Source organism: Miscanthus floridulus, chromosome 18, assembly GCF_019320115.1.
Source record: "Miscanthus floridulus cultivar M001 chromosome 18, ASM1932011v1, whole genome shotgun sequence".
Taxonomy (NCBI): domain Eukaryota; kingdom Viridiplantae; phylum Streptophyta; class Magnoliopsida; order Poales; family Poaceae; genus Miscanthus; species Miscanthus floridulus.
This window is the reverse complement of record NC_089597.1, coordinates 1,750,386-1,822,474: the sequence shown is the minus strand read 5'-3', so window position 1 is coordinate 1,822,474 and position 72,089 is coordinate 1,750,386. Positions and strand designations below refer to the sequence as shown.

The following is a 72,089-nucleotide window of genomic DNA, read 5'->3' as shown; positions in this document are numbered from 1 at the left end:
TGGCGTTGGTCAACTGACCGGACACTGGATCACCCAGCGACTAGACGCTGAAGGGCTACGTTCGGTTGTGTCAGATGGCACAGTGACTAGGGTTAAGCACCGGACACTGGTCTGTGTCTGGTCAAGCATGACCGGATGTGTCCGGTCAGCAAAAGATGGTTTTGGGAGCTTACTGGAAACAACCGGACACTGGGGTCTGAGCGTCCGGTCACTTGTGCCAGAGTGTCCAGTCAGTTAATAGCCGTTGAGATCTGGCGGCTTAGGTTTAACTCAGAATGACACATGGCTTACATCGGGCGACCGAACGCTGGATCCAACGTCCAGTTAACTGGACCGGAGCGTTCGGTCACCCCGATCAGTACCCAGTGAAGGGGTACAACGGCTCTATTTCATGAGGGCTTCTATTTAAGCCCCATGGCCAGTTCTATCTCACTCTCTTGCACATTTTTATTGACATAGCAACCTTGTGAGCTTAGCCAAAACCCTCCCACTCATCTTCATCATTGATCCATCATCTTTGTGAGATTGGGAGAGAATCCAAGTGCATTGCTTGAGTGATTGTATTTAGAGGCACTTGGTATTCGTGTTGCGCTATGGATTTTGCTTGTTACTCTTGGTGGTTGCCACCACCTAGATGGCTTGGTGCAGCGATGGAGGATCGGCATGAGTTGGTGATTGTTCGTAGCCGCCTTCGGTGATTGTGAGGGGAGTTGTACCTTCCCCGGTGGAGTGCCGAAAGGTAACTCTAGTAAATTGCTTGTGTCATTGAGTTACCTCACTTGTGGGTAGGTTCTTGCGGTGTCCAATCGTGTGGACGAGGTTTGTGAAACACCTCTTAGCCGCCGAACCACCAAGTGTTGGTCGACACAACGGGGACTAGCGTGTTGGCAAGCACGTAAACCTTAGGAGAAAAATCGATTGTCTCTTGCTATTTGATATTCTCCCGGTGATTGGTTTCATATTCATCTTGTGATTGGTTTATTCCTCTATACGGCGGTATAACCATCCTACTCACTCATTTATATTCTTGCAAACTAGTTGTAGCAAGCTCTTTAGTATAATTAGATTTGAGAGCTTGCTTTGCTTTTTAAGTTTGCTTAGTGGAGCTCTTTAGAGTAGAAAGTTTGAGAGCTCTTAGTGAGTAGTATCATAGCAAATTGTGTGTCTAGCTATCATTGCAACTAGAATTGTTGGATAGGTGGCTTGCAACCCTTGTAGAGCTAGAGCAAGTTTGCATTTCGCTATTTGTCATACTAATCAAATTGCTCTAGTTCATTTGTAGATTTTAAATAGGCTATTCACCCCCCCTCTAGCCATATTAGGACCTTTCAGAATCCCGCTATGAAACACGAATACCAAGTGCCTCTAGATGCAAACACTTAAGTAATGCACTTGGATTCTCTCCCAATCTCACTAAGATAATAAATCAATGATAGAGATAAGTGGGAGGGCTTTGGCTAAGCTCACAAGGTTGCTATGTCAATACAAATGGCCAAGAGAGTGAGCTAGAGCCAGCCATGGGGCTTAAATAGAAGCCCCCATGAAATAGAGCCATTGGGCTCCTTACTGCACTGAACACAGGGCGACTGGACGCACCGGTCAGATTGACCGAACGCTAGACCTCAGCGTCTGATCGCGCGATGCACGCCACGTGGCCCCTGGTTCAAACGTTGATTGCCCGATCTCAATGATCATTAGAACATTTAAGTTGTGACTGGATGCGCTGCTTCGAAGTGACCAGGCACATGACCTCAACGTCCGGTCATTTCCAGTAAGTATCCAGAAATGATTTTTCATGATCGGATGCGTCTGGTCACCCTTGACCGAACTCACCCAGCGTCTGGTTAGTCTCCCTCTTCACTGTGTGCTTCCACATCAGTAGGACTGGACTCGCCCCATCAGTGTTCGGTCACTAAGTGACCCAGCGTTCGGTCAAAGACCGACGCCAGCATTTTCGCTGCTTCCACTGATTGGCCGCAGGATCCTAGCGTCCGATCACTGCATGACCAGCATGACTAACTTCTTTTCAACTCTATCTTCTTCACCCTTGCTCAAATGTGCCAACCACTAAGTGTATCACCTTGTGCATATGTGTTAGCATATTTTCACAAACATTTTCAAGGGTGTTAGCACTCCACTAGATTCTAAATGCATATGCAATGAATTAGAGCTTCTAGTGACACTTTGATAACCGCATTTCGATACGAGTTTTACCTCTCTTAATAGTATGGCTATCAATCCTAAATGTGATCACACTCACTAAGTGTCTCGATCACCAAAACAAAATAGCTCCTACCATTTATACCTTTGCCTTAAGCCTTTTATTTTTCTCTTTCTTCTTTTCAAGTCCAAGCACTTGATCATCATCATGGCATCACCATCATCATGTCATGATCTTCATTTGCTTCACCACTTGGAGTGTGCTACCTATCTCATGATCACTTAATAAACTAGGTTATCACTTAGGGTTTCATCAATTCACCAAAACTAAACTAGAGCTTTCAACAGTTAATGATGGTTATAGATTGATTCAACTAGGTTAGGCATTTGGTGTGGGATAAATAGATAGTTCATGTTTTTTTAAAAAAATTGGCTTTGGCTGCTTATAACTTTCAGAGCAATATGATTAGTAATCGATTAGCAATGGCCAACATATATGGTGTTCTGGTAGGCACTTCATTCATTTGGCCGTCGTAATATAGGATGTTGCTCTCTACTCTTCGTTGTCAGGTTCCTAATTAGGGCCATCTTCTTATGAAAAGAGTCAAGGCCATCTCTTATGAAAAGAGTCAATAGACTCTCTCTCAAAAAAATCAAGATCATTATACCCCATTATACCCTACAATTATTAGTCATAGTTGCAGTCATTAACAGCAACATGATGGGTTGATGTATATGCCTTAGTTAAGTATTGCTACTGATAAGGGATATACAAGAGTTGGGTTGATGTACATTGCCTGCAATAGGAATTTACACCAAATACACATTGAGGTTTTTCAGTCCATTTGTATGTTTGGTAGACTGACAGCACCGCGACATTGCTTTCATATGCATGTTGTTTTTTTTGGCCCGAGTAACAGAATGCTACTGTCACCCATTCTAACATATCAACAGCTAGGGCATCATCAAGGCAAACATTGGAGACCTTATCCAGCAAGGTGCATCTAATAGTGTCACTTCACCTTCTACACCTTAGGTATTCTCCTCAACCCTGCTCATTGTCTCCAACAACGGTTACCCAAAATAAAAGACATATTCCACGTTTGGGTAGCACTATAGGCAAAAGGTTCAATACCCATTTTCAGTCTTCTCCAACAACAAGACCCAAAAGAGAACCATTTTCTGTAAATGGGTCTCCTGGAGGGAGAATACTCAGATTTGTGTTATATCTCTCCTGACACCCAAAATGGGTCTTCTATATAGGCACTCTGTTGGAGGCTATAGATATTCTATTGAAGACCTATTTTGGGTTTAGGTCTCCTGATGGGTCTCCTGTTGGAGACAGCCTTATGATTTTGTATAAAGACCTACCAGCTATTGTGTCAACCAAATATCTAATCCTGTTTCGATTGCGCTAGGAAAAAAGTCCAAAAAGAATTGCACGATAGGACTTTTGGAGAGGACTCCAAAACAAATATATGGTTCTTCTAAACTATATGTCATTGGCTAAGCACAGTCACACAGTCACACATTTCGAAGTTAATTTGCTACAGTTTCATCACATTAACAAGGTTTTGATTTAGCTACAGTCCTCTAAACTAATGCCCTAATAGCCCTAAAAATTTTGATGACACATACAAGGTTATAGTGCACACCCATAGCATGTTCTAGGTTGGGAATTTTGTGTCAATAAACCTGCACTTCTGTTTTTCAGTAGAGATTCATACGGTATTAGGAGGACCATGAGCTTTGAACTAGAAAATAATCTTCTACTTTTTTCAAGCCCTTACATGTGTGTGTCTTATCAAAGTGTTTCTTCCTTGTAGGATGGTTCGATTTCGTTGGCCCATTTAAAGAAAGTCTCAGTGATGCCTTCTCAAATTTGTATGTATGTAGATGTCCTTTGCTGGCTGCAGAGTGCAAATAAAAAAGCAATGGAAATACGAAGAGGAAGGTTGAATGAGCATGTTCCAAATGTAAATTGCTACGGTTCAAGAAAAAGTTTTCCCCTTGCATGGGTTCCTATTGAATTTACCGAACCATATTTTGAATAAGTCAATTGCTTTTAGTAGATTTAGTTATAGAGATTGATCATGGCCCTGGTAAAAGATCCTAGCTTACAGATTGGATTTGACCATGTATGTTTTATGGTAGTGCATCATAGATTTCCTCATATATTGCACTATTAGTTTGAAGATGGATCTGAAAGGTTTACAATTCACAAAGGTCATATCTCCACTGCAATCTAAACAACTTAGGTATTGATGGTGGACAATCATCGAAGTGAAATACAAGTTGTTCTTGCAAGATGTTTGACCATACAAAGTCTCTCGGTTACCTATGCATGTACTCAAATCAAAACCATGGTGCACATGAGACATTTCTTTCATATATGTATTAGCTAGAAAATATATAGGATCCAGTGAATTTAAAAACCTATAGTAACACATGCACACGAACCTATCCACCACAATCTAAATAGCTTAGGTATTGATGGTGGACAATAATTGAAGTGAACTGCAAGCTGTTCTTACAAGACGTTTGACCATACAAAGTGTTTTGGTTATCTATGCATGTTGTCAAATGGAAACCATGGTACATATAAGACATTTCTTTCATATATGTATTAGCTAAAAAATGTATAGGATCGTTAGAATTTGATATGTATTAGCTGAAAATTTTATAGGATCGTTCAATTTGAAAACTCGTAGCAACCATGATCACGAACCTATTATTTAAAATATGAAGAAGGGTGACCTTGGTATACCAGTCCTGTATGAATGCATACATTGATGATTGTAAACCATCGATAAGAATTTTAGCCATGCACAAAATTCAATTTGTAATATTCACATTCCGAACATCACGCTAGCACTATCGTTTTTTTGTAACATTTTCCTCCTTAACCGATGACTAATGGCTCTAAATGCCGCTGCATCAAACCTGTCCTCTCCTAATCCTACCATTGTGGTACTACCATGGTTGCTCCGTCGCGCCCATCACTCAAAATCCTCCCCTAATCCCATCGCTTAGGCACTACCACCGCTGCTCCATCTATCACTCAGTAAGGGTTGAATCATAAATGCTCCAGCATCCTCCTAAAAATATTCAGCTCAAAATTCTTACAAAATTCTCCATTTCTTCTCAAACCATCGATAGAATAAATACAACAACAACAACATAGTCTTTCAGTCCCAAGCAAGTTGGGGTAGGCTAGAGTTGAATGTCGATAGAATAAATATACTGCATTTATAGCTATATCTAAATGAGAAATGATCATCATCGATTAAGGTGTCCTGATATAACTCCTTCATTTAAAACCATAAATGTCTGTTAATAGAAAATACAACTCCCATTCTAGCAAAACTGAAGAGTATCCCATGAAACAAAATTATGGGCTTATAGGCAAGGTGTCCTGAGGCAGATGTGGACCATTTCCATAGCTTGCTCGCCAAGATTTTGTGGCATGGATTGATGAAAAATCAGATTGCTTCTCTGTAAGTAGTGCTTATAGGCTGGGGATGGTGCTTCGTGACCTTGTTGAGCAGGGTATTTAGAATTGAAATTGATCTGGTTCTTTGCTGTCTGTCGTGGGGCATGTGATTCTGTACTCGCCAATGTATGCCATGTTTGTCACTGTCTCCTCATGACATCTATGTCCTCTAGTTAGTCCTGTCGACTTAGTGCCATATTTGTTGCTTCTTGGAAATGCTCGGTTGTTGTAGTTATCTTGTCAATTGTTTGATTGCTGTCGAGGTACATCCAATTTAAGTCCTTCCTGATGTTTGAATTAAATATTTGTTGAGATTATGATTACTTGAGTTCACTCAAAAATCAATATAACATGTTTTCAAAATGGTTAGGTTCTGCAGCAGAATAATGGTTAGATGATGGCATGATGCTCTAGGCGGGGAGAGGAGGAGTTGGAGGGTTGGTGGGCGCCGTCGTAGGGGTGCTGCGGAGTCGCTGGTGATGTGCAGCATTGGCACCGTGGGTGTTGATGACGATGATCACGAGGAGGAGGACAACGACGAGGAGTGGATAGAGATTGGGCAACCCACGGACGTGCCACACATCTTGCACATCACCTACGACCGTTTCGGCGGCTTCCTCGGCCTCCCCGCCGACCTCGAACCAGACGTACCACGGCGCACGCCTAGTGCCAGGTGAGCTCGCCACTGCCGTGCCGTGTTGATTACCTTTTTTTGTCTCTTGGATTTTTCCCTTGATCTGTAGTTTTGTGTGCCTTGATTTTTCAATTGTTTCCATGACGGAATTATAGCTTTCCGATGAAGTGGGCGTTGGCCAAACACGCTACGTGAAAAATGGCGTGTTCCTAAATTCAGTTTGAGTGGCGCACTGCACTTAATAGAAGTTTTCAAGGGGGCGTTCCTAAGCAAGCTGATGGAAGTGAGTTGTATTTTGTTTTCAGGGTGACTGCATATATTGTCTTCAAATTTGTAGACTAGATAGCTCTTGGATAGTTGGATCTTGGTCCAATTAATGAATTATATTAAGATGCTTCACAGGACTGCTATATCATCGTCTTTTTTTTGCAGGAATGAGATGTTCAGTGTTCACGTCGAGCTTTGAGGATGGCGCGACGAGGACAAGCTCGGCAAGGGCGGTCCAGGCGTCGTGCGACCGCGTGCATAGGTGGTGAACGTGGATCCTTAAGGTATGAAAAATAAGGAAAATATTATACAGAGAATTTTTCAGCCTTAAATATTAACTGATATCAACAACACAATACTTAGATATCAACTGATATCAACAGTAGGAATGAAATGTCAATTCCTTTTGAGTTGAGCTGTACGTTCTGAGCATCAACATAACCTCTTTTTCCTAACACTGTTTGGGTGGTAAGCAGATTCTACTAGAATATCATTTTTGAATGTTGGGATTATAAATCATGTACTGCATATTAGCATATTTTTTAGTGCTACTTGTGTACAAAAGTATAGAAGTAAAATACTTTCTTATTCAGTATCTATCTATTTTGGTTGTGCAGGTGCTCTTCCTATCCATGTAAGTGGTCATTGGCTTCTATAGTTGCACATTTCAGAAGGTGTAGAACACTTCAATATAGTATAGTACAGTTCAGTTTATTTAGTCAGCACGAGAGGATAGGTTATCTACTCAATACTTCGGTAGTTAGAATATCATCCATGAAATCTATTGACACGCTTGTTTTTATTAGTGTTTTATTGGCATACCATCTGTAGTTGAAGATGAAGGAAAGGGAGTCACCATCAATGCGGTCTGGGCTCTGTGAACCGTTCAATCTGGCCAAAGAGGCATCGAAACTGCTGATCATCTAGTGTCCAACGAGAATGTCCTACTTTGGATGAGGAGCAGTACGTTTAGGGTCCGCTCGTAACCGAAAGAGACTAGCGGTAGTTTTTATAGGAGTCATAGCTCCGCAACCAAGGTAGTGTTTAGTTCCCAAAATTTTGCAAAATTTTTTAAGATTTTCCGTCACATCGAATCTTTGGACATATGCATGAAGCATTAAATATAAATAAAAAATAAAACTAATTACACAGTTTAGACAAAATTCACAAGACGAATCTTTTAAGTCTAATTAGACTATGATTGGACACTAATTGCCAAATAACAACGAAAGTGCTACAGTACCATTTCTCAAAAAAAAAATCGCCAACTAAACAAGGCCCAAATACACCCAAAAGTAGGGCTGACGGTGCTGTGAAATTTGAAAAGGCTAAAAGCTACTTTTGGTTATACAATATATAAGACATCAATCTTAATAAATCTGATTTTTTGTTTTATTTTTTATATAAATTTTCACTTCTTATTTTACAGTATATGTTTGCGTGGAATAGATCTAAAGCAACACATATTTATACGATGAGTATAACATATTTTGTTTTAAGATTTTGTGAGAGATTTTTTCAAGACACATATGTGACAGGCACTAATATTTATATATATACTCGAACCTGTGTATACGATGACATTGAGTCTGTGGATTTATTGTCAAACGAAAGAAATAGATATCAGAGATTTTTTTCCTACCAATATAAAATATTATTGTAGCCATATCACATAAAGGACTATATAATATAGTTTGTGAGCATATGATGCTGCATTTTTATATTAATTTTATCACTTGAATGTCTATATTTAATTTTATAATATTATTATTATCTTATCATTTGATTGTGTTTTTAGTATAAAATTTTAGAGTCAATGCACGGGCACGTACATAGTAAAAAAAAATAAATCCTGCGCGCCCACCCAGTTCTCCGGCGGGGCCGAGCTCGACGCCGGCGCGGCCTTGCTGCGGCGCCGCTCCTCAGTCCGCCGCCTCTGCGGGAGCGGGGTCGCTACGACCCTGGTCTGGGGGCGTGAAGTCGACACCCACTTGGGCGTGGATCGTATTCTTCTTCCCTCGGTAAGTAATCCTATTTGCTTGGGGCCGATGTCTCCGGCTTCTAACCAACTCTGAAACCCTTCTATCTCCAGTGGGCTTGCTGCAGAATTTCGTGGTGTAGTGATACTCTAGGAGACCAATCCATCCATCCATGGTTCGATTAGGTTCGTGTTCCTCATCTTTAGCTCGCAGGATCGATAGATGGCACGCTATTTAATGCCCAATTGTGGTGCCGGTGCAGTTTGTTCTCCTGAAAAGTAACGGGTCTTTCACCCTAAGTCAGCCCCTTGCCACAATCTGCTCATCTATCTGGAGTCTACACCCCTGCTATTCTCAGATCAATATTGGCATATTGCTACCCTCTGGTGTGTGCCCGACTCACGGACCCCGTTTTGTTAGTATCTCGAGAAAATAGGTTGTTGCAATGGTTTAATGCTATTTTGCTACATCTTTTGTTTTGTGTTAAGAATTGCGACATTTGAAAGAGCACCAATGTGGCAAGTTGTGGATTTTGATTTGACATTTTGTTAGGTCCTCATTTCGGTTAAGTTCATGTCAGAACAGAACTATTACCTACAGAAGGCTGCACTGGCTTGCTTATCCTCCACAGTTCCTATTATTTTTTTTAAAAGGCATTATCTGGATTATTATGGTTTAAATTTAATTTTCTTGAACACACAGGAGAGCTGTGTATCATTATATTAAGAAGAGAACAAAACACGGGGTGAGATCCCTTACAAAAGAACCACACAAACCCCCCACCAAACCTACAGGTTGAAATAAACATTGTTGTGCAGTCATATCCTTTCTGCATAATCTGACCATCTTACCTTTAAATTTATGTTTCACAATCTTGCACATTACATTCTCTGATATTGAAGCTTTAGGTCATCATTGGTATTCATGATATTTCTTTTTATGGTTTAATATTGTATTGTATTGTATTGTATTGTACCTATGATGCGATCATTTTGGTTTTTTTAGATTTAGATGTTTGCCTTAAAGTTGGCTTATTTCAAAACTTCATATTTTCGAAATATGGATGAGTGTGTTATGCCTGACATCTGCTATAAAGAGTCACTTTAAACATGTTGCAACTATGTTATTTCTATGTGCCAATAAAACATGGTTATGTCGGTGTTAAGTGTAACCCAAGTTTTGATCGTACATGGGTGTTTGTTCATATCCTTGTGTTATGCTATAGTTTTACTGACTTGCCTCTGCATGCTCATCTTTTCTTTTTCTTGCAAAGTGCAACACATTGTATTGATCCTAACACAAGTTTTTACACTTTATGGGTGGTAGGTTGTAGGAATCCTACTGTTTTGGTTAAAACACTATTGCATCATCAAATATGGAAGTTGATGATGATGTGGAGGAGGATGACATAGATTTTAGCCCTTTCCTTAGGGAAGGATCTCCGTCTGAGACCTCATCAAGCCTTACATCAGAAGCAGAATGCGAGGTACATAGTTCTGACAATCGACCAAGTGGCCAGACATATTTGCAGAATAGTGTAGTTAATGAAAATACAAGTGACAGTGCACTTCCTCAAAATAGACTGTCATCTCAAGGTCTTGTCAACGAAATATTTCCAGAAGAAAAGTCTACCCAGGTTAATCTTGAGAATGGATTGGAAAAAGACGTTTTAGCAAGCGAAGCTGCTTGCTCTCCAACAGTGCAAAACCCTTATCACCTATCTCTCGAAATTAGCGAGGAAGATGCAATTTGCAGACGGACGAGGGCAAGATACTCACTAGCAAACTATTCACTTGAGGAATTGGAGACCTTTCTCCAGGAATCAGATGACGATAGCGGTCTGCAAAATGTTGATGAAGAAGAGGAATACCGCAAGTTTCTTGCTTCTGTCCTGTCTGGTATAGGCAATGACACACAGGCATTCCAGGGGGACGAAAACCAGGATGAAGATGATAATGATGCAGACTTTGAGCTCGAGATTGAGGAGGCCCTAGAAAGTGATGGTGATGAAAATGCTGAGAACTATGACGACACAAATCATAGGAAAGAGAAAGGTGGACGAAGGCCTCAGACTAGGCAGAGGCGGCCATTTACCGAGTTGTCTGGGGCTCATAGCTATCATCAGGAATCCGATAAAACTAATTTTAGACCAATTCTGCCATATATTCCATCTGCATTGGTGACTCCTGCTCATGCTTTTGGATGGCAATATCCTACCCATAATGCCCTTTCCCCTTCATCCTTGGTTTCAGTACCGTGTGCACCTTTAGCATGTGGATTTACTGATCAACAACTCGGGCAACTGCATGTGATGATATATGAGCATGTTCAGCTCCTTATCCAAACATTTTCCCTATGTATTCTTGATTCGTCTAAACAAGATGTGGCTAATAATGTCAAAAAGATGATAGTTGAGTTGGTTGGCTTTCGTGATCAAGCATTGGCTAGGAGTGCTCCTCAACAGCATATCGTTTTGGAATCCCGGCATCTCTCATCTAGTTTTGTTTCTTCTGAAAATTTGGAATGCCAATGGATGCCATTAATCAAGAGTCCTGTTATATCCATCCTTGATGTCGCACCGCTTGAGTTGGCCTTCAGCTATTTAAGTGATGTCGCAACTGGTAAGTTCAAGATTGGTACATGGGCCGATTTTTTATACTTTGCTTCTTTTGTTTGTCACCACTTGATTGGTAACTTTGCTTGCATATTGAATTTACAGCTGTTGTGAAGTATAGAAGAAGTCATGTGGATGGCACTGCTGACAAAACCCGCAGGAAAGAGCCCCTATTTCCTTCACCATTGATTAACAGTTGCAAAGAAGTGAATAATGTTTCTCAAGATAGATCAAATAGTGTGCCTACAGCATCATCTCCTTCATCTGGGCAGTTGCAGCAGAAGAAATCGTTGGCTGCTACCCTGCTTGAGCGTAGTAAAAGGGGCACAGTTGCTCTTGTTCCTGCTGACATTGCAAGATTAGCACAGAGATTCTTTTCACTTTTCAATTTTGCACTCTGTCCTCATAAGCCACCTCCTTCACCTATGGCCAATAGAGTGTTTTTCACTGATGCAGAGGACAGGTGTGTTTTGCATCTTCTCCAAGATTTATTTTGAAATAGAATTCGTGCATGCTTCCTTGCCATCTTGACTTCAAAACATAGAAAATCAAGAAAGCTGAATAATTTGGTTTTGTTGAACTGCATACTTTTTTTATTTCTGTATTAGTGATATTGGTTTATGCAACTTATGTGTTTACTTCCTCATCTGCTGTATCACAGCTATTCCATTCATCTTTTTGTTTTCAACTTTCCTCAAGGTTTCCTCCTTTTGTATGGTTAATTGTATCATGGTTGCTTTGTTGTTATTACCACTTTCCTAAAGGACATCATGTAGGGTGCCCTCCTCAATTGTATAGCTGATATGATGCCTGTCACTTTCTTTTCTCGGTTAATTTTTTAGTATATTATCTGCCTGCAGATTGTTAGCTCTAGGAATTCTGGAATATAATAATGACTGGGAAGCAATACAAAAGCGCTTTCTTCCTTGTAAATCAAAGCATCAGGTATTTTTTTGGTTACTCCTTTTTATTGCAAATTTTTCTTCAAGATCCAAAAGTTTCCTTTTATGATTTGTCAGGCACAAATCAACAGCTCTTTTTATCATCTATTTGGTGAAGATTGACATGTCATGAAATAGTTTCTTTTTATTTTAATCTAACAAAAGAAAATTGAGAGTAATGAAGGACATGAAACGCCTTCAAGGATTCAGTATAGAAAAAGGAGTTGTTTTGACTGTATTGACATGGCAATAACATTTTTGACCTTGCTGGCATTAACTCTTGGCCTAAAGTTGATGTCTGCTCTCAGTACTGCCAAAGCAGGGTATTTTTTCAATAAAGATTTTGAAGTCTGAACATTTATTGTCACAAAGGTCTCGTTGCCAATTTACTTTGCTTTCCTTTTGACCGCACAAGCAAGTAAGCTTAGATGAAATCCTTCATTTAATTTTCTTAATGAATTAACACGCAGCTCTCCTGCTTATTCGAAGGGGGAAAATCCTTCATCTAATCTCTGCATACAATCACAACCTGAGACTGTTTGTTCAATTTCTATAATGCCTATTGCTTAGTTGTTGTCTTAAATTGTTAGTTGATCATGATCTTTAATAATTCCTTGTTCTGGGCTTGTGTATTATGCCTGCTGAGTGAAATAATTTCTTTGGTGCAGATATTTGTGAGACAAAAGAATCGTAGCTCCTCCAAAGCTCCTGATAATCCAGTTAAGGTAAATATTTTGCCCTTCTTCATTTACTGGAAGATAAGATGCTGAATTCACTTTTATGTGCCTTTTAGGGTTCAATATTCAACATTATGGTCAAGTTGTCCATTGAGTTGCATAGTAGTGTAACAGATTAACAGTTCATGCTAATAAATAGCAGTATGTTGTTCTCATTCCATATTCTGTAGTATTGAAGTTTTGGTTTTGAACTGATATTTAAACATTGAAGAGAGTGCTTTATAAAATCCTGTATTGTGTACGTAGTGAAGTTTCTGCCGCAGCACTTACACTGTTGATAATTTTTATCTATCTCATTCTGATATCTATACCATTTTGCTTACATGCCAACAAAATAGTAGTATTTTATTTAAATTTATTGGCAAGATTTGTGGACAAATCACATATTTAATAATGTACTCAGTAGCAAACTGGAGATGTTTTTTTTACTACTCTCTTAGCAGCACGTGTTGCTCTGCTTGTGTGTGGAGCTATATTATTCAACCTCTGGCTACTAGATTTTTTCAAAGAGCATGTATATATATGTTGTGGAAGAGTTTGTCTGTGTGTTCCCTTGTTCTGATACTGGTATGGGTTGGGTTGATTTTGCCATGTTCTGTATTTACCATGGTCAACCATCAGGATGGGAGATTTTGAGCTCATTGACTGCTTTCAGCAAAACCCAACATAATAACCTTCCAACTAACTATATTGTTATCTGAATTAATGCAGGATGTGCGCCGTATGAAGGCATCTCCATTGACAGTCGAGGAGAAAGAATGTATCGAGAAGGTGATAACTTGTGACTATCTTATTTTTTTCATGTTTGATTTTTGTTGCATAATTTCTTCCATACCTACTGCGATTTCAGGGGCTGAGGATATTCAAAAATGACTGGACATCAGTTTGGAAGTTTGTAGTGCCACATAGAGATCCTTCACTGCTCCAACGTCAATGGAGAGTTGCAAGTGGAGTCCAGAAATCTTACAGTAAAAGTGATGCTCAAAAAGAAAGAAGGCGAACATATGAAGCAAAGAGGAGAAAGCTGAGAGTATCCATGCCCGATTCACGCCGTGGGCAAGAGGTTAGTATGTTTCTTTAACTTGTAGGATATTCAAATAATATCTTAGTCTCCATCTAAAGTGATGTCGTTGAGCATAATTTTTAATGCTTTCATCACAGGCTGATAACAATGCTTCTGAAGATGCTGAAAATGATGATGATTCATATGTCAATGAAGCATTTTTGGAAGACACAGATAGTATGCCTTATCAGCAGTCAGGCACAGGCCTCGATGAAGAATGTGGTACTACAGGTGGTTACATTGAACCCCAGAAACTAAGTGGTATGAAACTTGATGTAACCACCTCATATATACCTTTTATGTACCACCTCTCTGATGGCCCATCATATGTGAGAACATCTTCCACTGCAGCTCCGGCGGTATCATGTGGATCTCTGGATCAACTGCCAGCTTCCCAATTGAGTAAACAGAAAGGCAGTTGTGTGGTCAAGTTGGCTCCAGACTTGCCTCCTGTGAACCTTCCCCCTTCTGTTCGTGTCCTATCTCAGGCGGAATTTTATCGGAACGCAACACACTTTCATGGCACCTCGGATAATGCAGCAAAGGATATGTATCCTGTGCTACCTTTGACCTCCTTTACAGAAAGTGCTGATAGACAGCTAAATCTGTTCCCTGATCACAGAGCTAATGCTAGATTGCAGCAGAATGGGATCTCTAGGGATAATGCTACAGAAGATGGTGCTGAGCAAGATTTGCAGATGCATCCTTTACTGTTTCAGTATCCTCGAGATGTTTCATCATATAGTCACCCAGTTCAAAATCTTATTAATCAGTCAAGAAAATATGATCTTTTCCCCTTTGAGAAAGTTCGAGTTGAGAGAAGTAACAACCAGACTACAGGTTCCACCGAAAATGGTACTGTAAATGCTAACACTATTGACTTCCATCCTCTCTTGCAAAGAACAGAAGTTGATGTTCATAATGAAGTACCAGAATATGATAATAACCTTGACTGCCATCAGTCTGATAATAACATGAGCGAAGTCCCAGTAGATGACCAATCAACAGCTGGGCAAGCATCCACAAGCCCTTCTGAGAGGGAGACAAGTATTGACTTGAACATTCATTTGTGTTCTCCAACGGTCATAAATGGTTCAAATGACTTCAGAAGTAGTTTTAGCAGATCAAATGTTCAAGATGAAGTTTCTAGGAAGGACAAATCTAATGTTCCAGAGCTCGAGGTTGTAAATTCTTATTCTCATTATTGCATTCAAGAACCTAATGAAGAATCAATGCAAGGAATTGTAATGGAGCAAGAAGAGTTAAGTGATTCCGAGGAAGATAGCCAGCATGTTGAGTTTGAATGTGAAGAAATGGATGATTCTGAAGAGGAGCAAGTTCAGAGTCCAGAAGCCTCTCCAATTCAAAACAAGGTGATGTTTGTAGATACGCCTATTAGTATTATAATGTTCATGATCTTAGTATGGCATTGTATTATGATTTGTTTTAAAAAAATGCCATGGCATTGGAAAAGGTGTTCTATTTTTTGTTATTGCTGTGTTCTGCTTTAACATGCCAGGAATATAAACATACATGATTGGTTTTGCTTTCCTGGTTATACTTAATTTGTCAGAAATTTTCTTCTCTGTTCATTACTCTTTATTTGAATTTTCCCTTTTTCTTCTGATTTTTTATGTGTTTAAATATTTCTTGTTCAGGGTATCTCAGCATCAGTTGTTTGTGGGGAATTTCATGTTAGTAATGACCAGAGTCAAATCCAGCAAGGATCTGTTCAAAAGGATAAACAGGGTGCCAGCTCAATGCAGAAAACGCAAGTTCCTTCTCGGTCAGTGAGGGCTAAGCTGAAGCCGGAAACTGCAAAGTGCACAGGATCTAGGACAAGCCAACATTCGTCCACTTCTCGCACAGCTGAAACTAGGTGGAGCAAAACCAGGAATTCGAAAGTGCCACAGGGACAGTCAAGTGCTGAACGCAAGCCCAATGATTCAAGAACTAGAAAAACTCTGGCCCCAACATGAAGGCCAATTTAGCATTTTATTCCTGTGCTGCATGTGCCAATGGCAGAATGGCTCAGTTCAATCTGTTGTCACTCTGTTGTTGAGTTGATTATCGTCAAGTAATATGCAGCGCATGCTGGAGAAAGCAACCTAGCGAACCTCTCTGTGGCCATTTAGCTCGAATTGTCATGTGAAAATAGCAGCAAGAGGAGCATACCAAATATATGGATTCTCCAGTTGGATAGCAAGACTGAAGTGGTGATCTTGGCCCAGTATCTGGAACACAATGTTTACAAATCATCAAATTGTTGGTGACTGAGAAAGCATTCGCATGGAATAAGGTTCTGAACAGCCATGAGACGATTTCCTCGGATTGACTTGGGAGTTTTGTACCTTGACGTCCTCAAAGTTTAAATGTAATGCGCCTTGTAATTTCAAAAGGTAAGTTGCTCTGCGTTCATTGTGTGTACTGTGAATAGAGAAATGTATCGAGGCCTGATACCTGGAAGTTTTTTTGTATTGACCGTTGACAAAGAGTCTAGTGGGCTGTAACAGCTTGAGTTCCTCCAGGGAATTAGACTAACATACATGGATTGATCCTACATCCTAGGAGTAAAACAAATTTATTATCTAACGTTCAAGATTGTACTCCCTCAGTCTCAAATTATAGGTCATTTTGCCTTTTCTAAGTATATGACTTTTGCTATGCAACTAGATATACATTATGCTTAGAATGGAGGAAGTACCTTTTTATGCATTTTACTCCTTTCAAATGGAGGAAGTACCTAACTGATCTTCAATACATGTTCCACTAGCAACTCCTGCAGTAGCTGAATGAATGTTGTTCATGCCTTTGAAATGGGTTTTTTCTGGCAGTGGCACGGCAGTTACTTTGCAGTTTGAACTGATTCAGCAAACTCTCATTCAAACATTGACAAACAACTGATCGTATTGCCTTGCAAGAAAATGAACATGGTCATGGTTGCCTCGCAAAACAAGAAGCAATTGATCATGTTGCTCCTCACAAGAAAAGGAATAATTGGTCGTGCATGATTTCACAGCTCAGATCGAGCTGCTCATTTATCTATTTTTTCAATGTATAAAAACCCAGGAAATGAAGAGCCAATTTGTGTGCGACGGATCGGATATTTGCTTTAGATCATCTCCAATAGTTTTTTTAAAAAATTAGTAAATCAACGAGTTTTCTAAGTGACTAAAAAAGTTGGAAGCATATTTGTTAGGTTTTATCCTTAGGCCCTAGAGGGATGGCGCGGCAGCGGTGGGGGTTCGAGGTGGCAAGGCATGGCCACATGGTGGAGGACAATCGGTGAGCGGGGTCGGCGGTGAAGGTGACAAGCACAACGTTAGGAGAGGGCGGGGCTGCGGTGGTGATGGTGAGGTGACAAGCACAACGTTAGGAGAGGGTGGAGCTGCAGTGGTGATTGTGAGAGGTGAGTAGTGAGGTCGCTAACGGCCTGGGCAGCGATGGAGGCGGTAGAGGGGCAGCATGGTACGAAGGAAGAAAGAAGGTGATGATAGAGAAAGAGAATGTGTGTGCGTCGTTAAAGCCTTGTCCACGTTCACGCACTAGTACAAAAAGTGTTTGTAATGACGGTAGAAAATGATTTGTACCAGCGGTGTGTTTTTACACCGGTGTGAAAGGCTAGTAAAAATGCTAGATTTCTACTGGCATAAAAGATATACCAGAACAAACTTATTCACATGAAGGTAACCTTATGTAAGCCATCTGTGCAAATCCAATTTCACACAAGTACTAAAAAATGAACTCAACTCTCTATAGAGTGGTATACCTAACACTAGTGGCAAACCTAAAGTAAATTGGAGGGAATGCTCTTACCTTGTAGGTGCATAAACTTGTCCTACAAAAAGAACCACCATTTTTACATTTTTTAAGGGCGCGTTTGCACTTGTCCTAACCGCCTCGGTCCAGCCGAACACAAGGTGCATAGCACACGAAAAGGGATTTGGCATAATGATAGTCAAAGAAAATATGTTGAATAGTTTCTGTTTTACTTAAAAACAGCAAACTTTATTATCAATCGAGGAAAATGTCCAACCGGTTCTTGGCTTTTTGTTGCCCACGTTCAGCCATTCCTTTGTGGTTAGAACCTCCACAGTTGACTACTATATGTCTATGCATATGTGGCTAAACATTGTTAAAACAAAATGTATGGTGTATAATCCAGAGCCGGTTCAATTTGGGCCAAATTCGTAACATTTCACTGGACGGTTCCGTCTACAAATATTGGAGGAAATGTCAAGCCAAATTTGACAAAACTCATAAGACTTCCTTCGCCGGGATTCTAATTTATGTCTGTTGGAAAGAAACCGAAGAACTTTCCAACATAAGGATTTGCAACCATCCTAAGTAGCGGTATTGATCAAAGATGACATCCAACAATTCAACTTTGCAACTCGACCAGAAGCCAGATCTCCTTAGTTTTGCTTAGTATGGTGGCAGTTTCCTTTTTCTTTTGTTTTTCTGGTTGGGGTTGAGGTTGTTTTACTCCGTTGGTTTTGTTCGTTGGTAGTAGTAGTCGAGGGCGTTTTCTTAAGACGTCCGTCTACGTAAATCGATTTTATGAGGCGGGCAAACGTAACCGTCTTGGTAAATGACAAATGTCAGTCTCCGTAAATCGCAGGTATTAACCGAGGCGGTTAGATTTTGTGACCGCCTCCGTTCATAAAAGGGCACCGCCTTACAAAATCATTTGTGTAGTAGTGGGTGTATCTTGTAATCTTTTTGTTTTTTCTTTTTCTCGTCTAATAAAAATCACGGCAATTCTTTTGCCGTCCTTTCGAAAAAAATATTAAAACAAAAACAAAAAAAACTAGAATGTTCTGAAAATATTTTCATGGCGGCACATGTGTAGTACGTTTGTCAAAAATGCACGGTGCAAAAAACAATAATGGCGATCATGTACCAATTAGGAATGCACACATTATATTTTCAGAACATGTCACCACTCTATACATAATTACGATTTACATGTTTAGAGAGTTTTCAACATTCACCAAGTACTTCGAGCACAACCATTCTACCATTTCCGGCCGACAGCGACATGGCTCCACTGGACACTGCATAAATTCGCGTCCGGTTCTGCTACATTCCAAGCACATAAATGCAAAAGAACTAAGATGAAAACAACAGACTCCGGCTACAACATTTGCCTGCCGATAATGCAAAAAAAAAAAAAAAAAAAACAGTTTCATCTTGTTGCCAGAAGCTGCTGAGCAGCAGTCAACTTGGCAAGTGGAGTACTAATGGACTGAGAAATCAGAACTGCTGATCCACAAAATGTAATATGAATCGTTCAATGATATGACATCTCAAGAGCTATAGCTATTACAAAATGTCATGAAAGTGATGTCCCTTTCTTGGCTGTGCATCCTAGAGCCAGCTGAAACCATGGTGAGGAGCTTACACAATAGTGACAGATCAAGAAATCGGGTTTCTGCAAGAGTGCATTGAGATCTTCACGAGCAACAGAGCTGAATCATCAGTCAGGACCTCAAGAGGGCGGTTGGTTGCGATGTCATTGTAATACGGAAACTCGATCATCTCCAACTGGTGCAACCGTGCAAGAGGCACGGAATCAAACCACAATCTAGTATGAAGAAGGCATTTTTTTTTCAAGAGAACAAGAGGAGGTAAGGAAGCCCCTAGGTTATGAACAAGCTCACAGTTTATATAAAATACTTCACAGCGAGTTTTAGCTGTAAGCACAGAAGAGTGCCATGTCACTAACAAAACTAATGCTATGATATTCTGTCGTCACACTTGTCATCATTTAGTAAATGTCAAGTAGTTAACATTTTAATCATGGGATTTTGTGTATGTTGCTGTATATGTTGTAGCTTAGAATGCTGAGCAGTGAGTAGTCAAAACAAAGAAACAGCTTAGAATGCTGAATTGCCATCAAATAATTGTGACAGAAACATCAACCTAGTATTCGTCACAAAACTGATTTATCTGAGTTTCTGAATTCAAAACTCTTGGAGTCCCTATCCAGTTGACAATGCCCTTTTCTTATATTAACGTGCCATTATGAAAAGATATACGTGCATTATGAAAAGATATTGTCAACAAGATGTATATAACTTCGCAGTGGAAGCTATCAAATATATAGGGAGAGGCTATTCAGCAGCCGGCTACAAAATAAGTTATTCTGTAGCCACCTCTATTTACCATAATTTTATATACTAATTTACCATAATGTCAATACATATTTATAATAGTTGGGTTACTATAACACATGAGAATATTTACCATAACGTTATAGTAAACCACTTAGTAAGGAGTTACTGTAAATTAACATAGTAATTATCGTAACTCAAAGTGGCTACAGAATAAGTTATTCTATGGCCAGATATAGAATAGTAGTTCTATATATATATATATATATATTTCAAGCAACGTATCAACAACCCTTCATAGTTAATTCGCCACACCCACAAATCAACAATACTATAAATTTACATATTGTTTGCAAAAGAATCTGAGGATTCCGATCCCCGCTCTCTAGAAGTTGTGTAGCTTGCTGGAGGGCTCCAACCGGGTGACATTGAAGTGCTCCAGTGTGTGTGCCCACCTTATGTCCTGCTTCAGCTGATGCACCCCAATGGTGTTCTCCAAGAAGTCCTCAGCTTTGGCACTCTTTGTAGTCATACATCCTGGGGAAAATGTGCACCCGATTCTTGGCCTTGTGGCCCATGTTCAGCCATTTGCTTGTGGTCAGATCTTCTACTTCTACACCTGAATATGCATATATACATGTTGCTAAACATTGTTAAAAACTATTGTACTAATTAATGATGTTCTGAAAACATTTTCATGAGGAGTGTACGTAGTAGTAGAGTAGTATATGTTAGTAGTCAATAAGGAAATTTGTGCAAGAACGGATGCATGAAATGCAAGTGCGTAGCGTACCCTTGGCCTCCCTCCTGACCATGTCAGAGGTGGCGATCCATTCGACGAGGTCCCAGGACAGCAGGTAGCCCATGCCGAGCATGAACGGCGGGAACTCCCGGTCGTGGAACGGGAGCCCCATGCCGCAGTACATGTCCTCCCTCGGCGCCGAGCGCAGGGTCTCCACCAGCGCGTCCAGCCGCAGAAACGTGTCGTCGTCCACCTTCATCACGTAGTCGTACGGCCGTCCGCCGCCGCCGCCGGAGCCGGAGCCGGAGCCGAGCATGGCGGGTAGGCTGGCGAAGTACGTGTACGTCTTCCCGTCCTCCGCGTTCTCGGCGCAGTCGAGGACCAGCACGTCGCCGTAGGCGCGCGCCTCGAGCGCCACGAACGCGCGGTGCTCGGGCGGCATCGGGCGCGCACACAGCACGAACCGGACGTCGACGCGCGCCGCGGCGCGGAGCGCGGGCGTCGTCTGCTGCTGCAGCGCGTACGCCATGCGGTTGAGGTGGCGCCGGGAGTGCTTGCCGGGCATGGTGTGCACGCCGACGAGGACGCTCATCAGCTCCGCCGGGGCCGGGCGCTGGCTACCGACACCGTCGCCGACGTTGTCCACGGCTGCTGCTGCTGGCGCAGCGCGGACGGCCCCGGCGGTGGTGCCGACGCAGGCGCTGGTAGTTGTAGCCATAGCCGTGGCAAGCGGGTTGCGGAAGTAGGCGGACAGCGGAAGGAGAAAGGTGAAGCATAAGATCAGGGTGAGAGGGAGGAGGACGATGAGGGAGTCGACGGTGGTGTACGGGGACGGCTTCTTCAGGAGTTCAGGTACGTCGACATTGCTGCCGCCCTAGTCTTCGAGCGAGGCCCTATTCTCTTCTTCTTCCACCTTCAGTTCTTCTTTCTTTGTGTGCACGTTTTTGTGACTAGGCGTGTGTGTCTATATATAATCAAGCGATGAATGGGATGCTTTGGCAGAGTGGTTTTTCATGTCGTCAGATCTTCTTCTATCTTGTTGCTTGTGTAGTGATCTGTCATCGCTGGAGATTGTCTATAGGTGACTAATAAACAAATAGTTGTGACATACCATGTGTAGCAAGCTAGAGAATTCTCTAATAGGTCAGCATTGGTTCTATGATTGTTGTATACTTGTATTGGCCTATAATATGGTGTAGGAGTACGTGTAGCCAGTTTTTATGTCTGGTCAATGCAACAGGCCGATGTTAGAGAAATGTTGAGAAGAGAGGCTTCTCATCTTATTTATTTGTTTGTTTACCTTCTGAAGATTTTTGTATTGACGGTACAATCAGTTCAAATTCAGAACTTCTGCCGGCCGATTATACAGAATTTTCTACCTAACACACGAAAGAGCAATAAAAATTGAAAATGAATTGGCCATCTAATTAATCATAGTCAAGGAACACAGCTAGCTAGCTCGGATTATGCATTTTTGCCTTACGTTTTATAAAACCAAATATAGTATTCATATATTAGGAGAAAATTTGAATCGCACGTGGCACCCAAATTTCTCGTGCAAGGGCCAAAAGGTGGAATGGGTCATTTTCATTTACTTGGAAGTTGGGATTAGTGAGGAGTGATGATACTCTACCAGGGTATACTAGGCATCTTGTTTGGGTACACTAGCCAACTACAGTTAGCTAGTTAATAACGGCTTAAAAATAAGAATATTTTGTATCAATTATTTGCTACTAGTTATCTAGCTATAATATCTCATAGTTAATACTCTCTCAATTCTAAATTATAAATTGTTCTGGCTTTTCTAAATACATAACTTTTATTTTGTATCTAGACATATCTATATATCTAGTTGTGTAACAAAAGCAATATACATAGAAAAGCTAGAACTACTATTAGTTTGGAATGAAGGGTTATCTAGCTAGCTATTAGTTAGTTTGGCCCAGTTAGTTAGGTATTTAGCAAACAATTAGTTAGACTATTAGATGTCATGTTTGGATCCAAAACAGCTAATTATTAGCAGATAAGTATTAGCTCTATGGATCCTAATTAATCTTGAATGATAGTTAGCTACACCCTCGGTTCCAAATTATAAGTCGCTTTGCCTTTTTTGGTACATCGAATTTGCTAAAAAAAGGCAAAGCGACTTATAATTTGGAACGGAGGGAGTAACTATTAGAGCTTCTCTATATCTTTTCACCCTCCAAGAGCTTCTCTATATCATGTGCGTACACTAGAGAACTAACTTTGTTCTGTATCTTTGGCTAGCAAAAAATTTAAAATAGAGGATGACCATATTTGAAGATCTCATTAAAAAAAAGCTATCAGAGAGTATTTTTTTTATCAAAATCTTTATTTCAATTAATTAGGAAAGATACAAATATGTTGTTGGAGTTGCTCTTAGCTGGCTAATTATTTTTTTGGATCCACTAGCTAAAAACGGATGTATAGTACTTTTATCTATAATGCCCCTTCCTTTTCTATTTCTATTGGTAGGACACACATGAATAAAGGTTGGTAGGAGTACAGAAGTGTCTATTTTCAATTTAGAAGATACTATTAGGTATGCGAGGATAGCTAGTGAGATAGTTGTTAGCTAAGTGTCTGACTAATAATTGGCTAGATCTGTTTGAATTCACCCAGCTTATTTTTAGCAGCCAACTATTAGCTAGTTGGATTTAAATGTCACTTTGAACCGAGTGTTTCTCCAGTTTCTCTATATATATATATATATATATATATATATATATATATATATATATATATATAAAGACATAAAGATCCTATCTATTTATTCCTTACTATTAAGGGCATATTTGATCCATGGACTAATTATAGCTACCAAATTTTAGCTCAAATATGCATCCAAACAAGAGGATTAATAAGTAGACTAATTTTTTAGCCAAATCTTCAACTAGGTTTTAGCCAACTAACTAGCGAAGCATAACTAATTTGGGCTAATTTTTAGCCCAACTACTTAGTAAACTAGCCATATCAAACATTTCCTAAACCTAGGGAGTTTCTTCTTTTTTTCTGTTTTTTTTTTCTTTTCTTTTTTTTCTTTTTTTCTTTCTGTTTCCTTTTTTCCGTCCATTTTCCTCACATTGTGCCCATCGTCCCGTTTTTTACGACCCGGACTTCTTTTTACGTTAGGTTCGTTTTTTTCCGTCGGTCCGTTCCGTTTTTCTTTTTCTGACCGCTGTACGGTCGAATCGGTAAGGGCAAGTACATTATTGCTTCTGTAGGCGGTCTCACGTAGTGCTATTTAATTTTATATAAGACAGTAACAGATAACATGTATAATGATTATATTTTAAGTTATCTTGTAGTAACTCAATATTTCTTAATTTATGTATAAAATAAAAATAAAGTTGTGAGTTGTATGACAACAACAATATCATACAATGGTATAATAGTTGTCTTGTAGTCCTAAATTTTAGCTCATAAGACGGTTGTTTCGTGAAACAACGACCTTTTTCTCTCTCTCCTCTCTCTCTCCTCTCCATCAGCAAAAAAATCCTACATGGCTCTGCATATGACAAGGGTATGAGATCGCTGATATGTAGCAATGTAGTTGCTCTAAGTTTGGCCGGCCGGTCAACGAGTTGGCAGGTCACAAAATGGTAGCAACCAAATGTGCGGTTAGAGCATCTCCAAGAGTGCTCCGTATCCCTTCCCTATCTATGTTTTTTGGGAAAAAAGAGAAAAACTCATCTCCAAGAGTACCCCATGTCCCTTCCCCATCTTTTGGTAGTTGGCAAACCGGCCTCCATCGTGCGTAAAAAATCCCCACGCCGTCTCCTCCTTCCCACGCCCTCTCCTCCGCGCCATAGCACGGGCTCCATCCAGGGCAAAGGATCCTCGACGCTGCCGACCTAGGGTTGAGGTATGCCATGCATCTACTCGTCCATTGCTCCTGTACGGTGCTTTCCCGGTTGCTAGGGTTTTGTGGTTTTTGTTGCCGCCGCCTGTATATGCAGTTATCCGTGCGCTGTCTGTTTTTCTTTTCTCACCTTTTGTTTCGTCCAGTTTTTCTCCATCGTTTTGTTTCGTCCAGTTTTTTTATAGTTGGTTTTGTTTAATCCGTTTTTAGGTCACGTCTGTTTTTTTAGTCGTTCGGCCCTTTTTCCCGTTTTCATGTTCATACCTGGACGTTACAACGGGACCAAATAATACCACTCTAATCCAATGATACAAACTCCCAAGAACATCTAAATGCTAAAAGTTTATGCTGTGCATGAAACATAGGCTAATTTTAGAGAATAGGAGTGTGTCACTTAGGCCAGTTTTAATAAAGAGTTTCATGACACAGTTATCAAGACTGTCACATCAATTTTTATGTTGGTAATTGTGACAAAGAATTTGATCTGGATGAAACTCTCTCTATCTCTCTTCGTAATTGACATGTCAACTCAACAAATTTGCTAGTGTGTCGTAACATTAAATGAGATTGAAACTTCTTTGAAACTTACATTGAGACTGGTCTTGGTGCTAAAAAAAATGTTAACATGAATTACACTACTAAGTGCTTGCTTCTTCCCTGAGCCGCTGAATGTCGGGACCTCCGATCCACCTCTTCTGGAATCTGAACTCAACACATGACAACGTCGAGACGATGGGGTGTTGTGCGAGCGTCGAGCAATCGCAACCATTGTTCCATGACTCCACGTTGGTCGGGTCTCTGGACTCGGAATGAAGCTAGTCTGCTAGTGCGACAACGTCGTCGCACCGTAACGAGGGAGTCACCGGGATGGAGGTGGGATTGGTGGGCGCGCACTACCGCCAGCGGATGTGTCGCAGGTCGTATTCTACGGCTCAAGCTGGTAGCATGACGAGGCTCGGGCCTTCTGCGTGCGTAGAGGCGCACACAGCTGTGCCACTGGACGCCGGTGCTCAGGTGCGTGGTCACGGCAGTGTGTGTGGTAGCACCGACGTGAGGCGCTGGTACCACCCGACAGCAGCTCCGCTCGCCTCGCTCCCCGCAAGCGCCGCTCACTCCTGCCCGTGGCGCCGCACGCCTCGCTCCGCACATGTCGCGCGCCCTCGTCCGTGCAGATTCACCCCGCGCTACTGTAGTGGATTGACGGTGCCTCGCGGGGCCACGCCGCCGTCTTCGTCGCCAAGCTCTTCGGCGGCGTCGGCCCTGTCCTTCCTCACCACCGTCCTTCAGCGGCGAAGCCAGTGCAAAGTTGTCGGGGTCATGCGACCCTGATAACTTTGTACGAACAGTGGAACCCCGCGTATTCCGGCCAGCTACGACCTCATCAAATTGAGTTCATGAATCTGTGCGACTCCGGCAGCAGTTTAGTCTAGATTCGTCGCTGCCGTCCTTGAGCCGCAACGCCCAGGTAGGCCTGCCGGCTGACTCCACCGCGACGGGGCGCCTCCATCTGAGTGTCGCGGCCGCCTCCACCTCAACGGGTGCTGCCATCTGCTATCGGGGCCGCCTCCACCGTGCTGTCCGCGCCATGTTGCGCTAAAAAACCACGTGTGACAAACGTATGTTTCAGAGGTATATTGCAAATGTTTCATACGGATGTTGCAAAAGTAAATCGGGATGTTGCATATGTTGCAATGATTTATATAGTATGTTATAAGCGTATGTTCCCAATATTTCATCTGTTTTTCAGACCTTGCACGTGTGTTTATCTGGATGTTGCATATGTTTCAAACGTATGTTGTAATAGTTTTATCTGGATGTTGCGTATGTGTTGCAATTGTTTTCAAGTGTTTTTCACGTGTTTTAAACACATATTTCAAGTGTTTCATCTGTCTTCCTCTGTATGTTGTAAGTAGTGCATCTAGATGTTTCAAAAGTAGATCAGAGGTTGCATCTCCCTTCTCGCCTTCTACTGCCTCGCCTTGGCGTCTCCTCCTAGCCTTCTGCTGCCTTGCATCCTTTTCAGTCTGTAGAGGGGACGCGCCAGGGGATGGCGGCGCAGACACGAGCACACACTCTCTCCTTCCGTTACGCGGGCAGGTAGCGCTTCGGTTATTTTTTCTGTTATACGCGGGGATGCCGAGATGGGATGCTCCCATTGGTAGGCCTGAGACTAGGAACTAGGCCACGATTCGGTTGGCTAAAAATAGGAGCTGCATCTGGACATGCTGCTGGCATCGAATGTCCGGGCGCTATTGCCTCCGTATCATCTTGGACTGAACCTCGGTAATCAGATACAGACGTGTGAGCTCCGAGGACTTATTTTCGGACACAGACACGTGACCCGGTTATCATATCGAAACTAGGTAGGACCCAGACTCGTGTGCTCCTAATAGAGGATGATTCGTATCGACGCATACGCGCGAGCACGGATGGAGACTTAGTATCACCGACCGAGTAGATGATGACATTTCAGCCTTTTTGGATGTAGAGATTTTTCACTTCCTATTCCTATTTTTTATAAACATAAAAAATGAATAATAAATTCAATATTACATGCCTTTGAACCCTTAACCCTAGTCAAACTAATCAAACCATAAACTGAAATCTTGCATTGAACGGTTTGTTTATCCAATCTAATTTAGGTCTTGTTTGGTCGTGTTTCTTTTGGCTGTGACTCTAAGCTATAGTACTAAAGGAGCCGGAGACGGAGGAGGCATAAAACGTGGGTTTTTTTCGGCTCTTAGTACATTTTGCGAGGAGAGAGAAAAACTTATAAGAACAGAACGGCTATAGTTGGTAGTGTAGGAGAAGCTGGAGTCAAAAAGTTCTACGAAACAAGCCTCTAAGTTGTACGAATGCACCATGCAATCCCCCAAGAGGACTCGAACTCGATATCTTCAGTCTGATTGCTGATTGGTTTCTGGGTTGATAAGCTCGGCTGGTGCTAATTTATTGTGAGAGAAAAATACTATTGGTTGGCTGATAAGCCCTGGCTGAAACCAACAAACAAACATGCTGCTTAACTCTACTTCTTTCGGCTCTTAGTACATTTTGCGAGGAGAGGGAAAAACAACTTATACCAACAGGACTGCTATACACCCTGTTCGCTTGTTGGTTTCAGCCAGTCCAAACCAGCCAGCCAACAGTGTTTTCCTCTCACAACAAACCAACACCAGCCAGCCCAAACTAGCCCAGAAACCAACCAACGAACATGCCGTTAGTTGGTAGCGTAGGAGAAGATGGAGTCATAAACAGTTATGCGAAACAAAGCCTCTAAGTTATACGAATGCACCATGCAATCCCGAACGGGGGCTGGAACTCGATATTTTAACTTTACCAACACATGGATAGTATAAATATTAAAGTTATGATATATTTATGTGCTTTACAATAGGAGAAAAAATTTATCAAGATTATATTTTAATTCGATCATACATACATACCGAATAAAACATTGCCGCATTATTCCCAATATTAACTTATATTATAGATGTCATATATGATCATCATAAAATAAGTTATAGCTTCTAAATTTTTATAAAAAAGTAAAACATAAATAGATATGTACTTTTCTCGTTCTCGTTTCCTTGAAAGTTTGACAGCTTTTTCTCGCGTTGTAATATATGGACATGTTTGCTATAATATATTAAAGAGTGGAAATTCCTTCCTCCAAAATTTCATTCTCTTAGTTCGTATGTCCTACCACTCTCTTAGAGCATAAGAATTTTGGTCTATTTTATTAAGAATAGTAGTGCATGATGATGAAATAGATATTAGAGTCCTAATTCTAACTCATGACCCATTTTCATACGAGTTAGAATAATACACGTTCAACCGTGGTACAAATTCTTATTCCAAAACAAGTGGCAATATGTGAATTCCGTTGCAACATATAGACATTTGCTAGTTAAGACAAAAAAAAAGTAAATGAATATGCGGTCACGGGTCCTTGCTCATGGCTAACTCTTCTCACTAAAATAATCTGATTAATTGATTATTACGACAGTTGGAGACGTTTACAGCTCAGCTGACGCGCGAATATAATGTCAACTCTTTTGAACCGTACCAAAACTATGCACACGTGCAAGTCGCAAAGGCTATAGAGATTACAGAAACAGTGGGCCATTTAAGGGGGAGCTCAAATAAACAAAACGGAGTACTAGAGCTAGAGGACGCCACAAACCCATTAACTGCACGGTTATGATAGGATTGATGGACGAATTGCCTCTTCTCAAACCTCAACTTGATCTAGGTAGTTGGGACGTCGCTCATAGTTCTTGAGACACAACAATAAACTTGGACAGCCTGAGAAAATCAAATAGATTAACATTCTTAGCTGATAAGATTGTATTCAAGTACACTACTACTATTAACATTTGGTGACCTCTTTTATACAAGCGTTTAACCCAACTAATAGTGTGCATTCTAAACTTGTATACTAAAAAATATATAAATGTTTTATAAATTTTACTAGAGATAGACATGATATATCGCTCCACAAAATTTCTTACAAAGCTCAACTTGATCGATTACAATCTTTTGTCGAAAAAATCTTGATTACAATCATAAAAAAATAGTTTTTCTCAGTTAATTTCGTAATCGATTCACACAAGGAACCTTCCGTTAAAATTGGTTATTTGCACAAACGGTTCACACAATCACACGAGGAATGCTTGTGAATGTCTTTCCTCGCTCATGTTGTTCAAAGTTGATACTCTCGCCAACTAACACATATGCCCATAATTTAACCCATCTATGAAAAAGGTAGGAAGGTGTCTAGAAAAAAACGTTTTATTATGGAGCTATAGAAGCATATGAAAATGTAATCTTGATGCGTGCTTGAGGAATTGAACATTGATCATAGCATATGCTCAAATGAATTTACAATGCACCTTAACATGCTGGTACACTCGCATAACTTTGTTTTGAATTCAGTTCGTCTTACATAGAAATTTGTGGGTGGATGAAAAAAAAACACAACTAATTGAACCGTTTCAAACTGATTTGAGGAGCTTTAGATACATATATACAGATATGGCGGTACATGCACAACATATATATTGGCCCAAGTTTGACACAGATTTGACATGAACGATAATGCTCTGGTCAGGGCGTCCGATCGTTCGGACGGTCACGTTCGTGGGACGCAGCACCAGCTCAATGGCCCAGCAGTCGTATCCTCTTGTCCACTCGTCTCTAACCTTATCCTGTTGTCTCCATTCTCCAAAAGGCTCTTCACCGTAGTGATGCAACCATGGGTTTCTCCGCCGGCCTCGTTAGCGCCTCTCAGAGTCCGTATTCCGCCCGTTGGTGGTGCCCCGAGGCCACTTGCCGCCCCTCTGGCCGGTCCGCAGCTGCCCTGCCCGGTCAGCTCCAAGGCTACAGTGTCCCCTGGCCGGTTCGCCGACAACGCGAAGCTCCATTATCAAGCTCCAAGAAACGGAGGGCGGCTTCGCTTCGGCCGCCGCCCCATCGCAACCCCTGGCCAGTCCGCAGCTACCCCTGCCCAGTCCAGTCTAAGGCCGAGGTGTCCCTTGGCCAGTCCGCCGAAGATGCGAAGCTCCATCACCGGGCTCGAAGAAGTGAAGGCGGCTCCGCTCCGGCTGTCGCGCTCAACAGCTATCGCGCCCCCTGGACGGTCGCTCCACACCACCGGTGAGCTCTACACCGATGAACTTCACATGCCGACGAGCCTCCAATTCTCTCCAGCAGCATTCCGCTGAAAACGCATGTTGCAAGCATACATTTCAAATATTTTAAATGTTTCATAGGTATGTTGCAAGTGTTTTATACGGATGTTACAAAAGTAGATTGGGATGTTGCATACTCCCTCCGTCCCTAAATCACTGTCGTTTTTACTTCTCGAGAAATAACTTTGACTAATTTTATATAAAAATATTAATATTTATAGTAGACCATTGAATCTATTTTCTTAATAAATTTATTTGGAGATGCGAATATTGCACGTATTTTCTATAAAACTAATCAAGCTTACAACACGGAAAAAAATAACAATTATTTAGGGACGGAGGGAGTACAATACAAGTCGGACTAGCCGTCTCATCATTGGCTTGTACACGTATGTTGCAAGCGTCTATTTTCAAATGTTTCATCTGTTTTTCAGATGTATGTTGCAAGTGTGTTTATCTGGATATTGCATATGTTTCACATATATGTTGCAAGCGTTTTGTCTGGATGTTGAAGAAGAAGGAAGACACCAGAAAGAAAATGTTTCTCAATTCCGCATGTAGGAATGTTGGCCATCGTTCGTTGGGCATATGTTCTCAGACATTTTACCGAATGTTTACATATGCGGTCATCCATACGAAGCGTCGTACAGGTTTGGATTTGAGATTTGGAGCTATTCACAGCGTAGATACAATATAGTTTATTATTTTTTATATATGTAGTGTATTCCAGAGTGTCCGTAACGTGATGATGTACCCAGTTATTATTTAATATATTTCTTCTCTCGTCTCAAAAAAATGTTTTGCAATGGTTTTCAACTATTTCAGGTGTTTTTTGCAAGTGTTTTAGGCGCATGTTTCACGTGTTTCATCTGTCTTTTTTTTGTATGTTGCAAGCGTTGCATCTGGATGTTTTAAAAGTAGATCCGGTGTTGCAAATGTTGCTATGGCTATATACGCATGTTTCAAACATATGTTTAAGTGTTTCATCTGTTTTTAGACGTATGTTGCAAGTGTTTTATTTGAATGTTTCAAAAGTAGATATTTGAAAAGCACATGTTGCTGCTAGTGCGCCAACATGGGTCAACGTGCCGCCGTGGGTCATCGCGCGCGTCTGCTACTAGTGGTGGTGCTGTTGCTGTTGCGTGCATGCGGGCACGTGAAATAGAGCAGGCTCGGGTGGCCCCCACGCATGCGTGGTCCTGCGTGGCCTCTAGAGCGAGATGGGTGCAGGGTGAGGGAGCTGGGTGCATCAAGCGTGGACACGGAGCACCGCTCGACGTTAGCGCCTCGGATCGAAGGTCCGGACACTAGCAAATCCGTTAAACTTGCTTGGGCAGTGCCAAAATTTTGCCTTGAACCAAATTCAGGTGAATTACATAGCAAGGCCAATATTTGGCCTGGCACTGGCAGCCTGGGCCAGCATCGTTGCTGGCTTGCTGCGACAGTGACAGCGGCAACGAGGCACCCCCTCCCCTTCTCCCGCAGCCAGCCACGCAACGCCAAAAACCTCGAGCCTTTTCCAGTGTGTTATTACGAAAGATGCTCTATTTCTACGTGTCACTAAAAAGTTTATATGGATCCTGATACCATGACGCTAAACTCTTTTGTCCAACACATCATTCCATCACCATTCTATTTGGTTTTGACCATTTGGCAACTCTTACGTATGGGACCGGACAGAAAAAAATGTCCATGTTGCCTTTTCAGTCACGGACATATGTGGAGGCTACGTTGACCGATATTGACCGGCATATCCCTTAGGGCCTGTTCGGTTAAGCTGAAACCTGGCCAGAAATAATTCCGGTTGACGACGTCTATTTAAATTAGAATACGAATCTAGGAATATTTTCAGGGACCCATTCCCCTTCAACCGAACGGCCCCATAGACTGGCCACAACGTGAGCTTTTGCCGGTGCTGAAAGAGGAGAGATAGTGTTTCAGCACCGGTGCTGAACATTGTAGCAGCCGATGCTTGGTCCAATTTTTTAGGCACCGTGGCAAATGCGTTCACCTGGTCCAATTTTTCAGGCACCGTGGCAAATGCGTTCACCGATGCTGAACCAATAAAAAATTATTTCCAACCAGCCGTTGGTCCTAAATGACTAAAATATTATTATCCCATGCGGCCGTTGGTCCTGGCCATTGCCTTGCATGCTAGCCGTTGCGGCTTGCTGCATATATATACATATAGTTCACCAAGTATAGATCAAGCATATATCCAAATACAAAAGTTCAAAGATAGACCACTCTTCCTCTTCTAGTTTCTCAAATCTCATCAACTCACACACAGAAGCACCAAATCCAAACACACGGCAGTACCCAAACTTCCAAACCTTCAATCAGCAACAACACTACCCCATGAACTATCCACCCACCAATTTGCATGGTCCCTACCCACAAAATATCAGCAATTCCTTTGGAGGACCACCAAGTTTCCAGCACTTCCCTTTTCCACCACTAGCATACCATGGAGGTTACCACGGAAATGGTCCAGCATCTCCAATTGGATCGATGCCATTCTTTGGAAGTGGTGGCAGCAACTCCAGGGGTGATGAGAGCAGCCCCATTGCTTCATCTTCTCCGGCGTCCAGAGCCCCTCCAATGCAGTCAGCACCTGTTCAAATTCAAGAAGGCAGTGAGAGCAGCACAGATGAAGGTGAAAAGCAAGGAGGTCGCAAGCTTTGGCGTGAAGAGGAAAACCTACGCCTAGTAAGTGCCTGGCTCAAGAATTCTAATGATCCAATCGATGGCAATGGAAAGCCTCGAGATCGATTCTGGAAGGAAATCGCAGCTGAGTACAACAAGAATGCTCCAAAGCAGCAAAGAAGAATAGCAATGCAGTGCAAAGAACACTGGCACAAGAATATGCCTCTCATTAACAAGTTCAATGGAGTCTACAATGATGTCAAGAATAGAAATGCTAGTGGTCAATCTGATGATCAGCTTATGGAGGAGGTTCGGGCAAAGTGGAAGGGACTTATGAAAAAGAAACGACAATTCCCATTGGAACATTGGTGGACAGCGTTGAAGGACCAGCCTAAATGGGCTAGAGCTTACCCAGCACATGAATTGCAAAAGAGGATTAAGCTGAATTCATCTGGTGCTTACAGCTCTTCTTCAGCTCAAGACACAGATGGTGCATCTGTTGAATCGCGGTGACCACAAGGGAGAGATGCAGCCAAATCTGAGAAGAAGAAAGGAAAATAGAAGTGCTCAGAAGGAAGTCTTTTTACAGAGGAAAGCATGCAGAAGTTCAATGAACTACAGCTACGGAAGTCTATGGCTGCTGAAAAAATGGCTGAAGCAGCATTAGCTCAAGCTACAGTTGATGACAAGAATGCTGAAAATAACAAGGAGAGGAACAAGTTAGACAAACTTGCAGCATATATAGAGCTATTTAACAAGGACACTTTAGGTTATGATGAGGATACTTTAGGAAGACATAAACAAGTCTTGGATTTGCTAGCTAAAGAGCTTTTCCCTTGAAGCTGTTGCCTCACATGATAGAAGCTGTTGCCTCACATGATCTTTGGATATGGCATGCATTTTTTGGTGTTGCTGGGTCCAACAATGACATCAACGTCCTAAACCGGTCACCTTTGTTCACTGAAGTACTTCAAGGAAGAGCCCCAGAAGTTCATTTCACAGTCAATGGAACTGGGTACAACATGGGGTATTACCTAGCAGATGGTATTTATCCCAGAGTGGGCAACATTTGTAAAAACAATACCCTTGCCTCAGTGTGAGAAAGACAAATTATATGCAGAGCATCAAGAGGGAGCAAGAAAAGACGTGGAACGTGCATTTGGTGTTTTGCAAGCTCGCTTTGCTATTATACGCAACCCATCACGTATGTGGCAAATGAACTCACTTGCTGAAATCATGTATGCATGAATTATACTGCATAACATGATTGTGGAGGATGAGAGGGATACTTTTAGAGTTCGCTATGACGACAACTATGAGAGTGAATATGACCAGCCTAGCTCTTCATCCACATTGACTGGATTTGGACACGGGCCTATTCATGGATTTTCAACACTACTGGAGGTAGAAGAAGACATTAGAAACCGAGATATGCATCGTCAGCTAAAAGAGGACTTAGTTGAGCATATATGACAGCGATTTGGACAAAATCAAGCTTAGTATATTATGTAATTTCTACTTGTAATGTTTGTATTATCATGCATGACATTAGATGTACCAACTTATCATGTGTGTAATAAACTAAATTCTCATGTGTGTAATTTCTAGTTGTAATGTTTACTTCATATTTGATTCAAAACTTCCAGCATCATCCATCGCAAAAAATTCTAGTTGTAATGTTTACTTCCAGCATCATCCATCGCAAAAAAATTATAATTGTATTCGACATTAGATGTACCACCTCTGCTTGTGCACTTCATATTTCCAATATCACAAGAATTATAGATAGCATGGCAATAAAGAAAAAAAAGAGTTACACAGCAACAAGAAAAGGATTAGTTGATGGAGCTAGCACGCACCTGGAGCTGAGCTCGGTTGACTACGGGTCAAGGCGAAGCAGCGCCCAAAGCTGGGGCCGTCGATCCCCGCGACTTGGCTGGCCGCCGCCGGCGCGATTGATGGGGGCCGGCCCTTGCGGTGTGCCTTACGGCGGTCGCCGCGGCGTGGCTGGATGCGCCCCGTCGTGTGCCTGTCCGCGACCCCCGCGGCGTGCTGGAGGCAGCCCCGTGGCTGGATGCGCCCGGTCGTGTGCCTGTCCGCGACCCCCGCGGCGTGCTGGAGGCAGCCCCGCGGCATGGCTAGAGGCGCCGCCGCCGTGAGGCTGATGCCGGCCCCTGCGGCGTGGCGGGCGGCCGGATCGACGGCGACGGCTGCTGACACCATCTCATGGTGCTGAGATGCCCTGAACCTTGAACGAGAAGTGGCGACCAGATCCTCCAAAGATAAGTGCTATGGAACCACGATTTTGAGGAGAGCTTTGATTTGGGGGTGGAGAGATCGATTTTTGTGGTTTCTGCAGCCTAATTTAGCGGGGATGGAGAGATCGATCGGGGAGGCTTTGGGCGGAGATGAAGGGGAAAAGTCCCTGGCGCGTGAAAGGACAGAGAAAGAAGAGGCTGGTTCTATGGGTGGGGTCCAGGTACAGTGAATCGTCGATGCCCACACTGCAGAAATATCTGAGGCTGAATTTTTTTTTGAAGCAACGACAACGCTGTGGTCAGTCTTAGTCTCTCACTCTCTCTTCTTGCTCAACTCCCTCGGTTCCCTAACCCTCTAGCAGCAGAGAACCCCTAGCGGCGGTGGATCTGACGGCGGAGGCTGTAGCGGCGGTTGGGAGAGAAGACGACGAATCACTCGTGCTTGTGGCGGCGCATGGGGTAGTGGAGCGTTATTCGACCGTGGATCCAGAGGATAGGCGTGGCATGGCGGGAAACAAGGCGTGGGCGAGCAACCGGATTGGCTTGCGGACAAATGAGTTCACTGCTTCCCCATTGGTTTCGTGGCTCCCCCAGCCTGCCACCGTGGCAAGATTCAGGGCGCGGGAGTCGGCGGCGGCATCCGAGATGCCGTCCTTCTCTGCCGGCGCCTCACCGAAGCAGCAGCACTTCGCGAGGTGCCAACTCTTATCTCGTTGACGCTGTTTCCTTCCGATTGTTTTGTTTCATTCGTTGACCTGGGGATTGAGACCTTCGCGTAATTGCGTTGGTTGGTTGGCTTGCGCAGATGGAGGCAGCTGATTCGGCAACAGCGAAAGTCGCTCCCCATTGCGTCAGGTTTGCCTGCAAAGCTTTTAGATGTCTGTTCACTATGATATTTTTGGGGGGTGTTAGCTCAGGGAGCTGAATTTTGTTGTCTGTTGTTGCTTCAGTGGAGAAGAGGCTAGTTGAGGAGGTGAGGAAGAACGACACACTGATCATTGTTGGCGAGACTGGGAGTGGCAAAACTACTCGTAAGTATGTTTCTGTGTTCCTCTTTTCACAATTGTTGCTTGGATGAAGTAATTGATAGAAACACGTTGCTTTCCAAAACTTTTGGTTGTTAGTGCGAATAGGCTCTGATTCAGATGTAACTGTTTTGGGCATAAATTAGTGAAAGTGGTGTTGTGGATTGCTTTTGTTTGTGGGTTTGTAAACATCTGTATTCAATAACATTACAGTATTAATTAACAAAAGGACTATTATTGTAGAAGTGAAATGGAATCTTCCCACTGTAATCTCATATTAATGTCGTTCCAAGTGGGATTGCTTGCTTAGGAAAGTTATTTTTAGGTTTTGTACAGATTGTTTGACAGAAACAGCATGTTACAAAATGTGTTTGTTTGCATATTCATCTGTAATTGCAGAAACATACCATACTAGTATTTGTGTTCTGTCTCCTACCTTTCGTTCTACTTTGATTCTTTGAAGAAGCAATATTTTCTTTAATTTGGTCATTCAGAGCTTCCACAATTTTTGTACGATGACGGTTTTTGTTAGGATGGTAAAGTCATTAGCATCACTCAGTCTCGAAGAGTTGCAGCTATTACAGTAGCAAAGCGTGTAGCCGAGGAATGCAACGACCAGCTGGGCAAAAAGGTTGGATACTCCATCAGATTTGATGATTCCACATCCAATGCAACAAGGATTAAGTACATGACTGATGGTTTGCTTCTGAGGTAATGATGTGTTACTGCTTTGTTGCTTGTTTGATAACCAGTTAGTTTTTTTGTTATTGGCATGTAAGTTAGTCTTTGATCCTCTTTGATGTGGTAGTTGCCTTTTTTGTGAGCAGTTTGAGAGCCAAAAGGTTTAGGTTTCTTGTCTCAATTGTTAACCCACCCCACCCCAATAATTTAAGTTCCACGAATGATGTGTATGTTTTTGGAAGGTGTACAGATGATATGCACTGCAGCCTGCAGGTCTCCTTTTTAATACGCTTATAGTTACAATCCCATATATAGTTGTTTTATCATTTATGAAGTAGGAACTGAAGAACAGAAGGCATTGATACACAATTCCCTTTTTCTGTCTCATAATGTTCCTTTTATTTTGTACTTTCAAGCATCTCTTATATTTTAGCGTTTTGCCATGGTAACTGTCCATACACCTGCATTGAAACTTGTTTAGCAGAATGTGGATTTTTTTCCAGTGCTGTTTAAACCTTCTAGAGTGAATTTTCCATTCAATTATACCTTATCATTTTACATACTGATATATGTGTGGCAATAGTTTTGGCATAGGTCTACATTTCTTTTCTTTTCTTTTTGGAAAAAAATAGGTCTACATTTCTTTTGTTTGATGTGTGAAGTTTCTTTTTCTAATCAAAAGGTTACTTCGGATTTTCAGGGAAGCACTTTTGGATCCATTCTTGTCTAAGTATAGTGTTATAGTTGTTGATGAGGCTCATGAAAGAACTGTTCATACTGATGTCTTGTTGGGTTTGTTGAAAAAAGTGCAGCATTCACGAGCTAATGCCAATAAAAATGGGAAGATTTTGCCTGATGTACAGGGCCATTCTCAAAATTTAACTCTTAAGGCATGCCAGGGAACAAGATGTGCTCCTCTAAAGCTGATAATTATGTCTGCTAGTTTGGATGCTAAGTGTTTTTCTTATTGCTTATATCTGTTGCACCTGCACATGGTTCTGCTAATAAGGCATATGGTCACTTTGCAGATATTCAACCAAATAAATGAATACTTGTCCCTTTTTATTTGCATGCCTTTTCTAACATCCTAAATCTATCCTCAGTGGTCGTGCTGGACGCGAGGGACCAGGGAAGTGCTTCCGATTGTTCCAAGAAAGTGAGTTTGATAAACTGGTGGATTCTACTGTGCCTGAGATCAAGCGGTGTAACCTCTCAAATGTTGTTCTGCAACTCAAGGCTCTTGGAATTGATGACATCATAGGTTTCAATTTTATGGAGAAACCATCAAGGTAATTTTTTAAGACTGCTTCTACATAAAAGAAAAATGCGCGGAATCATTTTTATTTGGTGTGTGCATTTGTGCTTGAATTTTATACTGGACTATTACTGTCTCGAGGGGAATTAAATATCAGTGATGAGAGGATGCAATTTATGTTATTGTGTTTAATGTATTTTATTGCTCGACACATGTACCCAGCTTTAAATTTATAGGTAAAGAAAACCCATGACCTAGACTTCTTTATGAACCTTATGATCTGCACTCGTCCTGGTAACACCTAATAGAAACAAACAAACTGAAGTTTTTTACCTAGGCTTCTCAGTAATTATAAGTTAAATAGCTTGCTGCTTTATATCAGTGCTGAGTTTTTGCTTGTTGGCGTCCAAACTCCAACCTACTACAGGACTGCTATTCTGAAATCACTGGAGCAGTTAATCTTACTAGGGGCTCTGACTGATGATTATAAGCTCTCAGATCCAGTTGGTCATCAGATGGCTAGGCTGCCTTTGGATCCAATGTACTCCAAGGCATTAATTGTATCAAGCAAATTCAAGTGCTTGGAAGAAATGCTCATTGTTGTATCTATGCTTTCAGTGGAATCGATTTTCTTCTCCGTGCGTGAGAAGTTAGAAGAGGTATCCATTTGAATTACTGGCTTTTGTAAAATGTATGTCACAATTTGGTTCTTATCTGATATTGTGGAGTCATTCCCTCGGTTCACTTATTTTAGGGGGTTGTGTTTGCTTTGCAAACAGGTATCATTTTGTAGCTTTGGGGCACACTTTTCATCAAATGCTCCTGTTAGTAGCTTGTTGGTAGTGGGAACTGGGAGATAAGTTCCAGTAAGGAAAACTGTATAAAGAAAAATGCATGCACTCCATTCAGAAATGTATCATATATGGCATTCTAGAATTTGAGTGGTTAAACTTAACTTTGACTGCTATCTGTGAACAGCCATTTAGATTGTTCATGTGCAAAAATTAGTACCATCAAATTTGTTACAAGCTGTATAGAAAATTGATGGTCTTTGTTGTTAGGCTACCTTAAAAAGGTACCTTTATACATAAATCATGATTAATTTTTTGCTTAATCATAAATAAGCATATGCTTTCGATCTGTTTTTTGCTCACATTTCCTTTGTGCCACTCTTTCCCTATTGGGCACAAGATAATGAAACTCGATTTGTTTTGTGATGAGAAAGAAATCAGTGTGTTACTCGCTGCTAATAGTGCAATAATTGACCCATTTAATTTATTTTCTATAGGCAAGAGCTGCCAGGAAGGGTTTCGAAAGCTCTGAAGGAGACCATATCACATTAGTGAATGTCTATCGAGCAGCTGCAGAATGCTTGGAGAAGAGCAAAAATGCAAATGCCAAAGAAAAAAACAATGGAAAAGGCTTTGAACAGGTGGTGCAGGGAAAACTTTATCAACTACCGCTCTCTAAGACATGCTCGCGATGTTCACAGGTTAGTTCTAGTTTCTGCTGTCTGTTTCAAAGTACTTGTACAGAAGCACTATTGTAGGTGTAGGGAGTTAGAATGTAATAAGTAGTTTAGCACACCCGCTGATGTCTTAATGAAGTAGGGAAAGCACTGCGAAAGAGTGGTAAAGATAAGTATTGTCTTTTTTTTTGTGTGTGTGTGTACCTACACCCCATTTTCAAAACACATTTGTACATTTTCAAACTAGTGAAAAATATGTTCTTTTAGGTCGTGGACACTGCTGGCACACAGTTTTGTGGGAAAATTTAACCATGTGTGAGCTACACAAAAAAAGACAAATCACTTACATTTTTCTCAATAAAAAACGATAAACTTGATCATATGTGAGCTGCACAAAAAGACAAAATACCTATCTTTTTGCACAGAAGGCATGTGGTCAATTTTGTCATGAAATTTTGTGTGTCAATATAATTATACATGGTCTACATGTATGCATTTTCTTTCCATAAATTTAAGAAATGCACAAAGCTTTTTTTAAAGTTCTCAGATGTGTAGGGGAGCCAGCTGAACCTGCTGCATACATGAAACAGTGTATTGCAAAACAGGGGAAGGGCGAGTTTGGTTTTATTATGGTTGGAGGGATTGAGCTATGAAAATCAGATTTGAACATCATTATTTAAAAAATGAAATGGAAACATGTACGTTTTGACTTTTATTAGGACCTCTAGACCATGCTGCAAGTTGACATAGCAATTTTCTGTCATTTGCAGTCAAATCCAGGGCCATGTCCAACAAATGGGGCTAAACCTGTCATCATGTGGAGATGACATGCATGGTTCTGTTTCGGAGATGCCTTACGTCTGCCTTCTTGAATGCAGCAATGCGACAGCCCGATGGATCATACAGGTATCATTCCATGTTATATATTTTCAATCCAAATGCCTCACCATGGATATCTTTCTCATGCATCTTAATCAAAGAGTACTGTCCTAAACTAATCTGGGACTTAGATCACACCAACCAAAACCTGAAGAATGCTGCATGTTTGAGTTTATATTAAGATTGTGATGAGGACTACGATCCTCCCCATCTTAAAGGTTTTACCTGTCGTTTGGCAGGGCCCTTGCGACTGGCCAGAGCGTGCAGATCCACCCTTCATCCGTGCTTTTCAGGACCAAGCCCGACTGTGTCGTCTTCAACGAGCTAGTTCGGACGACACAGAATTACGTCAAGAACCTGTCCCGTATTGACCCCTTGTGGCTGGCTGAGCTCGCCCCGCAGTACTACGCTACCGAGGAAGCGAGTAGCTGTGATCTGTAGACATTGCGCATATTATTCTTTTATGGTATAGTGATGAATTATTTATATTATATTAATTAATTAAAGCATGGTGCCACTGCCGAGCAATCTTATCCTAACAAATGCATTCGAGGGCTGTTTAAATTTTGAACTTAAAATGTACATAATTTCCGTATGCTTTAAAATAGAGTCAATTGTAACGATTTGAAACAGACCCAACTACAGGTAGACTAGACACAATGTGAATTTTCACTTCAGAACCCCGCCCCCCACCTTTTTTTTTTTTTTTGCCTTGCATCGTCTGGAGTGTAACCCTGCCTTGAGTTAATAAAATCTCAACATTTCTTTGCAATGAGAAATTAAAATGGATCGTTTAGGATTAGGTGAATACATTTCTTTGCAATGAAAAATTAAAAGGGATTGTTTAGGTGAATACGATTGGAGCCGATCCTCTGGGGTCTGGGGACTATATAGCAAGGAAAAATGTTGGTGTAAGCTACACGTTTTAAATGTGACATTTTTCTCTTGTAAGATGTTTGGGTAAATGCTGAATTATTTCCTTCTCAATTCTCGACTGCTGAACAGCTACATAGGCCCAAAGCCAGCCGCTGGGGCTGCTGCTGCTGGTATCTAAAGACACTACACTGTAGAAACAGTGAAGTTCAGCAGCAACAGCGCTGCCATGAAGCCAACCGAAATAAACAAATGTCGTCTTTTTTTTTAGCCGGAACAGTGTTTTCTCTCACAACAATTCAGCCAGAACAGTATTTTCAATCAGTTTTAGCCAAAATTCTACCGGCCTAGAGGGCTAGGCTACACAATGCGGCTGCTGCTGCTGCTGCCATGCTGGACCCTGCTCCTTCGCACTGCCGATATTCACCTGTGACCCCTAATGGACCGTCGATCCGTGATCAAGAGGAAAGGAACATGGCCGACACGGGAACGCAGTCCCAGGCAGCGACGAAGCCAGGAATCGACGAAGCCAGGGCTGGCTTCCTCTTCTTCTTCCTCCAGCCCCTCCTTGCCTTCTTCTTCCTCCTCATGGCGGTAGCCCGGGCTAAGCCCGGGCTCTATGTAAATCATGGCCATAGGGGGGGCTGGAGCACGGGTAGCCCCCCGCTGGCTTCGTCGCTGGTCCCAGGGTCCTGGGACTCCAACTCGATATACAACCCGTGAGGGACAGCCCGTGACGCATGAGAGTTTGAGAATTGAGACCCTATATAAATCCACCGTCGATCCGTGATCGACAGACATCGGACTGAACGCACAAGCCTGGGACGACGGAGTTATTATAAATAAATTCGTAGCGACCCAGCCAAGCGCCCTCGCAAAGTCGCCGTCGCCGTCGCCGGAGAGGAGGCAGCAAGCCGTCGACGACACCATGGCAAAGTGTCACCAACTGATATTGAGGAAGGCATGCGAGTTGGGTACGTCCCTGGATCCCTCTTTAGTGTTTTATACCATCATCTTTAGTTGCATTTAGAAATTTCCTTGTATTTGGTTATGCTTCCTGATAATGGCATTGGTTTAAACTGCTAATGCTGAAGTAGTGGTGTTACATGCAATGGACGTAATACTTAATAAATAAATGATAATTGTTTTGGATATTTTTTTCAAGTGGAACTTTAGTGATCAGGATTTCCGATGATGTTGGAACCTTTCCCCAAAGTCTAGTTTAAGTTCATGAAATTTTGTCGATTGAGTGTAGGAAGTTCTCAGGAATTAGAATCAGGCTAACTGTCCAACGTACTCAACATTCTTGTAGTACACATGAAAGATCAAACTGAACTGGGTCCACCCTTGAATAGAGCAAATTTGACTTAAGTATTGAAATTGTGTATGTACACATGATCTCAGTAGTTTGTTCCATATAAGTACTACACTGTGCAGTAAAATCTTGTTCCTGTATCAGTTAAAGCATTATATGGTCAATTAAATTGTGCTGATTCTGATCCTGTTTATAACAGAGTTGATCGGAACAAGTACCAGATTCAAATTCCTTTGCCACCCAAAATCGATCCAAGCGTTACAATGATGACAGTTGAAGAAAAACCTGATGTAACATACAACGATGTTGGTGGCTGCAAGGAACAGATTGAGAAGATGCGTGAAGTTGTTGAGCTTCCCATTGCTTCACCCTGAAAAGTTCGTCAAGCTTGGTATTGATCCTCACAAGGGAGTCCTCTGCTACGGTCCTCCTGGAACTGGGAAGACCCTTCTTGCCAGAGCAGTCGCCAACCGCACGGACGCCTGCTTCATCCGAGTGATAGGCAGCGAGCTGGTTCAGAAGTATGTCGGCGAGGGTGCGCGCATGGTCCGTGAACTCTTCCAGATGGCCGGATCAAAGAAGGCATGCATAGTCTTCTTCGACGAGGTTGATGCCATTGGCGGCGCTCGATTCGATGACGGTGTTGGCGGTGACAATCGCCCTGTTCCCTAGGTTTATTCGGCTATTTTTTAGTTAATAAATAATATTTTTTTCTCACATCTAATCAATAAACAGTATTCTCAACCATAACTTATGAATAAAACAAACAGGACGAATGAGTCCAGCGCACTGTGCTCGAGATTGTGATCCAGCTCGATGGGTTTGACGCTCGGGGCAACATCAAGGTGCTCATGGCCACCAACAGGCCGGATACGCCGGACCCTGCCCTGCTGCGCCCAGGGAGGCTGGATAGGAAGGTTGAGTTCGGCTCGCCGGATCTCGAGGGCCGCACCCAGATCTTCAAGATCCACACCCGCGCCATGAACTGCGCTTCGAGCTTCTTGCTCGCCTCTGCCCCAACTCCACCGGTGAGTTTTTTTTTTTCTGGAGTCCTCAATTCTCATTGCCATGCCTGTTTCCATTGAATGGTATGTTTCTGGAGAGTCCTCAATTCTCATTGTCATGCCCATATGTTGCCACAGGTGCTGACATCAGGAGTGTGTGCACGGAGGCCGGCATGTACGCCGAATTTTTTACATTTTGGTTTTTTTTTTTTAAGTTTCTCACAAATAGACCTTTGGCAGAAAGAATTCAGAAAATGGACCCTTAGCTCGGCGCCAGCGTCTCTGGCGCCGAGCTGCTAGGCACGGTGAAAATGCCTGCCAGGGGGCTCGGCGCCGGTCACTCTGGCGCCGAGCCTCCTGCCATTTAAAAGTGCATGCAGTGCAGTTGCGAGTAGTACATGCTCACTTTTAAAAGTGCATGCAGTGGCGTAGACTGACACAGCACATTCAATTGAACTTGAAGAGTCACATCAGAGTAGTACATTCAATGGGGACCGTGCAGCGCATGCAGGAGCTGCACTTCAACATATTCAGGTTTCATAACTATACCACTCAGTTTCACCCACCCCAAGCAAAGACAGAAACGACAGGCCTAGTGCTATATTTGCACAATGTTAAAAGATGACACATACATTGTACATTAATAAAGTCACTCACTTGATGTTCACTGTCCGCAACTGCTGCCTTTCAGCATCAATTGACCTTAAGGCCTCACTAGCCTGCTGAAGAGCACGTTCCAGTTCCTGCTATGCTGCTAATTGCAGAGAAGCAGCCTGCTCAGCCGTCCGATTAACTTCATTAAACCGAGCTTCCAGGTCATCTTTTTCTTGTAAATGTGTAGGAAAAAAAACTAAAGATCAACTTCTTGTTTCAACAATTCAGCATATTCACGAAACATGAGAAACAGGCAGCAAAGAGTCAATTACACCACAACAATCGTTGAATCAAATTGTACTAGTTTATTCTCAAACTAATGTGCACATAGGACAGCCGAAAAATTCCATATTTAGGGAGAGACTGAGGCAGTGAAGTAAAAGATCTACTATTTTCAAGCTAAAGTGAAGATAGGACAGATCAAAAATTAGTTACTTCTTACCTTTTATATATCTTGTATACGTTGTTTTGCACGCTTGCGAAGCCTCAGAAACTTGGTATCCAGCTCAATATATTTGTCGTCGCGTTCTTTTAGTTCCTTTTCCATTTTTTGTTCAGCTACATGCACGGAACTAATGATGAATTAGACTCTGAAACCAAAAAAAAGAGGGCAGCAAGGACTAGGTTGTATTACATATTATAATGACATATGTCATGACCTCATAAATCTATTCCAACTTTCAATTTTAGTTCTTATTATCTACTAAATATGTTTCTCTATATTTTATGTTGAAACTCTAGTGAGTTGCCGTTGCTTTTATTCAAAAATCTCATTTCTATTTTGTTAAATAAGTATATTATAGGTCCTAAAATGCACTTTAGTTACTCAACAATATACAGCATGTTCGGTTGGGGCTGAAACGATCGTTTACGACCAAACGAACAGAGCGATAGACAACCATTTGAGGGCTCTAAATATTAAATTTCTTCTATCGAATAACTTTGTGTGTATTAGTAATTTCTCCTTGGCACCTCTGCTATTTGTGCCATGTTTGCTTTCCATTTTGTTTTTAGAAGTCACAGATTTGTTGTTTCCTTAACTTTTAATCACATCTGGTCTTATTTTTAGTAAGAGCAGAGGAATAAGACTGAAATCACTGAGATACAGGCTTAAGATTGACCCTTGATGAAGTCCAATTTAAAACAAGGAGGGTAGATCATATTAGCATATTTAATTTCTCAGTGATACAACTATCTTAGCCACCTACCTTTCCCTGTACCGAGATGTAATCTATCCGTACAAGAAACAAATATACGCAAATAAATAGGGGCTAGCTGATGTGACTCTTCAAGTAATTGAATGCGCTGCACCGTCTGCATGCGCTGCACGGTCCCCATTGAATGTACTACTCTGATGTGACTCTTCAAGTCCAATTGAATACGCTGTGTCAGTCTGCGCCACTGTATGCATTTTTAAAAGTGAACATGTACTACTCGCTACTGCACTGCATGCACTTTTAAATGGCAGGAGGCTCGGCGTTAGAGTGATCGGCGCCGAGCCCCCTGACAGGCATTTTCACCGTGTCCAGCAGCTCGGCGCCAGAGACGCCGACGTCTAGCTCGGCGCCAGCATCAATGACGCCGAGTTAAGGGTTCATTTTCCGAATTCTTTCCGTCAGGGGTCTATTGGCGATAAACTTTCGGAAAAAAAAGGCCCAAATGTAAAAAATTCGGGCATGTACGCCATCCGCGCGCGCAGAAAGACGGTGACGGAGAAAGATTTCCTGGATGCCGTGAACAAGGTGATAAAGGGTTACCAAAAGTTCAGTACGACGCCGAAATATATGGTGTACAACTAGGTATTCTGGCTGGTTTTCTGTCCCTTTGCCTCTTGGGGCCTCTGCACGAATGTCTTTTTTGTAACCTCTTCTGCGCGATTGTGTATGTATCAAGAACGTTGTAAGATGAAGGCAGGGAAGTAATTTGAACGGTTTTGGGAGTTCGGGGGTAAAATGTCTGGTCCTGGAGTTGTAAAAGGAAAGGAAAATCAGAAACTTTTTATTAACAAAGATGGACGACAGAAGTCAGCTGGATGGGCTCGCCGCCGATTGGCTAGCCTCTTGTTTACACAGTGGGCCTGGCCCATTTTTTCTTTCTTTCCCCAGTGACTGCGCTGTCGTGCTGTCATGGTTGGAGCAGTGCAAGCCTGCAGCGAGTTGAGCGACGTGCCGACGTACAAGAGCAATCGATATTTTTTTTCCTTCCATAAATTTGTCACTGCATGCGCTCTTTGGTAGGACGACAATGATTTGGAAACGTACTACCAAAGAGCATTGTCGTCCCCAAATCACCATTCTCCTCCCCAATGCTCATCAAATTCCTTAGCTCGTCTGAAAGAAAACAGTGCAGCCAATTTTTTTTTTTTTAATCTTGGACCTTAGCTTTACAGCTGGCAAGAGCAGAGCAAGGTGCCATTTACGCTGCTGTTGCGACGACAGTAGGAGGGGCAGGGGCAGTCCTCCCTCATCAACGCTTTAACTGTTGGCTCTCTCTCAAAAAGCCAACTCAATGCAAGCGCATTCATGGCCTCTGGATCCACCGCTACCGCACTTCACTACTACTAGGGCTTGCTGGTAATTATACTTGCTCTAAACACCAAAAAAGCAACCTGCAATCCAATCCAAGCAAGGTTTTTATTAGTAATGAAAACATTGCATATTTGCATATAGAGCAGCTACCATTGCATCGGGTACTCCTTCCAGTTCCAGCTAGCTATGCACGGGGTGGATGCGCGGAAACCGGTTTGTTCAATTTGTTTTTTTAGTCGAAACAGTGTTTTTCTCTCACAATAATTTAGTCAAAACGGTATTTTTTAGCCAATTTCAGCAAGCATACGTGTAGGAGATGCAAGCAGCTTTAACATCGCTTTGTGCAGCAGCAGCAAAGCAGCTTGCGCGCAAGAGCCATGGACGCGGGTGGTGGGGGGTGTTAAATGAGTGGATGGATGGACGGAGGAGGAGCAGTAGTTACTCCACGGTGTGACTTGTGCCGGTGGACGGTGCCATGGACCTCGCTGTGCTGTACTGACGCCGACCAAGCTGGCGAGCCAGAGAGAGCAGCGAGATTTATATACTTCGCTGCGACGTGCGGTGTTGCCCGAAAAAAAAAAATTGCCCTTTTTTTTAATGAAAAACTTTCAAAAAAAAAGACAAAAAAACAAAAAAATCGGTCGCATTGACTGCTTGTTGAGCTGCCGTGTCCGATCGAGGCTCCTCTCCTCTCGTCGCGAGTGCATGCCACGCCACGCCACGCCACGCCACTGTTGTGTTGGATTGGATCGATATCCATGGACCATTGCAGCGGGACCTGCAGGCCGCCAGTTGTGGACTGGTTGGTTTGGTTTCTGATGCGGTGCAGCGCCGGTCGGCCAGCCGAGCCTGCCTGCCGTGTGTACGCACGCGTCCATCTACGCACGTCGAGTACACGGTACGGTGTGTGGATCCTTATTATCACTTGTCAGTGTCTTGCCGAGCCACGTACGTACTTGTGTCAGTACTGCTGTAATTCGCAATGGCATTAGCACGTCAAGGTCAAGCATCAAGGGCGACAGCACCTCCGTTGCAATCCTCCCAGCTTGTGCGTGCCTATTCGTGCAATGTGTGCTGTCTCCCTGTGCCTATCGGCAATTGGCCCTCTTCGGTTTATCCAGGAACCGATTTGTTTGGCTTCTTTTTTTACTAAAATAGTATTTTTTTCTCATAACAATTTAGCTAAAACAGTATTTTTCAGTCAGTTTTAGCTGACCGAACGGGCCTTAACGAAAAACGGGCCTTAAGGTCCGATCGAGAAAAAACAATGTGTGCTGTGCCTGTGTGCATGCATGGGCCGGGCGTGCAGTAAATTGGGGGAAGTAATCAGGTAATTAACCGCGGAGCAAAGGACTGTGCCGTGCAGGGCGGGAAGCATGTGAAGGTCACAGGCTCGTGGCCGAGGGATCCATCCATGATCCGAGGATACCCACGTCGCGTGCCACTGTAACGGCAGGCCAGCCAGGATGTGGCTCACATGTACTTGTACGTACTCTAGAGTCTAGATCGTCGTTGACATGATGTGTGGTGCGGTGCCTCCAACTGCACCTAGGTCAGATTACTCTCAGTCACCGGTGTGATCCGGGCCTTGTTTAGTTGCTCTCGTAAAGTTTAGTCCATATCTTATCGGATGTTTAGACACGTGCAGAAAATATTAAATATAGATTAAAAAATAATTAATTGTATAGATTGCGACTAATTTGTGAGATGAATTTTTTAAGTCTAATCACTTCACGATTTGATAATGTGGTGCTACAGTAACATGTGCTAATGACGGATTAATTAGGCTTAATAAATTCGTTTCGCGGAGTACTGAGGACTTCTGTAATTTATTTTATTATTACTATCCGAACACTTCCATGTGACACCCCGATGTGACACTACTAAATTTTAGCCCCTGGATTTAAACGAGGCCTTAGCTGCATTTGTCAGCAGGTAAGACTGTCTCCAACAGCTCATGCAAAGGGCAACGCAAATCCAAAATAGGTCATGCATAGTGTTTTAGCTGAAGAAAACCGGCTCCAACAGAAGACGCAAACAGAGCATGCATTTTGGGTGCGAGGCCACCCGGGACGCTTATTTGCGTCGTCTTTCTCCAAGACGCAAAGTCTTCGGCGCGGGACCGCTCATAGACGACAGGAGGAGGAGGCGGAGGGCTCGCCACGTCGCGGTACGCCTCGTCGACGATGAGAGGAGGCGCAGGGCTCGTTGCGTCGCGGTACGGCTCGTCGACGCTGGGAGGAGGAGGCGGAGTGCTCACCGCGTTGCGGTACGGTTCGTTGACGACGGGTGGAGGAGCCGTGGGCTCCGACTTGGACGACCCCGCCTCCTCAGCCTGCGGCTGCAGCAGCGCGAGGGAGGGCGGCATCGGATCCCCCGCGACGAGGAGGGGAGGGGGAGGCGAGGGAAGGTCGAGTCACGTGGTGTCCCTCGCATCCGCGACCACGGCCGCGCCCATCGCCGCCATGGTGTCCTGCCCGAGGGAGCCGTTGAGGACGCGCAGCGACTGGCGGGTCTCCTCCGACGCCGACTCCATGCGGTTCTGGTGCATGGACGGCGCGGTGTCGAGGCGGGCGGTGGCCGTCATCGTGGACGGGTAGCGGTGGTGGTGGGGACCGTGGCCGTGGTGCTGGAGGTGGAGATGCTGGGAGTGGGCGACGACGACTGTGGAGAGGAGCAGAAAGGCGAGGAGGAGGGGCAGGTGGAACGGTGAAGCCACCATGACTGCTCTGCTGCGGGTGAGGGAAAAGGCTGCTATGGCTGAAAGCCTGAAACAGAGTGGGTGGTGGGTGCTAGGCGGGACCGTGGCGGGGCGTGGCTGGCTCGGCGAGGCGAGCTCGCTGTGGGAGCACCTCCGGAGCCGCTGGCCTTGGTTGCCTCGCCAGATCTAGGACCGCTCCCCCGCCGCCGGTGATGAGCAGCGCCGCGTGGTGGCGGAGGTGCTCGCGCAGCACTCACCGGATCTTGCAGGGAGGGAGGGAGGCTGTACAGGGGAGGGAGCTCGCCGGCGAGGCGGGCCCGACGACGACAACGGCGAGGCGGGGAGGGAGGCGGGCGAAGCTCGACGGGGAGGGAGGCGGGCGGCGCTCATCGGATCTCGCAGGGAGGGAGGGAGGCCGTGCAGGGGAGGGAGCTCGCCGGCGATGCGGGCCCGACAACGACGGTGAGGCGGGGAGGGAGGCGGGCTGTTGGAGAAGGAAGATTTTGGGTCGGCGACCTATTTACTGTGCAAAACCCAAATCCTAGAATGGGTCGCTAATTTAGGTATCAGCGGTTGGAGATAGTCTAAATAGAGGCTCATTTGCCTCACCATACGTGTAGGAGATGCAAGCAGCTTTAACATCGCTTTGTCCGTGGCACCCCCTTCATTCCTTCCAAGGACGATGGCATTGAAGTAGATGTTGGAGTACGCTTTACCTGAACTCTCACTTCATCAACACAGCTGCTTTCTGTAAGATCTAACTGGGGCATACTATATAAAAACTTCTGTTTTGTGGTTTCTAATCACTGAACTGCAGTTGATAATGGTAACTAAACCAGTCGCATTCGCACATACATGCCTCCTTCGAGACGTATATAAGGCGTTCTTGAGTAATATAAATTAAGTAAATTAAACGGTACGAAGTACATGTAAAATTAAGCTTATATCTTTTTCACTAAAAAAAATGCATGCGTTCCCTCACACACCGCAAAAGAAGCCTGTAGGCTGTAGCATGAACCGGATGTTGAATATTTGGTCAATTTACGACTTATATTAATCCATAAATATGACTTAAATAATAGTAACAGTATCACTAACCATACTGTAACAGCACCACTACTGCAGATAGTATTTAACAGTGCAGCAACCAAGTGCGCTAAAAACGCTAACAGAATAGCATATGAACAATAGCGTACAGTGGGATTAGATTTATACCCTAGGGTGGGACTGCCGGTACCCGTGGACAGTGAGCCACCATCTTCTCCGTCGTTGGTGTTGGTGCGGCCACCAGTCCTCCTCGTGTCCACCATGTTGCAGAGGAGGTCGCGCCGGGAGACTCCTGCAGATGCGATGTCGGAGCAGTGGCACGGGAAGCTCCTGCAAGTGCGGTGTCGCAGCAGTAGCACGGGAAGCTCCTGCAGGTGCAGTGTCGGAGCAGTGGCACGGGAAGCTCCTGCAGGTGTGGTGTCGCAACAGTAGAACGAGACTCTCCCGTCAGGAAGCAGAAGCCCTCGAACAGGAAACTGCAGACGGGGCAGCAGTCGCACCGGGAAGCCGGCGCTCCCCAAAAACTTGATTCCCCGCCTACCTGTGCAGGTACGCTTGACGGGGGAAGTTCCGGAGGCCTGCTACCAAAGCTCCCTGTGCGCGTAGGGAACTCTGGTCGGAGATGCAGACGAACAGCTCAGTGCTCAGATGTTGCGGAGAGGAGGAAGAGGAAGAGTCGGGTCTCGCACACCTAGAACAGGGGCGCCCTTCCCTCATTATAGCCGCGCAATTCCCATCTGTTCGTTAGGCCCTATCGGGGGAATGAACCTGGACAGGGTGGTTGGGCGTTGGGAGTTGGCTGCGGCGGCTAGGGTTTTGGTTGGGCCAAGCGACAAAACCAGGCCAAACCAAGCCAGCCCACGGCCCACGGCCACGGCCACGGCCCGGCGCGTCGCGTCGCGCGCGCGCGCGGGCGGGCGGCGCGCGCGTGTGGCCTCCCGGTTCTCCCTCTCAACTTGTCTATGTGAGAGTCCTAAGACTCACTATTTAAGTTGATAACCTTTTTAGTGAATTTCCCATATGGTACTAATCATTTTTCCACTTAACAATAATTGTGGGCCTTTGAAGTTTATTTGATTAATTAGAATAAATAATGGGCCTGGCCCAAATTAATCTAACAATCCCCACCAAACTTCAGAAGTCCACAGTTAATGTCTTCAGATCTGAGCTTGTTTGATATACCAGTGTTTCGATGGAGACTGTTAAGTTGAACATCCATCTAGAAAAGGAGTTTACACTCATTTACAACTGACCAATGGACTATGCCTTGAATTGATAGTTTTGTGCAAAATGAGGCTCACTCGATTCCTTTACTGATACTAGGCTGCCTGTAGCATCCCCTCTGATTGGAGCATATAAGTCATACTCCTGGCCTATTCATGAGTATCTAGAGATCACCCAAATCTCATAGATTGCGACTAGCAATCGAACTCACATAGGTGTGTTCCTTTAAGATGCCCTGTAGGTCGACATCTTTGCTTCTCATTAAGCCACTCGGATCACATTGAGGTATTTACCAACCTGCCATATAGATAGGAAGAGAAGTGCATTACTCAAGAGATTGACCTTTATTAAAAAAGGGTCTCTTCCCTCAGTCTACCCATAGCTTGTTTCACCATCCTAATTCACGGGATCTCCGATCACATAGGACAGGTTGCCACCACGATAGAACTTCATGTGGGTCTCAGTCCCATCTCACTCGATGCACTATCTATCATATTACGCGATAGTCCCTTAGTAAATTGATCTGCCAGATTTTTAGACGTATAGACATAGTCCAATGCTATTACTCCAGAGTTTCTCAATTTTCTGACAGATTTTAACCGCCGCTTTACATGCCTAGTGGTCTTCATGTTGTCCTTTGAACTGTTTATCTTGATAATTACTGTTTGGTTATCACAGTTCATAGAAATTGCGGGCACAGGTTTTTCAACCACCGGCAAATCCATAAGGAGCTCACAGAGCCATTCAGCCTCAACAGTAGCGGTATCAAGTGCTGCAAGTTCTGCTTCCATTGTTGACCTTGTTAAGATGGTCTGCTTGCAAGACTTCCAGGAAACAGCGCCACCTCCAAGTGTGAATGTATATCTACTTGTGGCTTTTAACTCATCAGCATCAGATATCCAATTTGCATCACAATAGCCCTCGAGTACCTTCAGGTACCCCGTATAGTGAATGCCAAAGCTCGACGTTCCCTTTAGATAGCGCAATATTCTTTCAAGAGCACGCTAGTGATCATCTCCCGAATTTGAAACAAACCGGCTTAATTTGCTCACAGCAAATGAGATGTCAGGCCTCGTTGCACTAGCCAAGTACATTAGCGAGCCGATGATTTGAGAGTATCTCAACTGATCTCTCATTATTCTTCAGTTCTTTCTCAGGATCACGCTTGGATCGTAGGGAGTGGACACGGGCTTGCAGTCACTATAACCAAAGCGACTCAGTACCTTTTCCACATAGTGAGTTTGTACAAGTGTTACCCCACCATTTTCTCTCCTTAGAAGTTTGATGTTTAGTATCACATCAGCCACTCCCAAATCCTTCATGTCAAAGCTCTTTGACAGAAAGTCCTTGACTTCCTCAATCACATTGAGGCTTGTCCCAAAGATTAGTACGTCATCCACATACAAGCACAGGATTACTCCATCTCCCCTACCATAGCGGTAGTACACACATTTGTTGGCTTCATTCGCAACAAAACCAGCAGATGTTATAGTTTTATCAAACTTTTCATGCCATTGCTTAGGTGCTTGTTTTAGGCCATACAAAGACTTCAATAATTTACACACCTTTCCTTCTTGACCTTCTGCTACGAAGCCATCAGGCTGATCCATGTAGATCTCCTCATCTAGCTCCCCATTTAGGAAAGCCGTCTTAACATCCATCTGATGAACGAAAAGATCATGAGACGCAGCCAGGGCAAGCAATACTCGGATTGTGGTCAATCGGGCCACTAGTGAATAAGTATCAAAGAAGTCCTCGCCTTCTTTCTGGGTATAACCCTTAGCCACAAGCCTTGCCTTGTACTTTTTAATCATACCATCAGGCCTAAGCTTTTTCTTGAACACCCATTTACATCCTACAGGCTTGCACCTGTAAGGACGATCAACAATCTCCCAAGTTCCATTGATCATAATTGAATCCATCTCACTTCGCACTGCTTCCTTCCAGTAGTCACCGTCAGGAGAGGAAAATGCCTCAGCAATGGTGCTTGGAGTGTCATCCACGAGGTATATAGTGAAATCATCACCAAAAGACTTTACAGTCCTCTGTCTCTTACTCTTTCGAATAGCTCCACTATTATCCTCCTCTGGATTCTCAACACATGTTTGTTCAAGATGTTCTGTTGGCGCCACGGGGGAATCAACAGGTTTTTGACTAGATGTGCTAGGTTCATTTCCTCTCATAGGAAATTCATTCTCAAAGAATATAGCATCTCTGGACTCAATCACTGCACCAACATGCATGTCAGTTACTCTAGAGCTTACAACTAGGAATCTATAGCCGACGCTGTGTAGAGCGTAACCGAGGAACACACAATCTACAGTTTTTTGTCTAAGTTTGCGCTTTTTGACGATTGGCACATTCACCTTGGCCAAGCATCCCCAAGTGCGTAGGTATGAGAGAGTCAACCTTTTCTTTTCACATTCCTCGAATGGTGTTACTTCTTTATTCTTTGTAGGAACTCTATTCAGGACATGACATGCCGTCAATATAGCCTCACCCCACCATTCGTTAGAAAGTCCCGCAGTGTCTAACATGGCATTAACCAAATCAGTTAGAGTGCGATTCTTTCGTTCGGCAATCCCATTGGATTGGGGGGAGTATGGAGGCGTCCTCTCATGAATAATTCCATGTTCCTCGCAGAATGAATCAAACTCATGTGAAAAGTATTCTCCCCCACGGTCAGACCTCAACCGTTTGATTTTTCTTTCCAATTGGTTCTCTACTTCAGCTTTATAGATTTTAAAATAATGCATTGCTTCATCCTTTGTTTTTAGCAAGTACACGTAGCAAAATCTAGTGCTATCATCAATAAGAGTCATGAAATATTTCTTTCCTCCTTTGGTCAATACACCATTCATCTCGCACAGATCAGAATGAATGAGACCTAGCGGTGCCAAATTTCTTGCCTCTTTCACAGCCTTGTGAGGCTTGCGAGGTTGCTTCGCTTGAACACAAGCATGGCACTTAGACCCTTTGACTAGATCGATTTTAGGGATTAATTTTAAACTAGCTAAGCGCGTCATACAACCAACATTGATGTGACAGAGTCGGGAATACCAAACATTAGACTCATTATCATTTCTCACATGGTTCATGATTTTATCACAAGAATCCATCAAAGAGAAGCGGAACAAGCCTCCGCTTTCATAGCCTTTTCCAACAAAGGTTCCATACTTGGATACAACACATTTATTGGACTCAAATACAAGTCTAAAGCCATCTCTACATAATAGAGATCCACTAACGAGATTCTTCTTGATGGGGGGGACATGCTGCACATTCTTTAGCTGCACGATCTTTCCCGAAGTAAACTTCAGATTGATCATACCAACACCAAGTACAGCAGCATGCGTACCGTTTCCCATCAGCAAGGAGCAACCTCTTTGTTCCTGATAAGAAGAAAACAAAGAAACATCAGAACAAACATGAATGTTAGCACCCGTGTCAACCCACCACTCAGGCGAGAGACAAACTGAAAAAACTGTAGGTAGATGATTACCGTACCTAGATCCTCCAGATTCGCTAACAACCATGTTTGCGGACTTCTTCTGCTTGTCCTTGCGGTCAGGGCACTCTTTTGCCCAATGGTCAGATGCACCGCAGACAAAGCAAAGGCCCTTTTCTTTTTCCTTGCCCTTCTTCTTAAAAGTTGCAGCTTTAGGCTTGACTGCAGGCCTATTTTTCTTCTTCCTCTGTGCGGCATGAAAGTTCTTCTTTTGCACCAGATTGGCGCTAGAACTTTCCTCATGCGCTTTCTTGCCATGAGTGTCCTTTGCCCTAGCATTCTCCTCCACACCAAGAGTAGCAATGAGATCAGTCACACTGAACACTTGCCTCCTGTGCTTTAGAGTAGTGGCAAAGCTCGACCAAGTAGGTGGCAGCTTAGCGATGATACCGCCGGCCACAAACTTGTCAGGCAACTCACACTCATTGTTCTGGAGTTCCTTTGCCAGCATCTGTATCTCATGAGCCTGCTCTACTACAGATCGGTCATCGACCATCTTGTAGTCATAGAACTTCTCCATGATGTACAATTCAGTGCTAGCATCGGCAACACCGAACTTGGCCTCAAGTGCATCCCACATGTCCTTGCCAGTGTCCATATCCATGTACACTTGCACCATAGTTTCAGCTAATATGCTGATGAGACCCTCCTTGAACAAGTTATCTGCCTCATTGAACTTAATCTCCTCCTCGTGAGAGAAAGGAGGTCCAATGCGCTTTCCCTTGATCACGTGCTCACAACGCATACTAGTGAACCACAGCTTGGAGCGGACACGCCACACTTTATAGTTGGATTCATCATCTTTCAATGGTGGTGGTTTTAGTGACGCAGTAAAACTAGCAGCCGAAAATGACCTATCAAGTTTTTGGATTGTTGAACATTTGGTCAATTTACGACTTATATTAATCCATAAATACGACTTAAACAATAGTAACAGTACCACTAACCATACTGTAACAGAATAGCATATGAACAATAGCGCACAGTGGGATTAGATTTATACCCTAGGGTGGGACTGCCGGTACCCGCGGACAGTGAGCCACCATCTTCTCCGTCGTTGGTGTTGGTGCGGCCACCAGTCCTCCTCGTGTCCACCATGTTGCAGAGGAGGTCGCGCCGGGAGACTCCTACAGATGCGGTGTCGGAGCAGTGGCACGGGAAGCTCCTGTAGGTGCGGTGTCGCAGCAGTAGCACGGGAAGCTCCTGCAGGTGCGGTGTCGGAGCAGTGGCACGGGAAGCTCCTGCAGGTGCGGTGTCGCAGCAGTAGAACGAGACTCTCCCGTCAGGAAGCAGAAGCCCCCGAACAGGAAACTGCAGACGGGGCAGCAGTCGCACCAGGAAGCCGGCGCTCCCCAAAAACTTGATTCCCCGCCTACCCGTGCAGGTACGCTTGACGGAGGAAGTTCCGGAGGCCTGCTACCGAAGCTCCCTGTGCGCGCAGGGAATTCCGGTCGGAGATGCAGACGAACAGCTCAGCGCTCAGATGTTGCGGAGAGGAGGAAGAGGAAGAGTCGAGTCTCGCACACCTGAAACAGGGGCGCCCTTCCCTCATTATAGCTGCGCAATTCCCATCTGTCCGTTAGGCCCTTGTCGGGGGCCAAGCGACCAAACCAGGCCACGGCCACGGCCCCGGCCCGGCGCGTCGCGTCGCGTCGCGCGCGCGTGTGGCCTCTCGGTTCTCCCTCTCAACTTGTCTATGTGAGAGTCCTAAGACTCACTATTTAAGTTGATAATCTTTTTAGTGAATTTCCCATATGGTACTAATCACTTTTCCACTTAATAATAATTGTGGGCCTTTGAAGTTTATTTGATTAATTAGAATAAATAATGGGCCTGGCCCAAATTAATCTAACACCGGACACCTCCATCACTATACTGCTACCACGCATCCATATCTAATTAATTACTTGTTCAAAAATCAAAACTGCTGGCCGGGCCGACCAGCTCGTGAGCGAGAGTGTTTAGTTGGGTGAAATTTAGAAATGAAGTTACTGTAGCACTTTCGTTTTTATTTAGCAATTAGTATTCAATCATGGACTAATTACGCTCAAAACGTTCGTCTCACGATTTCCAACCAAACTGTGCAATTAGTTTTTTTTCATCTACATTTAATACTCCATGCATATATCACAAGATTCGATGTGATTGGTACTATAGCACTTTTTAGAAAAACTTTTTAGAACTAAACGAGGCCCAAATGCCGCAAGACAGCACTGCCCGGACCCCTTCACCTGGACCCGGACCGTTGCAAGGGACATGAACTCAACACCCTTTTATTCATTGCCGCATCTATGGCTTGTGGGGTACACTTTTACTACATGGCAATCCAAGTCAAGAGCAGATCTGGTTCATGGCAACCTGCTTAAAGGCTTCAACAGATTTGCTCCGGATCAATGATTTCTCAAAGAATGCGTTGGTGCGATGCATGATTAGCTCCAGCAAGTTCATCTTCATTCGTACTGCTACTTTGAGCCTCACGGTATTTTTGGACGATATTGCTGTAGTGTAGCTTATATTACGCAAGTTTGTAGCACAAGAACGAAGAATCTCACAGGGATTTTACAAGAAACTAGAGTATGATTATATTGAAATCCCGTTGCAAGTTCTCCATTACCAACAGGAGAACTTCGGAGTTGCATTTGTCCAGAATATGCAATCAGTTTAGGATTGTTTTCTAAAGAATTTATTTTAGCGAAAAGATACACACTCTGATTTGTAAGTGAAAATTTTACATTTTGGAGCGGCGCCTATGCTCTCCAAAATAGTCTCTTGGAGATGAATTTTGTTGATCATATAAACTGTGCCTTGCACATGCAGAGGATGCTATGAATTCACCGCTTGGGGTCTAGTTCCATGCAATCAATCTATCTATCTATTACTCTTAATAAAGATAAACCCCACAAGCACATTCTATCTTATACCAGAGACTGCCAGTCACCCTTTTGATCCCAAGCATTACTGGTGATTATTGTAACAGAATCGACCAAATCATAAGAACGTAAGTACAAAAACAATCACCGAAGTGATCAAATTCCTGTACTTAAGCTTCCATAATCCCGGTAGTCCGGAAATCACGAAGGATTTCAACCAACTCTCGACATACAAACCAAGACCGTAGTGATTCAACACAACACATCATTTGTTACAACATTTCCCAAGTAGCATTCGGATTACATTCATCAGAGTTCAAATAAAATATTACAAACCAAGTTCAAATTTGCGGAAGCAACATAGTTTAGTACATAACTTCATAGTTTCAAATACATTATCAGATCTCAGTCATGTCCCATGAAAGGATCAAGATGCCCAAGAGGGGGGTGAATTGGGCTAATTCTAAATTTTCTTGCAATAATCAAATCATATGGATAGCCCAATTAACCCCTTGTGCCTAGCAAAGTGTTTCTATCAAACTAACGCACAAAGGACTTGCAACCTATGTTCCAAACTTACTCTAGCATGGCAATTCTATGAATGTAAAGACAAGTATTGAATTGCACAAAGTAAATACTCAAAATAAATGCTCAAAGTAAAGAGAGAGAGAAACGCGGCGATGTTTTACCGAGGTATCGGAGAGTCGCCACTCCCCATTAGTCCTCGTTAGAGCACCCGCGCAAGGGTGTAGCTCTCCCTTGATCCGCGCAAGGATCAAGTGCTCTCTACGGGTTGATTCTTCGACACTCCGTCGCAGCGAATCACCCAAAGCCGCTCACAACTTGAGTTGGGTCACCCACAAGCTCCGTCGGGTGAACACCAAGCTCCCAACCACCACCAAGGCGTCTAGGTGATGGCGATCACCAAGAGTAACAAGCACAAACTCTCACTTGACCACGCGAAGCCTAATGAGAAGATGGATGCACACTTGACTACTCTTGATTCACTAATGAGGCTACTCTCTTGGATTCTCAAATCTCAATCACCTCACTAAGACCTTGCTCTTCTTGGCACTCACAAACGTGTTTCTCAGCTGTTGGAATGAGCAAAAGTGACTCCACACACGAGTGGAGCTTCTATTTATAAGGCAGCCTGAAAACGAACTGTTATGAGCTTCTGCGGGGTGACCGGACGCTACGGTCAGTTCAACCCGTGAACCAGTAAAAATGAGTTGACCGGACACTAGCAGGGTCTGGTCAACACTGACCGGACGCGTCCGGTCACATGAAACCCTTACTGGAACCTTACTGGACTCGACCGGACGCTGAACCCTCAGGGTCTGATCAGTACTGACCGGACGCGTCCGGTCACAGATTCTCTTCTCTGGAACCTTACTGGAGTCGACCGGACGCTGTCTTTCAACGTCCGGTCACTTGACCTCTCCAGCGTCCGGTCGCACCGAACGCAGACAGCTGGTCAAATGAACTGACCGGACCCTGCGGCCAGCGTCCGGTCGCACCGGGGCCAGCGTCCGGTCAGCATTTGACCCTCCATTCACTTTCAACTCTTGATCATATGTGAATGAAGTTTGCTCCAAAGGATCTTAGGTATTCATAGGAGCTACCTAGAGCTAGTTTTAACAAGTGTGCATCACACCTAACTCACTAGACTCAACTAGGTCAAGCTACCCGTCCATACCCCCCTTAATAGTACGGCCAAAGAAAAAATAAATTCCTAAACTACTCTAAGTGTCCCTCCAACTCCAATCGACACTTAGAACTAGTCATCCTTAATCTTGTCGTCCATCCTTTGAAAACCAAAACAATTTTCATCGTAGGGGTATGACAACCTTGATTGCCCAATCGATCTCCATTACCATGACCTAACTTAATTGCCTCTGCAAAAACACACGTTAGTCAAGTAATCTTGTATTTTCATTAATCACCGAAACCCAACTAGGGGCCTAGATGCTTTCAATCTCTCCCTTTTTGGTGATTGATGACAATACCACCTCGAGTATTTGAAAGAGTGAGGTTTTTGATGGGCTTAGTTCATATAAGCTTTTGTCGATAAGAACAAAAGTGTTAGTCAAGCCTATATGACCCAAGCCAACACAATGTACTCAAAGGATATGAATTAAGCATGAGTACGTGTAACAAAGCTCATTTGCATCGGAGTATAAACATGGAAGCAAAGGAAAATGAGCATAACACAAGTGATATGACATATAAATAATGTAAAATAGCAAGCACACATGTCATATATCACAATCACATAGATAGCACTATCACATATATATAATAGTATGCATGAAAGTAAACACACGAATGCATAAGTAATAGTGTATCACACAAATCAAACTCCAAATGTATATAATAAGCTAATACTAGATAACTAGCTCCCCCTAAATCACGCTCCCCCTGAGTCTACATACTCGAACCCTCTCCCCCTTTGGTGTCAAACACCAAAACCTAAGGGTCGGTCGGCGGGGCTGTAGCGGATAAGTCAGGCGCTGAAGTGCGTGGGGCAAGCTGGAACTGGGCACCATCATCATCTGACCCAGAGCTCTGAACTGACTGACCCTCTGTAGCAGGAAGTGTCATTGAAGTAGTCTGGGTCTGAGCTGGGGCTGGTGCTGCCTATGAAGCTGCTAGTATGTCTGTCATAGGATCTGAAGAGGCGACAGACGAGGGGAGCCTCTGAGTAGTCACTACGACTAGGGCTGCTATAGAAGGACCGGCGGTATGCATATGAGGCGGTGTAGGCATGCCAGTCAGCTCACTGAAAGATGCTCCAAGACTCCTGGAGACTGACGTGTCAGGCACAAAATGCGAGGGTGACTGCTCTGGCGAGAAGCCCGTGTGATATGGAGTGAACTATGGGGCAACCGCCAGTGAGGACAACCACTGGGACACTTGAACTATAGGTGAAGCAAACTGAGCTGGAGGCTGTCCCTGACTCTGAAGCCTGCTAGGCTGTATAGCTGGAGTCGTCGTGGTGGAGGCAGGCTGAGCAAGCTGGGGCGAAGGCTGTGGCAGTGGGGCCCCAAGTGCTATCACTACATGCTGCATAAAGCCCATAAGCTGCTGCTGCATGAGTATCTGCTGCTAATGCATCTGCTGCTACTGCTGCTGGGGAAGCTGCTGCTGCCTCTGGAACTCGTCCTAACGAGCCTGGAACTGTGCAAAGTTGGCAGCGGTCTCCTATGCCTATCGTGCCTGATCCTGCTGCATCCGCTCAAGAATGGCAATCAATGTGGGGTCCGTCTGCGGTGCTGGTGGAGCTGAGCTGGAACTGCCGGCCTCTACATCATGTCTGCGTGGAGGCATCTAAGGAATCAGTAGATAGTCATCATCCGAGCTATCACTGGACTCGGTCATCCCCTGCTGTGCCTCAAGCTGCTCCTCCTCTATGGCGGCAATGCCTCTAATAATCTCGTCCTACTGAGCTGCTGACTCTGGAATATCTGGACAACGACTAGGACGAGCTGGTGCCTATGGAGTGCTGTGCCTGATCCTCTATGCCATGTTATATGCGGGAAACTCTGTGGTGGCAGCCCTGTACTCTACAACCAACTCAGGGGTCCTGATGTGCACACACTGTAGCATCAAGAATGTGACCCAATGTGCATAAGGAAGCTGTCGGCGACCCTTGAAGCCCTCAGCAATAGTATCCTCCATCTCTGATAGAAGGAGGTCCCAAATATCGAACACGGTCTGCTGCATCAGGGCATTAAGGAGCCAGAGCTATAAGCGAGTCAGACCCTCCCTGTATCCCAACCTGGGAAGCAGTGTCCTCCTGATAATGGCCTCTAACACTCGCGCTATAGGAGTCAGGTCACTGGGGTTCCTGCTCGACCCCTGACCAAAGGGCTCCTTGAAGCAATGTCGCACTAGATCTGTAGGGGGCACCAACCCTCCATGAGGATGCCTGGGAGGCTCCTGCTATCCATAACACACCTCATGCAATTTGATAGGCTGATCCTATAGTCTCAGTATCTCTCGAGCCCTGAAGCTCATCACCCTGTAATCTCTGCCGTTGAATGTAAAGTGTATGAAGTTGTGATGTGGATCAACGTAGAGTGAAGCATAAAACTACCGGACCTAAGATGGTACATATACTCCTATCTGGCCAATCAGATCTGTGAGCCCCAGCAAATATGACAAGTAGGGGCAGATGTGCTCTCCAGCTGCTGCCATAATAGACTCTAAACTGCAGACTCTCTGTGATCTAAACACTGCCCCACTGTTGATATAGGCATTATAGAAATCCTCCTGGAGTGGCATGTAGAACCCCTCGGCTGCTCTCTCATCCCTCCTTGGAGGGAACCACACATCAAACTCAACAAATCTCAACTGGCAAACCTGTCTGGCTGTGGCGGCCCTCAAGTCGAGGTGTACCACGGGAGGCGGACCCTATGGTCTGGGCGGTGGGCGTGAACCTCTGTGATGTGTAGCTGGCCTTGGTGGAACTATGGCACTGGTATGACCAGAGTGGCATAGTTGGGGTGCCAGCACGGTCTCCTCGGCCTGCTGACCCTCCTGAGTGTCCTAAGCTGGCTAAGGCTCTGCTAGTGGGGGCTGTTGCTATGCCTCCTACTAGGACTCCCCCTGAGGTCGAGCCTCCTCAATAGCTAGTCGATGTCCTGCCATCATGACAGTCCCAGGTGGACCACCATGACGTCGCTCAGCCTCCTCAACTGTTGTCCTTTGTGCTGGTGTGAGCTGTGGATCTGCTATGACAACACCACTGCGAGCGCCTCCTCTCTCGGCACGCTCTGTGGCCTCTGCAATAGCTACTGCTCTCGCTGTCTCTGTGTCGGGGTACTTGCGCTTCTTGGATATCACCTGCTTTGTTGCCTTGCCTTTCGATCCTACAGGCTAGCGAGGCGGGGGCCTCCGGTCATCATCACCCGGACCACCACCAACATTCTTAGTGCGAGCCATCTGATCTGACAAGAGGATGAATTGCCACTAATGAAGATCAACTGACAAACTGACACTCCCGAGGCTTGGCCTTGATCCTTACTCGCGAGCTTGGCTCCGAGTTGACTACCAACTACCACGAGAATCTCAACGACACCGACTCACTGCACGATAGAATAGATGGATATACAAATAATACATTATATCTAATAGATGCGAAAACCTAGGAAGCAAGCAATGTAGGTGCGAAATTGATACGACGGGCAAGCTACCTGACGAACCGGTGATCCGAGAAAGGAGAGACGTGTCACGCAAGGGACCTCGAAACCGACTAGGGTTAGGGTAGCGAAGAACAGTGATGAAACGGTGGCCCTAGATTATTTGAAATCAGTGCATTGCATTGCAATTTGATCTAAGCAAATCAAAATTGGAACAAGGATCTAGCCTTACCAAAGAGGAGGTAGGCCTAGGGCACTAGAATCGGCCTTGAGAGCCCCTCAGTCTTGACTCAGGCGTCGCAGACACGCGAGAGGCGGGTGGTGAGGCTCGGCAGTGGATTCCTCAGTGGCGGCGTGGTGGCGAGCGAGGCAGGGGCGAGCGCAGGCAGGGGAGGCGCGGTGGCGTGCGTGGCTAGCGCAAGGAGTGTGGCACGGGGCTACGATGGTGCGGCGGCTTGGGCATAGGAGAACCAGAGGTGGCGGCTAGCAGCGGCAACGTGGTTAGGTCAAGGAAAAGAAAACGTGATGGCTACGGTTATATGAGGATCCCAAACGCGACAGATAAGGAAACAGAGAAGGAGTCCTGAAGCCACGTGAGATCCACTGATCGGATGCTCCGGTGGTAGCTACCGAACACTACCACCCAGCGTCCGGTCAATTCCAGAGAGGTCCAATTCCTCTGGAATCGGGACCGGACGCGTCCGGTGGTCCATCGCCGGACATAGGCAGGGTCCAGTCAGTACAGCTTGTCCTTCCTTCCATCGACTGGACACTAGATCCCCTCCTGACCAGACGCACAAATGTAGCGTCCGGTCACTCCTTCAGCAGCAGTTTACCTCCTGTGAACTGACCGGACACTAGACAATAGCGTCCGATGCACCTTTTCCAGCAAATCTTTAAAGTTCCTTCATGCTGCCTGTTCCCAATCAAGTCCCAACTTGAATAAGATTCAAATAAACACCAATTGGGACTGATGTTAGTGACCTCTCTCAAACCCTCATATTTTTCAAGATATTTTGCCTTAGGCTATAATTCTTTTTAAGAAAATAGGCAATAAGAGGGCAAAAGGAACAAAATGACAAAACAACATTCATGCATATACAATACTTGAAAATAAATCTAGTTGCTTGTCAAGTTTGATCCAAGGTTAAGCTTCTTCACATACTTTTTGGCGGTTATCTTAACCATGTTAGACAAGCCCTATATGCATTGCCAAAAATTAAACATGTTGTATATTACAATGAATGCAAGGGACAACACAAGCTCAATTTTTAGTGAAGTTACTAAAATCAAGTACATTGAGCTCATTCCGCAATCTACAAAAAGTAGCCTCATCTAGCGGTTTAGTGAAGATATCCGCTAATTGATCTTCGGTTCTTACACCTTCTAGTGATATATCATTTTTAGCAACATGATCTCTTAGAAAGTGATGGCGGATATCTATGTGCTTGGTGCGAGAGTGTTGAACCGGATTATTTGCAAGTTTTACCGCACTTTCATTGTCGCACAAAAGAGGTACTTTTTCTAGAACTACACCATAGTCTAGCAAAGTTTGTTTTATGTATAATATTTGTGCACAACAAGCACCCGCGGCAATGTATTCCGCTTCGGCGGTGGACAAAGCCACACTATTTTGTTTCTTGGAGGACCAAGACAGAAGTGATCTACCAAGCAAATGGCACCCTCCGGATGTGCTTTTTCTATCAACTTTACATCCGACGTAATCCGAATCGGAATAGCCAATTAATTCAAATATAGCTCCTTTGGTGTGTGCTTAAGATACCTAAGGATTCTTTTTACGACAATTAAATGTGTTTCCTTAGGACTAACTTGAAATCTAGCACACATACACACACTAAACATGATGTCGGGCCTAGATACGGTTAAATATAACAAGCTACCAATCATAGAGCAGTAGAGAGTTTGATCAACCGGGTTACCTCCCTCATCTAGGTCGAGATGTCCATTGGTAGGCATTGGTGTCTTGATTGGCTTACATTTATCCATCTTGAATCTCATGAGAAGATCTTTTATGTATTTCTCTTGAGATATGAAGATGCCTTCTTTCATTTGCTTGACTTGAAAACCAGGAAAGAATGTAAGCTCACCAATCATGGACATCTCGAACTCCTTCGACATCAATTCACCAAATTCTTTGCATGAGTCTTCATTTGATGATCCAAAGATGATATCATCAACATATACTTGACAAATGAAGATATGCCCATCAAGCTTCTTGGTGAATAGTGTGGTGTCGACCTTTCCAATGGTGAAGCCCTTCTCAATGAGGAAGTCCCGAAGGCGCTCATACCAAGCTCTTGGGGCTTGCTTAAGCCCATATAGTGCCTTGGACAACATATAAACATGATTAGGATATCTAGGGTCTTCAAACCCGGGAGGTTGATAAACATAGACTAGTTCATTAATAAAGCCATTTAAAAATGCATTTTTCACATCCATTTGATATAGTTTCATTTCATGATGTGATGCATATGCAAGAAGGATACGGATGGCTTCTAATCTTACAACCAGTGCAAAGGTCTCTCCAAAATCTAAACCTTCAACTTGAGAGAACCCCTTTGCAACTTGTCTTGCCTTGTTCCTCATAACAACACCTTGATCATCTTGCTTGTTGCGGAACACCCACTTCATTCCAATGACTCTTGCACCTTTTGGTCACTCTTCAAGAGTCCAAACTTCATTGCGAGTGAAGTTGTTCAACTCTTCATGCATGGCATTGATCCAATCTGGATCTTTAAGAGCTTCTTCTACCTTGGTAGGCTCATAGCAAGAGACAAAAGAGTGATGAGCAATAAATAAAGTAAGTTTTTGAGATCGAGTTATTACACCCTTTGATGGACTCTCTATGATGAGATCTTGTGAATGATCTTGTAGGAGAGGTGTATTTCTTCTATTGACCACTTGGGGAGGAGGTTGTGGAGCATCAACATCTTGTGCTTGTACCACCATTTGCTCATGGGAGATATGAGTATCTTTATTTTCTACTCTCCCATCTTTTTCACCATCTTGTAGTACACTTGATGAAGAAGGTTGATCAATGATTTGTACATCATCTTTTGGCTTGATGTCTTCCACTGGAATATTCTTCATAACCTCCCTCAATGGTTCATCACCTACATCATCAAGATTCTCATGTGCTCCTTGGGAGCCGTTAGATTCATCAAATTCTACATCATATGTTTCTTCAACCAAGCCGGTGGCATGATTAAATACTCTATATACTTTGGACTTTGATGAGTAACCAACAATAAAACTAATATCACAACGTCTTTGAAACTTTCCTAGGTGTTGTCGCTTCTTGTAGATATAGCATTTGCAACCAAACACCCTAAAGAAGGAGACGTCCGGCTTCTTCCCATTGAGCAACTCATAAGGTGTCTTGCCAAGGAACTTTTGAAGGAATATGCGGTTTGATGCATAGAATACGGTGTTGATTGCTTCCGCCCATAAAGCTTCGGGGGTGTTGTACTCATCTAGCATTGTTGTTGCAAGAGTGATCAAAGTCCGGTTCTTCCTCTCAACTACACCATTTTGTTGAGGAGTATAAGTTGCGGAGACTTCATGTTCGATTCCAACTTCATCACAATAGGCTTCAATATTTGTATTGTCAAATTCTTTCCCATTGTCACTTCTAATCTTCTTGAGTTTCACTTCAAATTCATTTTGAGCTCTCTTGGCAAACTTCTTGAAGCAAGATGCAACTTTGGATTTGTCATGAAGGAAGAACACCCATGTATACCTTGAATAGTCATCCACAATCATAAGACAATAGAGATTTCCTCCCAAACTCTTGTATGTTGTTGGTCCAAATAAATCCATGTGTAGGAGTTCTAGCACTCTTGTGGTTGACATGAATGCTTTGGTTGGATGAGTGTTTGCAACTTGCTTGCCGGCTTGACATGCACTACAAAGCTTGTCCTTCTCAAACTTCACATCCTTCAACCCTCTCACCAAATCATTCTTCATAAGCTTCTTGAGTGAACTCATCCCAACATGAGCAAGTCTTCTATGCCATAGCCACCCAAGTGTTGTTTTGGTGAATAGGCAAGTCTTCAAATTTGCATCTTCGGAGGTGAAGTCAACTAGATATAAGTTGTTGTATCTAAATCCATTGAATATCACTTGATTGTCATCTACCTTGGATACAACAACCTCCTTCTCGGTGAACAAGCATTGGAATCCAAGATCATACAATTGTCCAACGGATAGCAAGTTGAAGCTCAATGAAGCAACATATAGCACATTGGAGATGGAATGATCATTTGATATTGCCACTTTACCCAATCCTTTAACCTTGCCCTTTGAGTTATCTCCAAATGTTATTTTCTCTTGCCCATCTACCTCTTCATCTAGTGGGGTGAACATACAAGGATCACCGATCATATGTTGAGTGCAACCACTATCAATAACCCAATGACTTCCACCGGTCTTGTAGTTTACCTACACACATGAGATTCAAACTTTAGGAATCTAAACTTGTTGAGGGCCCTTCACCTTCTCAACAAGTGATTTAGCCACCCAAATCTTCTTAGGCCTACTCTTGTTAGGGGGTCCTAAGAACATGACTTTCATCTTTCCACTAGAATCTTTTCTAAGCACGTAGTGAGCATTGAAAGCAAAGGGTCTAGCATGCTTGGGCAAGGGTTGTGGCGGTGGAGTTTGACACTCATGAGCAAAATGACCTTCTTATCCACACTCAAAGCATCTCTTTGGCTTTGGCTTTGGCTTTGATTGTTGTTGTTGAGTTTGAGCCTTCTTCTTCTCTATACTTGCCACATATCCAATGCCACTTCTATCCATCTTCATGACGGTGTTCATAAATAGCTCACTTTGGAGGTGCTTGCCTCTAGCAAACTTGCTCAACCCAATCTTGAGATGCTCTTTCTCTAACTTGAGTTTCTTATTTTCTTCCTTTAGAGCATCATCTTTCTTCTCTTCCTTGAGCTTCTCATTCTCAAGGATCAACTCTTTGTCATGATCAAGAGTTTCTAGCACAATGATGTTGTGGCTTTTCATCTCTTCAAGATCTTTCATGAGCTTCTCGTTATCACTCTTGAGCTTGGCATACTCATCAAAGTCATTGCACTCAACCACTTGCTTGCCTTTGCTACTAGATCCATGCTCAATGCTCTCATCAATTAGATCATCACATGAAGTAGCTATATCAATCTTGACAACATGGTTAGTAGCATCATGTGGCTCATTTGGTAGAAATTCTTGAGCAATAACAAGAGTATCATAATTAATTTTAAGAGTAGTGTATTCATCTTTTAGCTTGTTATGGCTAGTGATGAGTTCATTGTGCACCCACTCAAGTTTATCATGTTTATCTTTAAGCTCTTTCTTAGAAGATTTGAGCTCCTTGAGTTTGGATGATATAGCATCATTGGTTTCTCTAAGCTCATCATTAGCCTTTTCCAATGTATCACACTTAGCTAAGAGTGAATCATTTTTAGCATCAAGCTTTTCATTTGTAGTTCTACTCTTTCTAATGATCTTAGTGTATTTTCTTAGTATTTTGACAAGATCATCATATGTAGGTGAATCATCGTCATCGCTATCACTATCATCATCACTAGCATGCTCGTCATCACTACTATCATCATTCTTAGTTACCTTGCGTTCACCCTTGGCCATAAGGCATATGTGTGTAGAGGATGATGACGATGGTGGCGGTGAAGATGCAAGATCAATAGCAATGGCGGCCACCTTCTCATTGTCACTATCATCATCGGATGATCCACTTGATGAATCAATGTTCGTGAGCCAATCACCGACAATGTAGGCCTTTCCACTCTTCTTCTTCTTCTTCTTGTGGAAGTCCCTCTTCTTGCCATCTCTCTTCTTGTATGGCTTGTTCTTTTTCTTCTCATCTTCATCTTCATTTCTTGAGTCATCTTTCTTGCCCTTGTTCTTGTTTTTGAACTTGTCTTTCTTGGGCTTTGTGCATTGATGAGCTAGATGGCCAAGTTCACCACAATTGTAGCAATCCATCTCCGAGATTGGCTTTCTTCTTGAGCTAGTGAAGAACTTCTTCTTCTTGCCGTCAAACTTGATGCCACTCTTGTTTAGCTTCTTTAGCATCTTGGCAGTCTTCTTCACCATGAGAGCAAGACTTTCTTCATCATCTTCATCACTTGAGCTCTCATACTCAAGTCTTGCTTTGCCCTTGTCTTGGCTAGCCTTGAATGCTAAGTCCTTCTCTTTCTTCTTTGTAGAGGATGATCCATCTTGTGGCGTGATGTACATGTACATCTCATGAGCATTGATCTTTCCCAAGATTTGTGTTGGTGTAGCGGCAGAAAGATCACCTTGATGTAGCACGGTCACAATATGCCCATATTTGTTAATGGGGAGGACACTCAAGATCTTTCTCACAACGTCGGATGGTGACATTTAAGTAAGTCCAAGCTCATTGACTTCCTCTACAAGAATATTTAAACGAGAATACATCTTATTAGCACTTTCTTTGAGAAGCATCTCAAAAGAATTTAGCTTTTTAATCACAAGATGATAGCGTTCCTCACGCTCACTCTTGGTTCCCTCATGGAGCGCACAAACGTCCGACCATAGTGCATGGGCATCTTTGTGGTTCCTTACACGGTTAAACACATCTTTGCAAAGGCCTCTAAAGATGGTGTTGTGAGCCTTTGCATTCCATTTTTCATAATTAACCTTATCGCCTTGTAGGTTAGTAGCATTTTGAGGTTTTGGGAAGCCTTGTGAGGCGGCTCTAAGAATACCAACGTCTAGAGCTTCTAAGTACGCCTCCATGTGGATTTTCCAATATAGAAAGTCATCTCCCTCAAAGATAGAAGGAGGTCCATCCCCGTGAGACATCTTGCTCTAAGCGGTTAAGCTTAAAAACATGAGCACGAGGCTCCGATACCAATTGAAATGATCAAGATGCCCAAGAAGGGGGGGTGAATTGGGCTAATTCTAAATTTTCTTGCAATAATCAAATCCTACGGATAGTCCAATTAACCCCTTGTGCCTAGCAAAGTGTTTCTATCAAACTAACACACAAAGGACTTGCAACCTATGTTCCAAACTTACTCTAGCATGGCAATTCTATGAATGTAAAGACAAGTATTGAATTACACAAAAAAATAGTCAAAATAAATGCTCAAAGTAAAGAAAGAGAGAGGAACACGGTGATGTTTTGTCGAGGTATCGGAGAGTCACCACTCTCCACTAGTCCTCGTTAAAGCACCCGCGCAAGGGTGTAGCTCCCCTTGATCCGTGCAAGGATCAAGTGCTCTCTACGGGTTGATTCTTCGACACTCCGTCGCGACAAATCACCCAAAGCCGCTCACAACTTGAGTTGGGTCACCCACAAGCTCCACTGGGTGAACACCAAGCTCCCAACCACCACCAAGGCGTCTAGGTGATGACGATCACCAAGAGTAACTAGCATGAACTCTCACTTGACCACGTGAAGCCTAATGAGAAGATGGATGCACACTTGACTACTCTTGATTCACTAATGAGGCTATTCACTTGGATTCTCAAATCTCAATCACCTCACTAGGACCTTGCTCTTCTTGGCACTCACAAATGTGTTTCTCAGCTGTTGGAATGAGCAAAAGTGACTCCACACATGAGTGGAGCTTCTATTTATAAGGCAGCCTAAAAAACGAACCGTTATGAGCTTCTGCGGGGTGACCGGACGCTCCGGTCATGTTGACCGGATGCTCCGGTCAGTTCAACCCATGAACTAGTAAAAATGAGTTGACCGGACGCTGGTAGGGTTCGGTCAGCACTGACCGGACATGTCCGGTCACATGAAACCCTTATTGGAACCTTACTGGACTCGACCGAACGTTGAACCCTCAGGGTTCGGTCAGTACTGACCGGACACGTCCGGTCGCAGATTCCCTTCTCTGGAACCTTACTAGAGTCGACTGGACGCTACCTTTCAGCGTCCGGTCACTTGACCTCTCTAGCTTCTGGTCGCACCGAACATAGATAGCTGATCAAATGAATTGACCAGACCCTACGGCCAGCGTCCAGTCGCACCAGGGCCAGCGTCCGGTCAGCATTTGACCCTCCATTCACTTCCAACTCTCGATCATATGTGAATGAAGTTTGCTCCAAAGGATCTTAGGCATTCATAGGAGCTACCTAGAGCTAGTTTTAATAAGTGTGCACCACACCTAACTCACTAGACTCAACTAGGTCAAGCTACCCATTCATACCCCCCTTAATAGTATGACCAAAGGAAAAACAAAGTCCTAAACTACTCTAAGTGTCCCTCCTACTCCAATCGACACTTAGAACTAGTCATCCTTAACCTTGTCGTCCATCCTTTGAAAACCGAAACAATTTTTATCGTAGGGGTATGACAACCTTGATTGCCCAATCGATCTCCATTACCATGACCTAACTTAATTGCCTCTGCAAAACACACGTTAGTCATAGTAATCTTGTATTGTCATTAATCAGTGAAACCCAACTAGGGGCCTAGATGCTTTCATCCCACAAAAGCATCTTTAGGTACGAGAACTACGAGAGACCGCACCCAACGGTCTAGTCTTCATCCCTAGCCGGGAGAAGGCAATACTTGCAGCAACCAAAGTAGAACTGGTCATCTGCAACAGGTGGGAGATAAACCCTGAGTACGAGAAGATACTCAGCTAGACTTACCCATCAAAACCAGAAATAAAAGA

At 43.6% G+C, this 72,089-nt stretch overlaps 1 protein-coding gene and 3 pseudogenes across 4 annotated transcripts; 3 read left to right on the top strand and 1 right to left on the bottom strand.

The window, feature by feature from the left end:
- Window positions 1-8,402: 8,402 nt before the first annotated feature.
- Window positions 8,403-16,560, top strand: LOC136520665 (uncharacterized). Of its 4 annotated transcripts, XM_066514267.1 has the most exons (11): window positions 8,403-8,575; window positions 8,647-8,718; window positions 8,796-8,919; window positions 9,860-11,154; window positions 11,253-11,610; window positions 12,008-12,092; window positions 12,757-12,813; window positions 13,537-13,596; window positions 13,676-13,888; window positions 13,987-15,261; window positions 15,547-16,560. In XM_066514267.1, the coding sequence occupies exons 4-11, from the start codon at window positions 9,909-9,911 to the stop codon at window positions 15,865-15,867; spliced, it is 3,615 nt and encodes a 1,204-aa protein (XP_066370364.1). In that variant the 5' UTR covers window positions 8,403-8,575; window positions 8,647-8,718; window positions 8,796-8,919; window positions 9,860-9,908; the 3' UTR covers window positions 15,868-16,560. The 4 variants fall into 4 exon arrangements, with proteins under 4 accessions (XP_066370364.1, XP_066370366.1, XP_066370365.1 ...); XM_066514269.1 differs by lacking the exons at window positions 8,647-8,718; window positions 8,796-8,919 and having other exon boundaries at window positions 13,987-14,149; window positions 14,240-15,261; XM_066514268.1 differs by lacking the exon at window positions 8,796-8,919.
- A 3,829-nt stretch (window positions 16,561-20,389) lies between these two features.
- Window positions 20,390-24,577, bottom strand: LOC136521232 (uncharacterized; annotated as a pseudogene).
- An 11,273-nt stretch (window positions 24,578-35,850) lies between these two features.
- On the top strand, window positions 35,851-40,972 carry LOC136521228 (pre-mRNA-splicing factor ATP-dependent RNA helicase DEAH10-like; annotated as a pseudogene).
- An 822-nt stretch (window positions 40,973-41,794) lies between these two features.
- On the top strand, window positions 41,795-46,176 carry LOC136521226 (26S proteasome regulatory subunit 7-like; annotated as a pseudogene).
- The last annotated feature ends 25,913 nt before the right edge of the window (window positions 46,177-72,089 follow it).

Coding starts and splice junctions, on each gene's coding strand:
- LOC136520665 (XM_066514266.1), top strand. CDS start 9,909: ATGGAAGTTGATGATGATGTGGAGGAGGATGACATAGATTTTAGCCCT. Junction 12,093..12,756: donor CTTGTAAATCAAAGCATCAG/GTATTTTTTTGG, acceptor TCTTTGGTGCAG/ATATTTGTGAGACAAAAGAA. Junction 13,597..13,675: donor AGAAAGAATGTATCGAGAAG/GTGATAACTTGT, acceptor CTGCGATTTCAG/GGGCTGAGGATATTCAAAAA.